The 60,916-nt window shown below is 36.6% G+C and overlaps 4 protein-coding genes and 2 long non-coding RNA genes across 7 annotated transcripts; 5 read left to right on the forward strand and 1 right to left on the reverse strand.

The window, feature by feature from the left end:
• Nucleotides 1–5,670: 5,670 nt before the first annotated feature.
• LOC104248880 (class V chitinase-like) lies at nucleotides 5,671–8,340 on the reverse strand. Its single transcript, XM_009805232.2, has 3 exons — nucleotides 7,866–8,340; nucleotides 6,272–6,910; nucleotides 5,671–5,928 (listed from the first exon to the last, which is right to left on the reverse strand). The coding sequence occupies exons 1-3, from the start codon at nucleotides 8,317–8,319 to the stop codon at nucleotides 5,888–5,890; spliced, it is 1,134 nt and encodes a 377-aa protein (XP_009803534.1). The 5' UTR covers nucleotides 8,320–8,340; the 3' UTR covers nucleotides 5,671–5,887.
• A 1,450-nt stretch (nucleotides 8,341–9,790) lies between these two features.
• LOC104248878 (uncharacterized) lies at nucleotides 9,791–20,670 on the forward strand. The gene is made up of 3 exons (XR_011403628.1): nucleotides 9,791–9,876; nucleotides 9,987–10,085; nucleotides 20,360–20,670. It is a non-coding gene; the product is annotated as an uncharacterized lncRNA (long non-coding RNA).
• Nucleotides 20,671–21,964: 1,294 nt separating this feature from the next.
• On the forward strand, nucleotides 21,965–27,103 carry LOC138880738 (intracellular protein transport protein USO1-like). The gene is made up of 3 exons (XM_070160911.1): nucleotides 21,965–22,555; nucleotides 22,631–23,709; nucleotides 26,995–27,103. Exons 1-3 carry the CDS (start codon nucleotides 21,965–21,967, stop codon nucleotides 27,101–27,103), a joined length of 1,779 nt encoding a protein of 592 aa, XP_070017012.1.
• A 6,481-nt stretch (nucleotides 27,104–33,584) lies between these two features.
• LOC104248877 (PHD finger-like domain-containing protein 5A) lies at nucleotides 33,585–38,104 on the forward strand. Of its 2 annotated transcripts, XM_009805231.2 has the most exons (3): nucleotides 33,593–33,670; nucleotides 33,849–33,885; nucleotides 37,485–38,104. In XM_009805231.2, the coding sequence occupies exon 3, from the start codon at nucleotides 37,505–37,507 to the stop codon at nucleotides 37,835–37,837; it is 333 nt and encodes a 110-aa protein (XP_009803533.1). In that variant the 5' UTR covers nucleotides 33,593–33,670; nucleotides 33,849–33,885; nucleotides 37,485–37,504; the 3' UTR covers nucleotides 37,838–38,104. The 2 variants fall into 2 exon arrangements, with proteins under 2 accessions (XP_009803532.1, XP_009803533.1); XM_009805230.2 differs by lacking the exon at nucleotides 33,849–33,885 and having other exon boundaries at nucleotides 33,585–33,670.
• A 2,590-nt stretch (nucleotides 38,105–40,694) lies between these two features.
• Nucleotides 40,695–44,794, forward strand: LOC104248876 (uncharacterized). The gene is made up of 3 exons (XR_716566.2): nucleotides 40,695–41,848; nucleotides 42,089–42,251; nucleotides 44,084–44,794. It is a non-coding gene; the product is annotated as an uncharacterized lncRNA (long non-coding RNA).
• Nucleotides 44,795–48,952: 4,158 nt separating this feature from the next.
• On the forward strand, nucleotides 48,953–51,217 carry LOC138880739 (uncharacterized). Its single transcript, XM_070160912.1, has 3 exons — nucleotides 48,953–49,322; nucleotides 49,492–50,430; nucleotides 50,910–51,217. The coding sequence occupies exons 1-3, from the start codon at nucleotides 48,953–48,955 to the stop codon at nucleotides 51,215–51,217; spliced, it is 1,617 nt and encodes a 538-aa protein (XP_070017013.1).
• Nucleotides 51,218–60,916: the final 9,699 nt, after the last annotated feature.

The raw sequence follows: 60,916 nt of genomic DNA on the forward strand, positions 1-60,916 counted from the left end.
GATTGTGTCTTCATCTTTAATCTTCAGTTTTCAACAATGTTGATCAAATCCAAACAATGTTGAAACTTGACCGCAGTCACCACCTTTGTCAGCATATCAGCAGGATTCTCTGTAGTATGAATTTTCTTCACCGTGACTCCACCTTCTTCTATGATTTCTCGTACGAAATGATACCGAACATCAATGTGCTTCGTCCTTGCATGATACACTTGGTTCTTCGCTAATTGAATAGCACTTTGACTATCACAAAAAATTGTGATACCTTTTTGTTCAACACCAAGCTCCTTTAGCAATCCTTGAAGCCAAAATTGCCTCTTTCACAGCCTCTGTAATAGCCATGTACTCTGTCTCTGTTGTAGACAAAGCAACTGTTGACTGCAAAGTAGACTTCCAACTAACTGGTGCCTTTGCAAAAGTAAACACATAACCAGTAGTTGATCTTTGTTTGTCCAGATCACCCACAAAATCTGAGTCACAATATCCAACTACAGACTGATTGTTTTCCTGCTCAAAAACTAACCCGACATCTACAGTATTATGAATATACCGTAGAATCCACTTCACAGCTTGCTAATGCTCCTTCCCTGGATTGTGCATATATCTGCTAATAACTCCAACAGCTTGTGAAATGTCAGGCCTTGTGCAAACCATTGCATACATCAAGCTACCAACAGCATTTGCGTATGGTACCTTTGACATATACTCTCGTTCAGCTTCATCCATTGGCGACATAGTAGTACTTAGCTTAAAATGGGAAGCAAGTGGAGTACTAACTGGCTTAGTCTTGTCATCTATGCCAAAACGTTGAAGTACTCTCTTCAAATATTCCTTTTGAGATAAACAGAGTTTCTTTGAACGTCTATCTCTAATTATCTCCATGCCAAGAATTTTCTTTGCCTCACCCAAATCCTTCATCTCGAACTCCTTCTTCAGTTGAATCTTCAACTTATCAATTTCTTCCAAATTCTTGGAAGCTATCAACATATCATCAACATATAGGAGAAGATATACAAAGGAACCATCTTTAAGCTTGTGCAAATACACACAATGATCGTATTTGCTTCTCTTGTACCCTTGCCGCAACATAAACTCGTCAAATCGCTTGTACCATTGTCTAGAAGATTGTTTCAATCCGTACAACGATTTTTCAAGTTTGCACACCATATTTTCTTTTCCAGCAACTTTGAATCCTTCTGGCTGAGTCATGTAGATTTCCTCCTCCAAGTTTCCATGTAAAAATGCAGTTTTTACATCCATCTGAACTAGTTCCAAATCCAATTGTGCTACCAAAGCCAACATAATTCTAATGGATGAATGTTTTACAACTGGAGAAAACACTTCATTGTAATCAATTCCCTCCTTTTGAGCATATCCTTTGGCCACCAATCTTGCTTTGTAGCGAACATCTACTTGGTTAGGAAATCCTTCTTTCTTTGCAAATACCCATTTGCACCCAATTGCTTTCTTTCCCTTCGGGAGATTGGCCAATCTCCATGTATGATTCTGATGAAGGGACTGTATTTCATCATTCATGGCAATCCTCCACTTATCTTCTTCTGAACTTTGGACAGCATCTTTATAAGTGGTAGGAACATCATCAGCTACAATTGAGGTTGCACAAGCAACCGTCTCTATGAGACGAACAAGTTTCGTTATTGTTCTTTTTGGCCTGCTGGTTGCTATTGATTCAAGTTGTTGTTGAGGTTCCTGAGTTGGAATATCCTCTACTGGCTCTCCTTCCAGACGATAATCTTCATTTGTTTCCTCCTCTGCTTCTTGTGTAGGAAAAATAAATTTTCCCTCAAACTCCACCTGCTTAAAAGCACCTTTATTTTGTTTGGTATCTTCTGTTACCTTATTTACCATAGCAGATTCATCAAAGGTAACATCCCTGTTGAATATTACTTTCTTTGTCATAGGACACCATAAGCGATATCCTTTGACTCCAGAAGTAATTCCCATAAAAATAGCCTTCTTTGCCCTTGGATCCAATTTTGACTCCGTCACATGATAATATGCAGTTGAGCCAAACACGTGCAAAGAGTTATAATCTACAGCAGGTTTTCCGTACCATTTTTCAAATGGTGTTTTGCCATCAATAGCAGCAGATGGTAGACGATTAATGAGGTGACATGCATATGTAATTGCCTCAGCCCAAAATTCTTTGCCCAAGCCAGCATTGGACAACATACACCGTACCTTCTCCAGCAAGGTCCGGTTCATACGTTCTGCCACTCCATTCTGTTGTGGTGTATGTCTAACAGTGAAGTGTCGGACGATGCCATCATTTTCACAGACCTTATTGAAATGATCATTTTTGTATTCACCTCCATTGTCTGTGCGAATACACTTGATTCTCCTGCCTGTCTGATTCTCCACCATCGTCTTCCATTTGAGAAAAATTCCCAACACTTCATCTTTGCTCTTCATTGTATACACCCATACTCTTCGGGAAAAATCATCAACAAAGGTTACAAAATAGTGCTTCCCACCCAATGAAGGTGTTTTGGAAGGACCCCAAACATCAGAGTGTACATAATCCAAAATGCCTTTAGTATTATGGATCGCTGTACCAAATTTAACCCTTGTCTGTTTCCCTTTGACACAATGCTCACAAAACTCCAAGTTGCAAGCCTTTACTCCTTTTAACAATCCTTGATCTGATAGAGTTTTCAAGGATTTTCCTCCAGCATGTCCCAAGCGCATGTGCCATAGCTTGGTTGCTTCTGCCTCTTTGTCGTCACTGGATGTCACTGTCGCTGTCCCAATAACTGTACTGCCACGATAGCGGTACATATTATTATTCTTCCGATTAGCCTTCATTACCACTAGTGCACCGGAGCATACTCTCATCACTCCATTTTCTGCAATGATTTTGAACCCTTTTGATTCTAGGGCTCCCACAGAGATGAGATTCTTCTTCAAATCCGGTACATATCGAACATCTGTTAATGTTCTGATCATTCCATCATGGTTCCTTAATCGTATTGAACCAATGCCATATGAGGTAAGAGGGCTGTTATCCGCTGTGTGGACGACTCCATATTCTCCTTCTTGAAATTCCACGAACCAGTCCCTATTGGGACACATATGATAGCTACAAGCCGAGTCCATCAACCATATGTCTGATGATGTTGATGACTCTGTTGTAACTAATGAGAAGTCTGAATCATCACAATCAGCTACATTTGAATCCATAATGGTCTTTCCATTGTTATGTTTGGCCTTATTCTTCAACTTCGGACAGTCTTTCTTCCAGTGCCCTTTTTCTCGACAAAAGGCACATTCATCTTTGCTGGGTCTGGATCTTGACTTGGATCTTCCCTTCTTTGTCCTCGTTTGATTTTGAGGACGACCCCTCACAAATAGTGCTTCTCCTTCTCCGCCCTTCTGTTTTTCTCGCTTTCTTTGTTCATAGCTGTACAAAGCCGAACAAACTTCTCTAAGAGAAACTTCGTCATTTCCATGGAGTAGAGTAGTTTCAAGGTGCTCGTACTCATCAGGAAGTGACGCCAACAACATCAAGGCCAAGTCACCATCATCATAAGTTGTATCCATATTTTGCAAATCTGTGACCAACTTATTGAAACTGGTGATATGTTCATTCATCGTGGTACCAGGAACATAGGTGAAGTGAAACAGTCTCTTCTTCATGTACAATTTATTTTGACTGTTTTTCTTCAAAAATTTATCCTCCAGTGCTTTCCATAATTTACTTGCAGAAGTTTCCTTTGTGTATGGATATTTCTGCTCTCTAGCAAGGTAGGATCGAATGGTACCGCAAGCAACACGGTTGAGAATCTTCCAATCTTCTTCTCCAATAACATCTGGTTTCTTTTCTTCAATGGCCAGATCTAGCCCTTGTTGAAAAAGGACATCTAGAACCTCGCCTTGCCACATCCCAAAATGTCCGGACCCGTCAAAAATTTCTACCGCAAATTTCGCATTTGACACAATTCTTGTCATAAGCGAAGATGCCAATGATGACGTATTGTTGACACTTGATGTAGATTCTTCTTGTTTATTGTCTCCCATCTTTGACACAAATATTATTTAATAGCTGACGACACAAATCAAGATTATTTCCTTTCTGGTGTGGAAGATCAGACTAAGCTGCAACCACAGAGCATACTAAGACAGAATCTTGACACAGTTACCAAGATAAATCTTTTCTGATGTGGAAGATCAGACTATGCTGCAACCACAGAGCATACTAAGACAGTACCTTGGCTCTGATACCAATTGTTGCGGAAGCCAAATGTATATAGTGTGAATAAGTCACAACTACTATACCAAAAATTATGACAGCCACCAAATAATAAATAAGACAATAAAGCAACAATAAAGGGAACACCAGAATTTACGAGGTTCGGCTAATTTTGCCTACTCCTCGAACACAACCAATATTTTATTTCACTCCAAAAATACAAGTGAAATAATACTAAAGAGAGAAGATACAAATGTCTTAAACAGATGAAAAGGTAAATGAGAGGTGTTTTTAAATTCTAAACATTAGGCCTTCTTTTATAGGGGGAAAATCCCCCCAAAATTCAAGAACCCACCGATGTGGGACAAATTTGCCAAACTTCAACAGACAAACCGCACCAACTCGATAATCCGAGTCAAATCGAGAAAAAACCCGATTATGGTTTGGTTTGATTTGATTTGGTTTGGTGTGGAAAAAATAATCCGACCATAATTGGTTTGGTTTGGTTTTAACTAAAGAAAGTCAAACCGAAACCAAACCAACCCGACATTACATCTATAGAAATTTTAGATATATTTAATATCATATAAATATACTTATTGTGATGTAATTTATTAATATTTCTTAATTTTTTTTATAATTTTATCTTTTAAGGTATTATTTCAAGGTTTGACCTAAAACTTTTGAATGTTCCAATAAATTTTATAGCCATTAATATCAGGACATTAAATAATGCTAACAAAAGTCGAAACCAAAATCAAATCAATACTAATGTTAACAAAAGACATTCAGTTCAATACTACGAATGGAATGTATTGAATATCTATTTTTTGTTTTGCAATAATTTAAATAAAAATGCATAACCTATTTTTATTTTTTCTTTAGCGTTTAGTCCTGTAATTAATACTCCCTTATTAGTACTTATTTTAGCATGAATACATTTAAATTATGTTTATTTTTATTATAATTTTTTAATTAGCAATATTTATGTTACATAATTTTATTATCTTTATTGTTGAATATTTTAGGATAATGCCATGACACATCTTTTATTTTGTATTAATTTCTTGGAAAATACTTTATATGGTTGTATCTTACTAGGATTAAAGAAATATTTTGAGCACAAATTATATGTTTTGTTCTACGAAAATTTTACCAGAAAAAAAATACGAAAAAACCTGAATAACCCGAGAAAAATCGAGATTGAAAAACCCTAGTTTTACTGGTTTGGTTTGTTCTTTAGATTTAATAACCCGACACAATTGGTTTGATTTGGTAATTGTAAGATCCGAACCAACCCGACCTATGTATAACACTATATGTGTGTTTAGATTTAATTTATAAATATTCTTTGTAAAAAAACATTTTAAAATTACATACATTGACGGAAAATAATAAAATTATAATATTATTTTTTATATGAAAACGAGAAAATAATATCGAAAAACAAAAAGCATCAACTATTTTGGAACGAAGAAATATATTATTAGTACAAACAACAACAACAACAATAATAACAATAATAAACCTAATGTACTCCCAAAGGGGGAAGAAATATATTATTCGTAGAAAAATAAAATTGGGGAACACGATTTATTATTTATTTTATTTATGTCATAGTTCACATATCTGTCACCTTATTATAAGTAGGATACTTGACAAACACAATTACGTAATCCATCACTTCATCTCTTGAAATGACACTCCCCATGTTTGTGAAGCTGCAAGACACAAGTGGGGGAAATGTAAATAATAATAATAATAATAATAATAATAATAATAATAATAATAATAATAATAATAATAATAATAATAATAATAATAATTAATTGAGAAAGACAATTGTCTAATAATTCCGACCTTAAAAGCATTGATTATGTATAAAATTTCACAAGACTATCGACCAAATAGAATAGTCATGCTTTCCTAAGAATTCATGAGAAAACATGCACCAATAAAAATGATGTATTTTGACAATTATGTATTCGACAAAATTACGTGTTATCCATACAAAAATATAAATACCAGAATTAAAAAAAAAAACAAAGAAAAACTACGTCTAACCTGTACGAGAAAGTCCCCAATTTTGATCCCCTGCAACGTGCCATGCAAAATAACCAAGCAATCCTCTACCTTTAACATAATTAACCTTATTTCTAACAGTTTGAGTATCATCATAGCTAATCCAATTACTACCAGAGTAACAATAATCTCCAACAATGGTAGCGTTATACACAGTCGTGGCGCGACTCTCCACTATATAATCCCTAATTCTGTTATAAGTCATCGACCCATCATCGACCGCACCAACATTTGATTTTCCGGCAGCAGGTGCTCTAAGACCGTGAATATTCGCGTTAACTAATCGCCACGCATAGCCATAAAATGGAATTCCAAGCACCAATTTTTTTGTTGGAACACCAGCTTGAATCCATGCATTAATTCCATCACTTCCACTAACATGGTTCACAGGATCAAATAATTGTGCATGTGAATTGGTTTGTGATGGTGACCAATTTGGTCCATAGAAATCATAGGCCATAAGGTTAATCCAGTCTAAGTTTCTTGCCAATGATTCAACTGGGTAGTTCAACCCATTGACTCGGGGTGAGTTGGAAACCGCCGCCGTGAGAAGTAGTGCCGCCCTACCGGAATTTCTCGCCTCCGTGTTGATAGCGGTGCGCCACTCATTCAAAAGGGTCCCTGTTTAATTAACAGGTAAGTAAATAAAAGTGTACTCTTCAACAGTTTAAATTGTTAGCTAGATGGAGTGATTACACAATTCATATTGTATGGTATCATAGTAGACATATGGATATAATGAGCAGGTTTAACGAAACCTATCAGTTGTTATGAGATGATGGGGGCCTGCTTGGCCAATCGCCATCATATTATGATCAGTTTTTTGAACTTGTCAATATAATCGAGTGATTCTCTGAGGGATCTTTCCCCCTTTCAGATTATATATAACTGTGAGGAGAGTGAAAAAAATTGTTATTATTTTCGAAAATATCATAGACCCATAATTTGCAAAAGTTACATATAATGTGTCTAGTATCAAGAACCTAGTATTGCAGTCAGAGATATGATAATTAAGTAAATAAAAATATATTATGTGTATAATAATTTCTAATTTCAAATACTGTTGTCACATAATTCAATATAATATCTGAACAGACAGATGAGAGTTCAAATATCACAACTAGTGATGGCAAAATGGTTAAAAGAAAATAGTTAACCACCCATATTATCCACTAAAAATGGGTTGGATAATGAACTTTTTAAAAACGGGTCAAATATAAATAAGAATCATATTATCCATTTGGAAAATGGATAATCAATGGATAACTAATGAGTTTAACTTTTGCATTTATAAAGCTTCAAATTGGGGGTAAGTTTGGGAAAATAGAAATTCTCCCAAAAGGGATCATATTCAAGAAGTCATGGACCGGTTTATTATCCGTATTAAATATGAATCGGGTCGGATACTTTATCCATTTTTTCATTATCCATTTTCAATCCATCCCATATCCGACACGACCCGCCCGATTGCCTCTCCTAAATTCACAACTAGCTATATTTGTCCAAAAATAAATTCATGTAAGGGCCATCCATATGTGTAAAACAAATGAAGAAAATATATGTTTGTCAATAATACCTAAGTTTGTCATGTCTGCAGCTGATAATGGATATTCCCAATCAAGATCAAGGCCATGAAATCCTAATTGTCTAGCCAATCTTATTGATGAATCAATAAAACTTTTTCTTGAATTTGGTTGTCTAGCCATAATTCCATAGGCAGTTGAATTAGCTCTTCCTCCAGCTATAGACAAGAAAGTCTTGACCGAAGGATTTTTCCTTTGAACTGTACTTGTAAATTGCCTGAATGAATCTTGATTTTCCGGCGAAATAATTAACTGATTTAATTGAGGATTAAGATCGGCAAATGCACAAAATAGATGAGTGAAAAGTGTTGAATCTATGTTGTTTAATGCTAATCCACTGTCCTTAAACCAGTATCCTCCCTTAACATTTTGGCTATTTGTGCAAACTAGTTGCTGGAGGAGGAAACATGAGAAAATAATGGCGAAAAGAGTGACAGAATTAGCCATTAAATTGAAGGTTGATAGCTTATTTAATTTGTGACTTCGAGTTTAAATAAGTTTGAAGATTTGAGTTTACTGTCTACCGGCGGCTTTTAGTTTGCGATACATTTACTACTCCATTAGAAAGTGGTTGAATCTCTCAATATTTCTAAATAGAGAAAAGGTCAAAATTTTCCTGTATATCCTTCAGAATTGTGCAATTTTATCATCCGTTACACTTTTGGTTTATATATATATTTTTGTTAGCAAATCGTCTTGTATGTGTTCTTGTTATTAACGGAACAACGGGTATTCCGGTGACTAAGCTCCAGCTACAAGCGAAGTTCGGAAAGGGCCGGACCACAAGGATCTGTTGTACGCAACCTTACCTGCAAGAGACTATTTTCATGACTTGAACTGCTACCTGATGACTTGAACTGCGACCTGATGACTAGTTACGTCAAAATTATTAACAGAGCTCCAACATAAAATTACTGGACTTGAGTTACTCCACGTGTCCAAATTTTTCGAACAAAGATTCAAATCTACCCCTGGGCTTTCGATTATGGATAGTAAATAATCTCAAATTAGTGGATTCCATTCTTATCCCTTGATGGATTATTTCCAGCCGCCTAGTCTTATCCCTTTTTTCACGTTATGATGGAAAATTGAGAGTTTTGTTGCCGGTCTTGCATGGTTTCTTATGAAAATAGGGTAGAATTTAGCAATTTTTTGACTTATAGAGTTATAGATTATAGATATCGGCTTTGCTTGAAGCTCCACGTCTTGTAGCCTTTCCTTTTCGACTAAAGCTGGTTTTAACAAGCTTTTTTATGGCCAAAAATACATTTTTTTTTTTAAATTGAAGTGTTTGACTAAGTTTTTAAATGATTTTTTTTTGCTTTTGACTAGAAGTAGAAATAGTTTTGGAAAAGCAGAAAAAAGTAGTTTTTTCCCAAAAGTTATTTTTTAAAAAGCACTTTTGAGAAAAATACACTTAAAAACACTTTTTAGAAACTTGACAAAACACTAATTGCTGCTCAGAAATACTTTTAATTAATTAGTCAAAATCAAACTACTTTTCACCAATAATACTTTTGAAAAAAAAAAATATTTTTAAGAAAAAAAATACTTTTCAAGATAAGCTAAGATAATTTTAGAAGGTTGGCTAAACATGTTATAAGGCTCTCAGTAAACTAAACTAATGTGGAGAAATAGGCCATGATGATGACATAAATTATCAATCCGATTTTCATGATTTGGCTCAATCCAACAGCAAGTCCCATGTAATCAGTTTGATCATAATGATGAAACGTATGCATTCTGTATGGCAATTTACAAAGTTTAAACTTACAGAAAAGGCTCAAATATACCATTAAATTCTTTTTACTATATAGAAGAGAAAGAATTTCGACATGTGTGCTTCAGGTCAATATATATAAAATTAAGGGTATATTGGACTTTTCAACTATTAACTTTACGACGTTTTGATTTCTCTTCGTATCTTGGTTCTCATTGTTCTTCAATTTGATATGGTCTTTCATCGCTCTTTTCAGCGTCTGAAGAAATGCTTCAATTTCTGCAGTAACCCTTCTCATCAGTTTTTTCATTCTTGGTCTTCTCTTCGCATGCGATTTTGTTGCTAAAAATTCCTGGAGTATTATTGAAAATTTTCGATTAATTTTTCTATTTAGATATGTCTATGGACGCCCCAGATGGAAAAGAGGTTAAGGGAAGCCGAAGGCCGGATACGCGTTGCTCTCGATCTCAAAGCCGGTCTTCATCCTCTCAAGGTTTCTCTTTCATTATTCTCTCTCTTTTTTGTTTTTTAATTTGTACTCCTTTCTATTAAGTATTCATCAAGTGCGTGTGGAATCGAAAATTTATTTTTCTCCTGGACAGCTTTGCGAATTTTTTTTGCAAGTATTTGTTGATTTGTTCTGCACATAAGTAGGCATTTGTTTTATTTTTCATAATATACGGTGTTGCTTTTTGCAATTCAATAAACTCTTTACTTTGTGGCTACTTTCTTGAATTTTGGGAGTTGGCGAGGTCAAGCTTATGTAAATATGACTGTTAATAATCCAAAAAAAATTGTCCTCTAGCAATTTTGACTAGAGGAGGAGATTGTATGACCTCGGCGAAAGAATTTAATGAGAATGCAGATGGAATGAATGCTAATAATTAGAAGAAAGATTAGTTATCCTTAAGCATACAAGAAAGTGCAGCAACATTGGAACTCTTTGAATAGTGGTAGTTTCTGAAATGGAATTGGTGATTTCTTATTGAGGACCATATATATATGAATTATCCAATGGGTGGAGTTAATCAAATGAGGGGATTTAACTCCAGTGCCTAAAGAGATGGGACAAAATATACCATTCCTAAGTCCAAACAGAACTTGGAAAACTGCTGTTACTACAGAGGATGACTCATAAGTCATTATAGGTTAGGTGGCAATCAATTCAAGAATTAATCTCTCTTATTAGTTCTTTTTCTCTTACTCCTTTGGATTTAAAAATAGAGTTTCTCAGTCATGTGTGGTTGGCCTTTTGCCAAACCTATCAAGATAATACTTCCCTGCATAAGATGGTCCAAAAGTTAGTGAAGTCCTTGAGGAGAACTGATACAGAGCCCGTTTGGATTGACTTAAAAAAGTGGCTTTTAAGCATGATGCTTAAAAACACTTTTTAAGTACTGGAGCTTATTTTATAAATAAACAGTTACGTGTTTGGATAAAAGTGCTTAAGCTGAAAAAAAATTATTGAAGTGTTTGGTAAATAAGTGCTGGTAAGCACATTTTTTCTGTTAAAATGACTAAAATATCCTTAAAGTTGTAGTATGTTATTTTTGGAGACTTTCCTTCAAAAAAATTGGAAAAAATTATTTGTGTTTAGATGAGTTTTCATTTGAAGTTACTATATTTAGTGCTATATATTTGTTTCAACTTTTTCAAATATTTTGTATTTTAGTATTTGTACAAAACAAACAATTATGACATTGTTTGTTTGACAATATAAAAGAAACGAATTTCAAGAAAATAATTATTAGTAAATATACCATCAAACCAGGAGGAGTAAAATAAAAATGCTGATTATTTACGTGAGAAGAAATCATGAAAATAAAATCAGAGCACAAAAATTAAAAAATAGGGAAAGGCAACAAAAGATATGCCATAGAAATGACACTAGAAATGGTTGACAAAAATGGGAACAATGAAGGGAGAAGAAGGAAAAGAATGTTTGGGCTTTTAGCTTCGAAGGGTTTTGGGAAAATAAAAGATTATTAGGGATAAAGGAGTAAATTAAATGGTTAAACCCAACCAGTTTTTAAGCTATAAAAAATAAGTTGAGATTCACTAACTTGTTGTTTTTAGCTTGTTTAGGCTTAAAATCACTTGGCTTAAAAACTATTTTTAAAGTTACCAAACACTCCAACCAGCTAAAAAGTGTTTTTAAACTTATTTGACCAGCTTTTAACCCAATCCAAAAGCCTTGATAGTTTTTCACTGTAAATTGCTAGACAGTTCTTGCTAGCTTGTACTTTCGTAGTAGCTTGTAGCCTTGTACGATGCTTAGCAGGAGTTTGCCAGGTGCCATCTTATGCAGCTACTTTTCTAGATGGTTATCTAGCATATACGAAAATTGTCAGGCACCATAAAACATATTGGGTAAAAGCTTAATGTTCATAAAAACCCGAAAAATCGAACCAAATCGAAAATCAAACCGATCAAAAAAATCGATACTTTTTGGTTTGGTTTGATTTTGGTTTTGAATTTTAAAAACCGATCAAATTAGGTTTGGTTTTGATTTTAATCCGAAAAAAAACCGAACCAAACCGACTATAGGATTAGCTATTTCAAATTTATTATTACATTTATATAAATGTATATTTTTATACAAAGTTTCAAAAAATTTATGGTAAATGTTAATAGTTTGCACTTTTAGTATAGTTCTTTACCTTTACATTCTAGTTTGATCGGTAGTTTTCTTTTGTTAAGTGTAAGAATCCATTTCGTATTAAAAATAATATATTTTTAATTGAGTCCTTAGAATATTCATCACTATTTGATTAAATTATCATCAATATATCTTGGTAAATAATAGATTTCTCAAAGGGCAATTGATTTGATAGTGTTACATTGAAAATGTGGTCGCCGGAATATGTGTTTGGTAGTGTATGTCTTATATTATATTTAAGAAAAAACCAACAAATAACCGAAAATTCGACAAAACCCGACATAAACCGAATCGAGGAAAAACCGACTTAATTGATTTGGTTTGGTTCTAATATTTGAAAAATCGATTTACTTGATTTGGTTTCTTTTTAGGAAAAATCCGATCCAAAACGAACCATGAACACCCCTAGTTCTTGATAATTTTGTAAGGAAAACTGCTGTTACTACTGAGCTTTCTTCAAAGTAGTGCCACACGCTATTGAGAAGTCATTTGTTTGTTACCCAAAAAGAAAGCTATAAACGGAAAATGTGCATACCTCATTTTTCTCTTTTATTCATTTTTTCATCAAACAAAGATTGGGATAAACACGCAATAAGCCTTCAAGGGGGTTGCAATCCCCTGTTCAGGATAATAATTGCTTGTTCTTTAAAGTCAGATAACAGAATTTTTGCTAAAAACATAAAATCGATAATATTAAAATGTTTAAGATTTTAATTGGAGATGAATTTTGCAACCACTAACACTTGCAAAACTGTCGTTAAATTTTGGAGTTGCTGAAGTCTTTACAACTAATTGCGCATGATATGGTAAAAATTTATGTCCTTGAAACTTCAATTGACGGGGAGAACATTGTCCTGTAGAAATTTGAATGGTTAAAGTTTGGAATATCTATTAGTGTATTGATGTGGGTGCAAGAATATAGCTACGCTTCTCATATTTGATCAAACAAAATATAGAGATTCCACACTCATGCAGCGCTTATTATAGCTACGCAGAACAATTGATTTTGGATCAGTAGACCAATTCGAAGGTGCATTTGTCAACAATGATCAAAATGGAGAAGGGGTATGTCCTGACTTATATTTCATACACAGATCTGACTGATGTTCATACGCACAAGGAAGAAGATTCTCATTAAAAATGTTCGAGTTCATTTTTCTTTTATTGGGATTAAAAAACTGAAGACCGACAAATCTTATGCCATAGAAGCGGACAAGAACAACAATAACAACAACCCAGTAAAATTCTACTAGTGGGGTCTGGGGAGGGTAGTGCGTGTTGTGATTCTCGGATCAATATGAAGATTATTTGGGAGGAAAAACAACTCTATTTCACAAGAATAGAATTATAGAGAATTTACACCAAGAATTTCTCTCTACAAAAAACCTCACCAAACTCTCTTTTTGTTCTCACAATCTCTTCCTGGATTGTATTTCAATCTCTCTGGATTGATGTTTCTGTGTAAAACATAAGGCTCTATTTATAGCCTTAAAGAAGGTGGTTGGTGGTTGAATTCTTCATTCAACAATGGAGGCTTCAACAATGGTGGCTTCTAGAATGGGTTGGTGGCTTCAACAATGGTGGGCTTCTAGAATTGGTAGTTGGCAGCAGCTGAACTTATCAATTCTCCCCCTTCAGCTGCATTCCAACGCAGCTACTATTTGAAAGTTATTCCAACTATGTCTCTGCACAGCTCTAACTTTTCTTGAGTGACCACCTTTGTTAACATGTCTGCTGGATTCTCCTTCGTATGGATCTTCACTAGTTTCAACAGTTGTTGATTCATCACCTCGCGTATCCAGTGATAGCGAATGTCGATGTGCTTTGTCCGAGAATGATACATTGAGTTTTTGCTTAAATCAATTGCACTTTGACTATCACAATGTATCTTATACTCTGTTTGATTTATCCCTAGTTCTTGGAGAAACCGCTTTAGCCACAACATTTCTTTTCCAGCTTCCGCTACAGCAATATACTCTGCTTCAGTTGTGGATAGTGCAACACACTTCTGCAATCTTGACTGCCATGACACAGCTCCCCCTGCAAAAGTATAAACATATCCTGAGGTTGATTTTCTTCCATCAGGATCTCCGGCCATATCTGAATCTGTATAGCCTTCCAAGACTGGATCAGCTCCCCCAAAGCACAGACTTGATTTTGAAGTACCTTTAAGATACCTGAAAATCCACTTAACTGCCTCCCAATGTTTCTTTCCAGGGTTAGAAAGAAAACGACTTACCACACCTACCGCATGTGCGATATCTGGCCTCGTGCAAACCATGGCATACATCAGGCTTCCAACTGCTGAAGAATATGGAATTGTAGACATCTCCTCAATCTCTTTCTTGGATGAGGGGCACAAACTCTTGCTCAACTTGAAGTGATTTGCCAAAGGGACACCTACCGGTTTGGCATTACTCATATTGAACCGTTTGATCACCCGTTCAATGTAATTTTCTTGAGATAGCCATAACTTCTTGTTTCTCCTATCTCGAGTTATCTGCAATCCCAAAATATGTTGAGCTGGACCTAAGTCTTTCATTTCAAAGGACTTAGAGAGTTCTTTCTTCAACTGTCTAATTTTTGTTGCATCTTGTCCGACGATCAACATGTCGTCTACATAAAGTAGAAGTACAACAAAATTGCCATCCGAAAATCTCTGAATGTAAACACACTGATCTGCAGCAGTCCTTTTATATCCTTGACTTACCATAAATGAGTCAAACCTTTTGTACCACTGCCTCGGTGCTTGCTTTAGGCCATATAAACTTTTCGTAAGCTTATAGACGAGGTTTTCTTTTCCTGAAACCTCAAAACCTTCCGGCTGCTCCATATAGATTTCTTCATTTAGATCACCATGAAGAAATGTTGTCTTGACATCCATTTGTTCAAGCTCCAAATTCAAACTGGCTACCAATCCAAGGATGATGCGGATTGAAGTCAATTTTACAACTGGTGAAAATATTTCATCAAAGTCAATTCCCTTTTTCTGTAGGAATCCTTTGACTACTAACCGGGCTTTGTGCTTCACCACCTTTCCGCTGCCATCTTTCTTCAGCTTGAATACCCATTTACTCTTCAGTACCTTCTTTCCTTGTGGAAGTTTCACAATCTCATAAGTGTTGTTTTTCTGTAAAGAGTTCATCTCTTCGGTCATTGCTTGCAGCCATTTTTCTTTATCCGTATGAGATATAGCTTCATGGAAACTCTCTGGTTCTCCATCTTCAGAAAGTAGAATATACTCGATTTCTGGGTATCGAGTTGATGGAATCTGACCTCGTTCAGATCGACGAGGTTGTTGATTATTAGCTTCAGGATGTGTACCATCATCGTTCCCCTGTGATGGTTCTGTAGTTTCCTGAGGGGTTTGTGCCTCCCCCTGCCAAACATCCTCCTGTTCTGCTTCTGGTACTGCTTCATGCTCCCCCATGCTATTTGTGTCAAACTGCAATGGTAGTGGATCTGGACCAACTTTTTGGGCACTGGAACCTCTTTCATAAGACATTGTGGGCTTTTCAATGTCTTCAATTGTCTGGTTTTCGTGGAATACAACATCCCTACTTCTGATCACCGTCTTCTGTATTGGATCCCATAATCTATACCCAAATTCTTCATCTCCATAGCCTATGAAGATACATGGTATAGTTCTACCATCAAGCTTCTTCCTGAGCTCCTTGGATACATGTGCATGTGCTAAACAACCGAATACCCTTAAGTGAGAATATGAGGGATTCTTACCCGACCATATTTTCTCTGGAACCTCAAAATTCAACGGGGCTGATGGTGACCGGTTGATTAGGTAGCAAGCGGCGCGAACAGCTTCTCCCCAGAATGGCTTAGGCAGCTTTGCCATACTGATCATACTTTTGACTCTTTCCATAATTGTCCGGTTCATTCTCTCGGCTACTACATTGTGTTGTGGGTGCGTGGGACCGTCTTTTCATGTCGAATCCCTTATCTCTTGCAATAGGAATCGAACTCCTTGGAAGTATAGTCGCCTCCATTATCTGAGCGAAGGCATTTTAATTTCTTTCCCGTTTCACGCTCTACCATGGCATGAAATATCTTGAAATAATCAAAAGCCTGGTCCTTTGTCTTTAAGAAGTACACCCACACCTTTCGAGAAGCATCATCAATGAAAGTCAGAAAATACCTATTGCCGCCAAGTGACTTCTCCTCCATGGGACCACAAATATCAGAGTGTACCAGACTGAGTAACTCTGATTTTCTGGTTGAAGAAAATGTAAAAGAGACTCTATGTTGCTTTCCGAATAAGCAATGATTACAAGGGTCTAAAGCAGCATTCTTGTCCATTCTGATAAGCTGCTTTTTCGTTAGAATTGATATCCCCTTTTCACTCATGTGACCGAGTCTCTGGTGCCACAGGTTTTGAGACGCCTCTTTTTCCATAACATTGAGGCTGTCTGAACATACCTTCACATGAGTTTTATATAAGTTGCCACAAATATGTCCTCGAGCGAGAATCATAACCCCTTTCAGCAATTTCCATGTGCCTTTTCCGAAATAACTTTCATAGCCCTGTTTGTCAAGAGCTATACCTGATATTAGGTTTAGACGAAGATCTGGCACATGACGGACATCTTTCAATATCATTGTACTCCCGATATTTGTTTGTATTTTGATATCACCAATTCCAACTATCTCACAGGAAGAAGTGTTCCCCATCTTCACTACTCCAAAGTCTCCTGCTTTGTATGTTGTGAAGAAATCTTTTCGGGATGTGGCATGGTATGATGCTGCAGTATCTACCACCCATTCGTTTTCTTCTTGACTTGAGACGTGAAGGCATGTCTCTTCTTGGATGGAACAAATGGCTACCTCTCCGTGGGTAGTGACCAATGCATCTCCATCCTTTTGCTTCAACTGCTCCTTCTCCTTATGCAATTTTCTGCAGTTCTTTTTTAAATGGCCCTTTATTCCACAGTGGTAGCACGCATATGATGACTTCCTACCATCCGTGGATTTTCCCCTACTCTTGCTTCTGCCTCTCCTCTTATCTTGACTTCTTTCTTGTTGTCTCCCTCTTTCTGTAATAAGGGCATGCGACTCACCATGATCGATGTCCTTTCTTCTGGCTTCTTCATTAAATAAGGCATCTTTAACCATAGACATGGTCAGATTTCCACTAGGAGCTGAATTACTGAGAGAGACTACCAGCGTCTCCCAACTATCAGGAAGAGAACTAAGAAGTAGTAGGGCTTGCATCTCATCCCCGAGCGGCATGTCAACAGACGATAATTGATTTATCAAGCTCTGAAACTCACTAGTATGCTCGGCAACTGAAACGCCTCATCAACAAGGCTTTGTTCCTAGCGGTCTTGGCTTGATACATCCCTTCTAACTTCACCCAGAGGGCATACGCATCTGTCTCTTGTGCAACATGATGAAAAACGCTATCGTCAATCCATTGTCGAATTTGACCGATAGTTTTTCTGTTTAATTTCTTCCACTCTGCTTCTTTGGTGGAATCGGGGTTCCTACCCTTTGCTTCTATGGGATCAAACAAATCTTTACAACTGAGGAGATCTTCCATCCGAGGTCTCCACAATGTGTAATTTGTGGCAGTAAGCTTTATCGTAGCTCCAGATGATGATGACTCTTCCATTATGTCTTTAAAATGGCTTGGTCAAAATTTTGGAGCAGAATCTCACCAAACGGAACTCACCAACACGTCCGGAATGGTGAAAAATGGTAGGATTGACTCTTCTTGGGTCAAAATAGGGCCTCCAGAAAATTTTCAAAATTTACACCAAACTTTTGGGGTTAAATCGAAAATATACTGAACTTGTGGGGCAGATTTATAATTTCAGTAACTTCAGGGGTTATTTCATAAATTTCTAAAATTTTTATGCTGACTGGATACTGACGTGGCGCTGACTGGATGCTGACGTGGCGCTGACTGGATGCTGACGTGGCGCTGACTGGATACTGACGTGGCGCTAACTGGATGATGATGTGGTGCTGACTGGGCAGTTACTATTCATCATCTTCTTCCTTGGGCAGAAGAAAAAAAAATTGTCATAACTTCTTCGTTTTAGCTTTGTTTGGCCTCTGGAAAATTGCGTTGAATTCGTATCGACGCAAGGAATCTAATGAAATGATCAAAACACACCGAAGATCACGTTTTCGAAAAAACGTAAATCCGGGTTGAAATTTTCAGTGTTCCGATATTTCTCGATGAACACAGAATCGAAGGCTCTGATACCACTTGTTGTGATTCTCGGATCAATATGAAGATTATTTGGGAGGAAAAACAACTCTATTTCACAAGAATAGAATTATAGAGAATTTACACCAAGAATTTCTCTCTACAAAAACCTCACCAAACTCTCTTTTTGTTCTCACAATCTCTTCCTGGATTGTATTTCAATCTCTCTGGATTGATGTTTCTGTGTAAAACATAAGGCTCTATTTATAGCCTTAAAGAAGGTGGTTGGTGGTTGAATTCTTCATTCAACAATGGAGGCTTCAACAATGGTGGCTTCTAGAATGGGTTGGTGGCTTCAACAATGGTGGGCTTCTAGAATTGGTAGTTGGCAGCAGCTGAACTTATCAGTGTGTACGCAGACCTTATCCCTACCCCAAAGGGGGAAAAAGGCTCAAGAAAAAACAACAAATAAAGAAAGGAATTGGATATAATGTCACAGATGGTGATGCTTGTGTCAGGTTTATTGTATTACTCATGTTGCAATTTGTTATGTGGTACACCACCATTTTTCTAGCTAATATCCATTTGATGATCGTTGCGTGGGATTTATTGAACATGGTGAAGCATATTAGAGCGTTGGAATGAGTTCAGGCAACTTAAACAGTGAAATGATGGAGGTATATCTACAAGGTCAGATTGGCAGCGACACGAACGCATATATTCCTAGGACGGAGGGAGAGCACAGGTCAGTAACCATTCGTTACAACATACAAATAGTCTCAAAGAACTATTTCAGTAACGCTTCATTAATTATCAATCATTGCTAACATAAGCAACTGGTAGTTTTTTCTACTCTGTAATTAAATCTGCATATACTGAAATGAAGCGACTAAGCTTCCATATGAGAAAGAAGAAAAGTGCCCACTGTTAGCTTTGTCTTGAATTTTCCATGCTTAGTCTACCTTATCTTCGAGCCATTTAAGACTGTGGTCATTACAAATGAGTTATAAGTGAATTTGAATTCCACTAAAATGCTCATTCTTTGATCTTTTTGTTTAGTATCTTTACTTTTTAGCCACGAGAGGTCGTGGTGATTTAAATGAGTTATGAGTATATAATTCAATGAAAGTTTCTATAATGTAGTTAGCTCTTCCTATCATGTTATTTGAGTTATATATTAAGATTACTGATCCCATACTTGTGATTTTCTTTTCTTTTTGGATTATGATTTAAAAATCATGACATAACTTCGTAATATTAATGGTTACATACTTCTTTTATGTTTTTTCTCTATATTATGGTTTAAACAAGCATGGTGCATTGACAGACTTCTTCCTCTGTTCTTTTCTTTTGCTTGCTAAGAGTTTTATAAGCTCAATGTAAGTTCAATGATAGGAGATGTTATTTCCAGACAAAGGATGTAGGCTAATGTCTTCAATTTATAGAAAGAAGACCTTTTCGTGTTTCTCAGATGTAATCTTTCTGTACCAGCGATGTAGTATTTAACGATAATCCTTTACCTTCTTGATCAAAGACGGAAGGACGACAAACAGAGAGATATAAGATATTTGAAGTTACAGTGGGAATAGTAACTTTATGGCAATTAATGACAAACGTGAGCAATTAAATTTGAAGAAATTCTTTGATTCTGCTCATGCATGTTCTCTTTTAAATCTTTAGTGTCAAATTTCATTACGTTTGGTAAGGTCACTTTCACTTTGGCTATAGAGTAACTAATTGATGCTGCCTGCTAGAATTTATTTTTCATTACGTTTGTACATGTATGTGAGCATTTGTGACAGCTGGTATCAATTTTGTCTTAGAGATGGACCCATTCTTTATTTAGTTTCTATAAATTTTGAAAGTTTCATGGATACACATATTTCTTTCCTTTTTTGTGTATTTCTCTATATTTTACAAATTAATTTATTTTCAACAGAATGCATGGGACAGCCTTGCAAGGACATGAAGCAAAGCTGAAAAAGATGGTAATAGGAAGAACACCGTTCTTATGACATTTTTTGCACATTTGTTAGAAAAGAACTATATCATACCTATGTAAACAGAGCACTCTTTTCATTACAGTTATCTATTTTGATTCAGGGTGGGCAAAGCATTTGAATATATTCTTCGAGTGAAAACCCCCATGGAAGTTATCTAATTGTTATTTTACAATTCCAAAAGAGTACTATGTGGATTTTGCACTTATCTAAATTTTGGTTCTTGCAAATATTGCAATAGTTTAAATCATGTGATCCTTTACATGCATCTATTTCTCTTTCATATCAAAATTGATGGGTTTTTAATGCCTTTGCCTTATGCTTCTTATGTTTTGATGATCTAACAAACTTGTTGTGAAGAACCAGATAGAGAACCTGGCCCACATGGTATACATTTCAACTGACCTGGTTTAAGTCTGAAAATCAGCAAATAAATGAACGACCATAAGGAGGAACACAACAGGGACCTGGTGACCTGGTCCCTTAGGGTTCTCCGACACAAGTACAAGTCAGTGATTGTCCGCAATCATTATAAAGAGGAACATAACAGGGACCTGGTCCCTTAGGGTTCTCTGACAGAAGTACATGTCAACTGTACAGCTGGAGCGAACAACAGAAAGTGACCATCTCACAACTGTTACAAAAGAGGAACACAACTAGGATCGGTCTGGTAGTGTTCTCTGACAGAAGTACAAGTCGACTATCCAACTGAAAAGCAACTGCACAGAAGTGGCTGTGCAGACAGTACATCAGTCACTTCTCATTGGGAAGAAGCGTGTATCAAGAATTGACACCACTATCCATTGTAATGTCTTTTGTGATATAACAACCTGGTGCAAGGTACAATATCTGTGTGCATTCGGTGATATTCTCTCAAGCATAACAGTGTTCATCCGGCATTGAAGTCACTGGTGTGTCAAGAACAAGAAGACAACTCCACTAAGGATCAGTTTCTAAATGAGTTTATGTTCATCCTTAGTTGAGTTGTAATCTTGTTATTTGATCTTCATTGTATTTCCTAGTTTGCTTTCTTAGAAGCTTTGTCTTAGGAACAAACCAAAAATCCGTGAACTTCAGAGTTTATGTTGTGACTAGGAATAGTCATAAGTCTAAATCCTTTGTAACTAGGATACTTATAAAGTGACTTGTGGTGGGTGTATAACAAGTTAGTTGAAGTATATTGCAAAGTGGTTTGTAATAGAGAGATTGCAAGTTAGTGAAGTTAAAAGCCTACAAGAGTAGGTCGTGATTTTTTGATCCCCTTGTGTGGGATTTTTCCACGTAAAAATCCCCTGTCTTCTTTACTTTCAGTCTTTATAGCATTCTCAACATCATCTCATATAGGACCAGGTACTCTATAGTTTGGTGGACTCATATAAACTAACAATTGGTATCAGAGCAAGTTCTTTCTAAAAGGTTAACACCTAGAGAGGATCTCAATGGCTGCTCCACCCAACTTTAAGGAAGGACAATCAACCTACAGACCTCCCAGATTCAATGGTCAGTACTATGGCCGGTAGAAGACCCGCATGCATGATTTTATGATGGCAGAAGACTCAGAACTGTGGAACATCATTTGTGATGGTCCACATGTCCTCATGAAGAAGCTTGAAGAAACAGGACCAATGGTGCCGAAAGGCAGAAAAGAGTACATTGACATTGACAGAAAAGCTGTAGAAAAGAACTATCGTGCCAAGAAAATCTTGATGTGTGGCATAGGACCTGATGAGTATAACAGAGTCTCAGTTTGTGACAGTGTCAAAGAAATATGGGAAACATTGCAAACAGCACACGAAGGAACTACTCAGGTCAAACAGTCCAAGATCGACATGCTCACCACGGAATATGAGCTCTTTAGGATGAAGGATGATGAGTTTATACAATATATGCACACAAGATTCACCTCCATCATAAATAAGCTTCATGCACTTGGAGATGTCATTCCCAGAAACAAGCTTGTAAGGAAAATCCTCAGTGTTCTACCTGGTTCTTGGGAAAGTAAGGTAAATGTCATTACTGAAGCTAAAGATCTACAAACTCTAACCATGGATGAGTTGATTGGTATTATGAAGACATACAAGATAAAAAGAAAGAAATACAGTGAAAGAAGAGAGCCTAAGAAGGAAAAGAACCTGGTACTCAAAGTTGAAAGCAGTGACTCAAGTGATTAAGATAGTGACATGGCCTATCTTACTAAGAGATTTTAAAAGATGGTTCGAAGAAATGGTGGTATACCAAAGTGGGATAGTTCAGGTAAAGCAAGGAACAACGATCTCTGTCACAAATGTGGAAAGTCAGGGCATTTCATCAAAGACTGCCCACTCGCAAAACATGAGCAATACAAGCAAAATCCTGACAAAGCAACAAAGAGGAATCTGGTTCCAAACAAACGATTCAATCGAAAAAGTGTTGATGACAATATTGTTAAGCAAGCTCTTGCTGCTTGGGGAGACTCCTCTAGTGAATCCGAAAGGGAACCAGATGCAGAAAATAATTCCATGATGGCAGTGGAAATTGAAGCAACGAAGTATGATTCACTGTTCGCGCTGATGGCTCAGTTTGATGATGATGATAAAGATGAAGATGATAAGGTAAACTTCAGGGATGCTCAAAGAAATCTGAAATCCTACTCTTATAAGAATCTAAGGTCGTTAGCTAATGTCCTAATTGATACGTATTATAGCCTTGTTAATGATAAGGAGATCCTGACCCCAGAACTAGGAGAGGTCGAACAATCTAGAGATGATCTGGTTGTCTGTGTAGTAGACTTAAATGAGACCATAACTAATCTGAAAAAGGAAAAGGAAGCCTTGAATGAAAGAATAACTAGTGTGGAAAATGAGAGAGACGACCTGATGGTAGAAGTTGTTGATCTAAAAGAAACAATAGAAGGTCTTAGCAATGAAAAACACTCCTTAGAAGGAAAAATTGCAACTACTGAGGAAGAGATGGATGACCTTTTAGTGATATGCACCGATCTAGAGGAAACCATTGAGGAACTCAATAGAGAACATAGGAATGTGAGTCTTGGGAAAGGGAAGGAAGTAGCTAGTGAGACACACATCATGTTTGAAAAGGAATTAAATGTTGTGAAAACCAGTCTATGTAGTGAACTCGAGAAGAATCAACAACTTCAAGCTGAATTAGAGAAAGTAAGAATTGATCTTGAGAAATCCCTGAAATGGACCTGGTCCTCAGATGACATCACTGCCATGTATCTTAACAATAGTGGAAACAGGCAGGGCATCGGGTTCCAAAGGGAGAAAACTCCTTACAACCCTCACAGCAAGTATGTCAATGTACCTGATAACTGGCTATGTACCCACTATGGGAACAATGGGCATTTTAAAGAAGATTGCCAGGCCAGGGTTCAGTCTACTCAGAAAAACAAAGTGTTTATTGATAAAGTGACTACTAACAAAGGACGTACCACTCACAAGAAGCGAATGTTGCCTGCATGGACTAGGAAAGCGCTCATTCATCCTTTCTATCACAACAAGGGACCCAAACTAGTTTGGGTTCCTAAATCTAACCCTTGATTTACATGTTGATAACTAGGGATTTTGCTACATTTTATACTCCTTCCTGCTTAAGTTTTGATTATAAATGTGTACAAAATAGTCTCAAAGGCTCACAAGTTGTGCTTGATTGCAGGTTTGATCAACAAGGTGACAAGATGTCAAAGATCAACTCAAAAGGAGTAAAACTTGCACAAGTATCAAGACAAGACAAAGCTTAGACAAAACAAGGCCAGTGCGGCCACACACCATTCTATGTGATCCGCACAAGTGAGGTTCAGAGAGTATGATATTCAGGCAAAAGGGCAATACGGCCGCACTAGGTTTTGTGCATTCCGCACTGAGATCAATGCGGCCATACTCGATTTAGTGCGGTCCGCAGTAAGAAGCATCAGAGAGTTACCAGTCCCGAGTTTCAAGCCAATGCGGTCCGCACTCCATTTCATGCGGACCGCACTAGAAGCCTCCGCGGTCGCACTACATTCTGTGTGGTCCGTATTGCCTGAGTTCAAAGAGATGGATTTTTTGTCAAGAGCCTTAGTATGGTCCGCACGTGATTTTGTGCGATCTGCACTAGACCAGCATGGGTATTTTTGTCCAGATTTTTCAACTTAGTATAAATAACATTTTTTTCCATTTTTAGGTTATCAGATAGTTTTAGCTAAGAGCTGCGCTCGTGGGTTTGAATATTTTAGCTATTTTGGGCAATTTTATCTACATTTAAACATTGAATCTTCTTGTTTATCTTAGTAATTAATTAATATGAGCTTTTCTTCATCTATTTCTTGCTTTTATTCTTTAATTATGATTAGCTAAACCCAAAAGTTAGGGTTGTGGCTCAACTCTAGTGTGGGTAATTGATGAGTCTTGTGTTTTAGGGCTAGATTGACTATGGGTGTTTGATATTTGGGCTAATTTCATGTTTAATTGCTGAATTAGTGGTTGCAAATACTAGCTTGTGTTTAGTTGACTTGAGCTCTTCTTGAGAAAGAGAGCTTGGTCTCTGAAATTGGTCCAAGGGCGTACTCAAGAGATTGATAGTCCCAATTAAAGGGTTAAACCTCGAGAGAGTAATACCCGACTTGAACCTTGATTGCCTGTGCAAATTTGCATACCCAATTGGTCTCGAGAAAGTCAATTCGGGCAAAATCACTTGAACTACTGAGAGGTGTACAGTGAGTAAAATCGTGCAACAGTTATATCATACTCCCCAAATATGTCAATCATGCCTTAGACTCAAGTATCCGTCAATTGACCACCTAGGCGAAAGTCACTACCCTAGTGCCTTTTAAACCATTTGAACAACCCGCAACATTTTACTCTTAGCTTATTCTAGTTTAATTTACCATTGTAGTATGATAAAAGTAGAAGTAAAACAAAAACCCAAAAATGTTTAGAAGTGTCATTTGGAACACATACACAACTCCACTTTAGATAGACACCCGACTCCAACCTCTAGCTCCTTGTGAAAATCGATCCCGACCTTAACCGGGTAAAAGCTGCTTCGACCCTCTCTTGCTACTCAATAGTAGTGCAGGGTTGGCCTCGATCACATGTGCAGGGAGTAGTGAGAGGAAGCGGACTGCAATAGACTATGGACTATGGATGCTTAAAGCACGTGACTGAAAACATCATAAATTTCCTCTCACTGAAAGCCCTGCTTGAAGGGAATGTATCCTTAAAAAGGAAGTAGAGGGTACATTCTCGGTAAATATAAAGTTGGAAAGGTTCTTTGGCACTCAGGTGGGAACATGTACTATGTGAGTGACCTAAAAACACAATTACTAATCTGATAACTGGCCAAGTGGTCTCAGTAGACAAAGGAAACGAGAACATCCACTCTATTAACTATGAATCTCCATAAGTCGGTGGTATGAGATGGGTGAAGTTGGAATATTGGCATGACAGATTGGTGTATGCAAGCTTCTCACCTCCGAATAAATTAACTTAGAAGGACCTGGTGCGTAATCTTCCAAACTTAAGAGTCACATGTACACGGTTCACAAAGCAAAGGAGGAGACTCTCGAGGTGTTAATAGTTCTTGTCAAGAAGATTTAAGTGAAAGCAAAAAGGAGGGGGGTCACACATAATTTCTCTACACCAAGGACTCCATAACAAGATGGTATTGCTGAAAGAAAGAACGGAACTGGAAGTTGCGATATGGACAATGCTCATCGACTATGGAATCGCCAAGAAATTCTGGTCAAAAGCAACAAATACTGCTTTCTACCAGGTGAACAAGTGTCTGATTAGGTCCTTTCTGAATCAAAACCCTCTATAAACTGCCAAATGGAAGAAAATACCTTCTTGACAAAAATATGTCATGCTCTCGAAAACAGAAAGACCAGCTTGGGAAGTTCAATACAAAAGGCAAATGAAGAAATCCTTCTGGGATATTTTTCACAAAGCAAATGCCACAAAGTCTACAACAATGGCACACTAAGTGGAAGGAAGTGCTCATGGGGTATTCAACAAGACATCTTCCTCTAACCAAGGAAAAACCGGTGATGATCAATATGATGAACCAACTTTGATCCCTGGGAAATATCTGAGGTTTCAAATAAGGAGGCTGACGTAATGAGTAAGATGAAGGAGACAAGTGAAAGACATTGTAACATCATCTTCTACCTCTCACAAGGAACCTGGTACTTCACTTACTACCACTGAAGCTGAAGAAAGAGTGGAGATGCAGGTCATGGCATTCCACAAGAAACTGAACAAGAGTGTGGGGAAATGGAAATTAACCTCCCAACTTCTCCTACCAATCAAACCTCAATCCCAAACTGAAAACACAAAAGCTCCCATTTATGTGACAATTCAATCACTCTCGTGTATTCTAGAGTTAGATAAGAATTTTAAAAAAAAAACTCAAATTTGTTTTGTCCCTTCTGTATCCCCACTCCAGAATAGAATCCAAAGTCAAGTCCTTAGGAATTCTACTTGAAGGCTGCCTAAAGAAGTTTGAGATACCTTAAGGGAACTCAAGACTTGTTCCTGTATTACCCCTCAGGTGACAGTTTTTAATCCTGTTGGGTATGATGATGTTAACTGTGCAGGTTGTCTTGTGAAAAGGAAGAGCACTTATGGAACGGTTCACTTGCCATGTTCATGCCTCATCCCTTGGGAGACAAGGAAACAAAACTCAATGGCCACGTCAACAACTGAAGAAGAATGTGTAGCGAGAGCATCCTACTGTCCTCAAATCCTATGAATTGAGCAGCAACTGGAAGACCATGGGGTATCTTCGAAACTGATGGTATGTCTTATCTAAGCAGTTCAATACAAGAGGACCAAGCTCATTGAGGGGTGACATTATCTTCTGAGGGTCAATATGGAGAAAGGGTTGATCTGTAAGAAGTCTTGCAGAACAGGAGACCAAATTCCAGATATCTTCATCAAAGCCTTGAGTAGAGAATATTTAGGAACAGATAAGGTGAAGATGGGGTCATGAGAGTCTAATGAAAAACCTGATTCTTCACCAGTTGGCTATGCAAGACACCGTCAGGTAAAGTTAGCTAAAATATTTTCTAACCAAGCCTAACTCACATTAATACCGTTGCAGGTAAACACACATGACGATCATAGAAGCTAAAGGTACAGTATGAACTGCGGGAGAGGAGCTGTTAAAACCTTTTTCAAAAAGAATTGGTCGGGGATCAGGTTCTTGTACCCCAAGTTAGTAGTAATGTGCTTATTCTGCATGCCTTCTCAAAACAATTTTTTTTAAAAAACATATTAACTCAATTGCCACATCATCCGACTTTTCAAAGTCTGCGTCTCCTGTCTTGTCTTTCAAATCCCTTCACCCCCTCTGCACGGTAACGCTTTTCCACAAACCTACCGCCATTTTCAAAATATTCAGAACATGTTTCTCTCTCTCCTCTCATCATTAGCCCATCTTCCAATAAAACCTTCTTTCTCTCTCACAACAAGCCATGAACCTTCATGTCTTTTGTGTAGTTGTAATCCTTTTGACGAGGCCGATGTGTATAAGATATTGCTACTCGTACTCTGTCAAATTCTAGTATAGTTTATGATATCATCCCACAAAGATTGGAGAATCTAGCTACAAACTTATAATATTCTTACTACTATTTGAGAGAATCAAATTGATGAAATTTTGTTTGTTGAAAATTTAAATTGCATAAGTTGAAATAAAATAACTTTCAAAAGATTTATATTTAAAAAGAGTTGGGAATCATTGAATTCACTCGATAGCGTGATAATAATAAACTCTTAGCTTCTACATGTATTTCTCTTAGGAATAATTGTTTATTGCTAATACAATTATATTTTGCTCACTAAGAAATAATCAATTAACAACACTCCGTGAGGTTATGTAAATTAATTCATATATGACTCGTGACGATTAAGCCGAAATAGTTTTCTTGCCTGAATTGTGCTAAAAATAGCAAAAATCTCTTGCGATTACTTTTTACTAAAAATCAATAATTTTGCCAACTACAACTCCTCCGTGAGAATTAGAATGGAAGTAAGCAAGATTACAGACTTGGAATGATAGCTTAAAAAGAATTACTCTCACTCTATTATTTTACCCTATAGTTATCGTATATTAATTTTGCTTCGTGAGAATTACAAAATTGACATACAACTAACTTTGGAGAATAAATAGATAGAAGTGATAATAATTAATTAAAACTAATATTCCAGCACACTATAGAAATAAAATTAGAAAATTTCAAGTCAAGCATGTAGTAAAATTGAGATTAATATTATAACTACATCTAGCTTCATCAACTATCCCAATAAAAGAGATTACTCCATTATGGAGTATCTAAATCTCACAAAGAAAGAAATTCTTAAAATACTATCAACACTCTTAGAAAATTCAAAAACTACAAGAGGAAAATGAAAGAGATAAAGAAAGAAGTAAAGACCAAAGCTACAGAAAAATTGCTAATTAGGCATGTATGATCTTCCCCTCCTTTCAACACAGATATGAAATCTTTTTTTTATAGAAATCAAATCTCATAAGGTGTCACGATGCCTTGTGGTTCTTTTGCCATGATGCGTCGTGCTTCTATTGCCATGATGCCTCGTGGTCTCTTTTTATTCCTTTATTTGCTTTATCATGATATTTTTATTTCCTGCAAAATACTATTAGAAAATACAGATAATTGACATATTATATATATATTATTTAAAATAATTTATTTTTAAGTATATAATATATGAATATTTTATAGTCATCACCTTTCTTCATCTCTCGCTCTCATTCTACTTGTCTTCTAAGTACTCCTATAATGGCAATTGAACAATCACTTCCTTCTCCCACCGATAACACCACTCCCACTTTCTTATCATCATTGAAATCATCTCCAAAGCTTCACTATTTCACTCCTTCTACTACTTTACCCACTCCTAGCGCCTCCTCCTTTCCTACAGTTTTCCCTTTTTTGATAAACCATGTTCTCTCTCATTTTGAAAACCCTATGTGTAGCCATTCCTCTAATCTTATCAACATATACTCAGGAGGTTTTACCTCTCAAGTGTTAGAAGTTCCTGAGGATGATCCTGACCAATACCTGAACTCCTCTATTCTGGACTTAGTGACTCTCTTAGAGTCACCAGAAAAGGAAGCAGCACATAGCATCATGGCTATCGTTGCTCAGAGTCTGATGAGTGAAGGAGCATATCTCTCATCAGGGTATCAAGGGGAAGAAACTTTATGCCTAGGAGATGTAAGAACCACAATACTCCTTGAGTCTTTGGCTCATGAGACGTTCTCAAAAAAACTTTCTGAAGAACCTGATTCTCTTCTATGAAAACCCACTCCTACACCTTCTGATCATTCTAAGCGCGTAGAATCCTCCTCCAAGTCACCCACTATCAGCTCACAACAACAAGAGAGTTTTGAGTCCACACTACAAAAAGTAAGAGGAGTGTCAAAAATAGGAAAAAGAGGATAATGAATCAAAAGGAATTTGGCACTAACAAGAGTGTTCCAATAGGTAGGACTGACAAAAATGTTACAAGGGAACCTGGTTCCCTGGTACAACAATCTTTGAAAGCTCGAAAATCTGTAGACAAAGCTTCTGATGAAACTATTGAACAACAAAAAGGGTCATCTGTGAAGGGAAGCGACAAGTCAAAAAGGAGTCAAACTGAGCAAGCTATATCTGAAGATGATACTGTGGGGATAGTAAGTTGGAAAAGAAAGTCTGTTGAAGGGTCTAGCAAACAGGAATGGGAAACTGGTACAACACCTGGTGCACTGAGGATCATGCCCTGTGATAGTGGTCTCTGGCAGCAGAGATTAAGAACTCAGAAAATCTTATGGGGTCATACATTTGATCCATCAATTTCGTAGATGGCCGGTATGAGACAAATTCTGGAGATTGTGGAATTTCAACAATGAGAACATTTGTTTGAAGGGAGAATGCCTCTGGTGTATAAAGATGCAGTACAAACTTTTTACGCATCTCTCTTTACTGTTGAGGGGGATCATATTTGTGCGCTAGTAAATGAAGTAGACATTGTACTTGACGCCTCAACATTGGTAAAGGTTCTCAGAATTCCATGTGAAGGGATGTTTTCAGTCAAGGGTGTCTGTGGTGTAAACTTCAGGAGAGCCATCATGAAGGAGCAAGTAATTCAGCAGGGGAACAATTGCATAAGAAGATTTTGCTTCCTGAGTATCAGCTTCTCTTTGAACTGGTCAACAAGGTGCTCTTACCTCGTTCTGAGAGGCGATCTATTGCTACACAATTGGATATAGTCTTAATGGAAGCGCTTGATGAGTTTGTCCCAATCAATATGTCAGCAATTATGATAGATCATATGCAAAATGTGGCAAACTTTAAAGGTGGGAATCATGGGCTACCATATGACTTTCTCCTCACTCGGGTGTTCAGATTCTACAAGGTCCCCTTGGGGAATCCCAGGGTAGGCACATGCAAGCAAACCTTCTCTAAGACCACTTTAGAAGAATGTGAGTGTATAGAAAGAGTTGGTGGAAGCATCTTGACCATTTCTCAGCTGATCAACGCTCAAAATGTAGCTTCTGAAGAAATCAGAAGGTTGAGGGCTCGAAATGCCATACTGGAGACTCAGCTCAGTCAAGCAGTTAAAGGACCTGATTCTGTTAATGAAGAAGTTGCACGACTGACAAAGGAAAATAATAGACTTCGGGCACAATTACTTGAACAACAACTGTTTGTAAATGCTCGACTAGACCTGGTTCTCAAAACCATTGTTGTCTCTTCTTTCAAGCCTTCTTCTTCTAGTGTTCCCTAGGATCCTCTTAGTGACCAGTTATTTTTGCTTTAATCTTCTGTGGCTGTTGTTTTATTTTTGTTTGATTTTGTTTTTGTGATGGCATGCTGGAATTCACCATTAATGCTCCTGTCTTTCTCAGTCCATTGTAAATATTAATAAAACAGCTTCCCTTTTTGCCTGTCCAATGTTGTGTTCCTCTGACTTCTCTTTTCTGTCATGTTGTGTGCATATATGTGGCATGAGCTAGCTGCGTTAGACTTTTTTATGCTAAATACCTGTTTGTGCTCTTTTTAATGATGCCAAAAAAGGGAAGAATAAGACTTCAGGGGGAATTTTGGGGAACTTTATTTCTCAAGAGCTCTGAGATTAAGGGGGAGTTAATTGTGGAGAGCTCTGATATTAAGGGGGAATTTTATTTGAGATTAAGGGCGAACCTTGTGTAGTTTCTGGTATTTTATCTGGTTATTTCTGCTCTAAACAAATTCTATCCATGCCTAAGTTTGTCATCATCAAAAAAAGGAAAATTGATGGGTTTTCAATGTCTTTGCCTTATGCTTCTTATGTTTTAATGATTTAACAAACTTGTTGTGAAGATCAGATAGAGAATCTGGCCCACATGGTATACATTTCAACTGACCTGGTTCAAGTCAGCAAATAAATGAACGACCACAAGGATGAACACAACATGGACCTGGTGACCTGGTCCCTTAGGGTTCTCCGACACAAGTACAAGTCAGTGACTGTCCACAATCATTATAAGAGGAACATAATAGGGACCTGGTCCCTGAGGGCGCTCTGACAGAAGTACAGGTCAACTGTACAACTGGAACGTAGTAACAGAAAGTGACTATCTCGCAACTGTTACAGAAGAGGAACACAACTAGGACCTGGTCCAGTAGTGTTCTCTAACAGAAGTACAAGTCGACTATCCAGCTGGAATGCAACTGCACAGAAGTGGCTGTGCAGATAGTACAACACTCACTTCTCATTGGGAAGAAACGTGTATCAAGAATTGACACCACTATCCATTGTGATATGTTTTGTGATATAAAAACCTGGTGCAAGGCACAACATCTGTGTGCATTTAGTGATATTCTCTTAAGCATAACAATGTTCATTCGGTATTGAAGTCACCAGTGTGTCAAGAACAAGAAGACAACTCTACTAAGGATCAGTTTCTAAATGAGTTTATGTTCATCTGTAGTTGAGTTGTAATCTTGTTATTTGCTCTTCATTGTATTTCCTAGTTTGCTTTCTTAGAAGATTTATCTTAGGAACAAACCAAAAATCCGTAAACTTCAGAGTTTATGTTATGACTAGGAATAGTCATAAGTCTAAATCCTTTGTAACTAGGATAGTTATAAATTGACTTGTGGTGGGTACATCACAAGTTAGTTGAAGTCTTTGTAATATGGTTATTGCAAAGTGGCTTGTAATAGGGAGATTGCAAGTTAGTGAAGTTAAAAGCCTACAAGAGTAGGTCGTGATTTTTTGATCCCCTTGTGTGGAATTTTTCCACATAAAAATCCATTGTCTTCTTTACTTTCAGTCTCTATAGAATTCTCAACATCATCTCATATAGGACTAGATACTCTATAGTTTGGTGGACTCATACAAACTAACAAAAACAAAGTTATGTGATGCTCTCTTCTCTGCCATTTCATATCAAAACAAAATTGATAAAAAATAGTTGTTCCAACTTTTATAATATTAGGCCTGTGCTGGCACGAGCTAGCACCACCTAGTTAATAGTTGGACATAAACATACAAGCGACATTATCATTTTGGGCCATATATGTCATTATCCACTAACATAATCCTACCATTACTAGATCTTGCCATGTGTCATTATAAACTCTTCATTACTTATCAGCCCCCCTTCCCTCTCACCCTCTTTTACAAGTGGCATATGTGAGCCATTTCATTAAGTTCAGTGATATATTTGAGCCATTTCGTTAAAATTATTGGATTATTTGAGCCATTTCGTTAAGTTCAATGGATATTTGAGCCATTTCATTATGTAAAATTTGTGTTCAATAGGCACACTATTATTGGAGTTGAAGTATTTAATATGTACTAGCCTTAGTTGAGGTGTCAAAATAAAAATTGGATCCAACTTTAAGGGACTATTATGTATTTGGCCTATAATTTATATGAATACCTAATAGGGGCTGATAATATTTTTGGCCGAGCGGCTAACTATGTAACTTCTCCAGAAGAAAGTATATAGCGGCTGTAATTATTTTTGATCGACCAACAAATATGTTAAAAGCCTAATATATTTCCTGAATAGATGGGCTGGAGTTTTAAACCAAGCCCAGTTAAACTGATGCACCTCAAGGCCCATTGGGCTTAGATGGAGCTATATATAGATGCTGTCTTATAAATCTGAACCTATTTTGATTCCCTCTCAATTCTCAAATATAAAACCCCTCCTCCTGCGTTAGGTTGTACGAAGCAGTCAAGCGCCATTAGCGTAACACAATAAATCAGGTTTACGTTTTTACATTCTGCTAATTTTTTTTTGTGAAATCATAATTACAACTTCAAATTTCGTTTTCAATACATTGATTTAATGATTTTGGTGCTTGTAATGTAAGATTTACATGCATTTCATTAAGTTTATTTTTATCGCACTAATTAATTGTTTCTCCTTTTTGTTTGACGATAGGGAGTGTGGATTATGAGAAAGTTTTTTTTTTCTGCAGGTACCTTTAGTCCAAACCCTATACCTTAGCTCACAAATTTATATTTGTACAAATTATTAATTTAAAACCTAGTAACATAAAAAATTAGAATCCCGAAACTGTAAGCTTCAAATTATAACCCCGCCTTTGATTTTCTGCTTTCATGATATGAACTATATGGTTAATAATTTGTAGGAACATAATTCTTTGTTACCTGAAGGCTTGAACTGAGTTTAATTGGTGTCAAAATCGGATATTGAGTTTTTTTTGTGGTGTTCCTTTTAAGCTTCAATCTTTCTATGCATTTTATTTTTAGAGGTGGATTTGGGTTAGAGTGCATGTGGTGTCAGCAAGATGATAATAGTAACAGTAACAAGAAGGTAAAGTGAAAATATATAGTACCATAGAGATTAATCTAATTGGCACCTTATCAGTTGTTTTAGCCTGTAGGATAACCATTTCCTTGTACCCTCAGGCTCGATCTCTCTGCCAGTGAATTGGTATGCTGAATTTTGGATGGACTTCCAATTGGTTTTGCCTTCTAGGCCATTGCACATGCCACGACCTCTACGGAGGCTGAGATGGTTGGAATTTCCTACGGAGCAGGGGCGGAGCTGGGGTGTCAGCTATGGGTTAGGTCGAACCCAGTAGTTTTGGTTCAAACCTTGTATTTGTCTTAAAATTTATTAAATGTGTACAAATTATTAATTTAGAACCCAATAGTGTTTCCTGGCTCCGCTTCTGCTATGGAGATCTCCATAATGTAGTGTGACGATTATGCTGTCTGAGAAGGCTAAAATTGGATGATGTAGACTTTTAGTCACATGGAGGATGTTGTTATGAAAATAAATAATGACTTAGGTAAGAGTGATACAAAATGAAAGCTAAAGGATCCGTATAAGCAATATCAAATTCTTGGGATTAAGGCTTAGTTATTGTTGTTTATGCTGACAGGAGGTTCAGTGTTTATTAGGAGCTTTTAGTCGATTAGACACTTGTGATCAGTGTTGTGATAATTGTTGGGTTCAGGAATCCTGTAGTTTTAAAGAATTCAATTGCCTTAGAGGCCAAATTCTTTTCCAGTGATACCTATTAAATTATTTTTTTACGAATGTTGAAAATAAATGGTTCAAAGAGAGACATGACATAGAGAGGATCATATGGCTGACCAAATTGGTAATGAAATTAAGGCGCAATCGGTTCATCAATTGATCGACTAGCCATTGATGTTGTTTGCTAATCTATAGGAGAGAGTGAGCTAAATAATGTTCTCGTATAAGATCTAAACAAAGCTTTTTTCTTAAGTTATGCCCTAATAAAGCTATAAATCTCTGTTGATCACAGAACATTAAAGAATCATCAACTCATGTCATTGTGGATGCTATTATCTATGTTGCTCGGACTCTCCGAAAATGTCGCCGGGTGCGTATCTGATACTCCAAAAGTAGTGTATTTTTGGAGAATCCAACACGGGTGCGGTAACAATTTGGAGAGTCCGCGCAACATAGGCTATTATAGGCCTTTCTGAAAAATGGTCATGCTGAACAAGTATGATAAATTATATGAAGCAAGTAAGTTTAGTAGGCATTCGGACGTGACTCAACCAAATATTATTTGCAATATTGAAATGTTATTTACAAATGGATTTCTATTTTACAGTTTTAGTCCACTATTTCAACTTCAACTTGAAATAGAGAATTTGAAGTTCAAGACTTTTGTAGTAGTATTTCAAGTGAAATAATTAACTCTCAAAACTTTAACTGTTTTTTCAATTGAAATTCATGTCCAAACACAGTTGATTCAATTTCCAAATGCTCTTCTTGAACTTCAACTTGAAGCACTCATTTTTCAATTTTAACCAAATTATATCCAAACAGGCATAAAACTTTCATCCTCTTCATTTGAAGGTGAAGACCAGCCTCCAAAAGGAAATATTCTTAATTTGAGAATCCAACTATATTATGTCAGTATGGTCCTAGATTCCTGGTCAACTTTTGGAAGGGCTTCCATTTCTTGCTTCCCTGAAATATACTACTCATTCGACATTTTCTTTGCTCTTGCAAAACGAAATGTAACACTATTGTTTTTATCATATCGGAAGTGGCAAAGTTTTGAATCCATGTCTAGAAAATAGAAATAAAAAATAGTTGAATGATTTTGCACCCATGATTTGCTTCAACATGAGTTGATGGTTAAGTTTGGACTACTTTTTCTCTTTTGTTAATTTGTTGGAGTTTATGTTTACACATTGTGTACTACTTCTCGAAGAAAGACACAGAATTTTTAATTTGTATGATTCCATGAAAGCATGTACCAGACCTGTTTTTTTCTTCAATTTTCTTTTTGTTTTCCTGTTTGCAAAAGAAACAGGAGAACTACTATCTTGTAAAATTTCATGAAAGCATAACTCCTCCCCCCCCCCCAACCCGCTCAAAGAAAGGAAAGTTAGTCTTTTTCACCAAAAAATGGGTGCTTTGAAACTTAAATAGCTTTGGATTAGAGCTTAACTTGATTCAAGTAGTAGATGCTTTGAAATCTCAGTAGTATTCTCGACTTTCTGCAAAATTAGTTATTTGCCCAGGAAGAAAAGAGACTGTGATTTCCTTAATGAAATCCTAGTCAATGCAGATGTGAGTGTATCAGTGTGCTATTGATATGATGAAAAGACTATATCTACCGGCTCTTCTATGTAACTCTATTTGGTACTGAGCTTATATAATGCTCGACCTTCTGCAAATTTAGTTATTTGCCCAGGGAGAACAAAGAAGAAAAAGTAATATACAAATACTTTCATGAGACCCCAGTCAGTACAGATGTGAATATATGAACATGCTATTAATTTGATGAGGATGTTGAGGTGGATGTGCGGGCATACAAGAATGGATAAGATTAGGAATGAAGATATTCGAGAGAAGGTGGGCGTGGCCCCCATGGAGGACAAGATGCGGGAAGTAAGATTCAGATGGTTCGGGCACATTCAGAGGAGGAGCATTGATGCACCGGTGAGGAGGTGTGAGCGACTGGCTGTAGTGGGCACGCGGTGAGGTAGAGGGCGACCTAGGAAGTATTGGGGAGAGGTGATCAGACAGGACATGGCGCGACTTAGGATTACTGAGGACATGGCCCTTGACAGGGAATTATGGAGGTCGAGCATTAAGGTTGTAAGTTAGGGGAAACTTGTGAATATTTCTACAGCACAATAGAGTGAGACTGGCCAGTTAGGAGTTAGACTAAGAATGTCATTGGTCGTCTATTGATGCAGGGCTTTACCTGCTAGTTGTACTATACCAACCATCTATTTCGTATTTCGTATTCTGTATTTCATATCTCTTATATTGCTGGTATTTTATTATGCATTTTTATGGTACTAATATATCGGCTCCTGTTGCTTTTTTGAGCCGAGGGTCTCCTGGAAACAGCCTCTCTACCTTTCGGGGTAGGGGTAAGGTCTGCGTACATATTACCCTCCCCAGACCCCACTTGTGGGATTATACTGGGTCGTTGTTGTTGTTGTTGTTGCTATTAATTTGATGAATAAACTACATCTGCATGCTCTTATATGAACTTTTGGTATCTCTTATTATCCTGTACTTAGTGGTTATCTTGCTTCATTTTTTCAGGTTGAGACGTTGACAAAAACATGGCTAAGCATCATCCTGACTTGATCATGTGCAGGAAGCAGCCAGGAATAGCTATTGGCCGTCTTTGTGAGAAATGTGATGGCAAGTGTGTTATCTGTGATTCTTATGTGCGTCCTTGCACATTGGTACGAGTTTGTGATGAATGCAACTATGGTTCTTTTCAGGGTCGTTGCGTGATCTGTGGAGGTGTAGGTATATCTGATGCTTACTATTGCAAAGAGTGTACTCAGCAGGAGAAAGACAGGGATGGTTGTCCTAAGATAGTCAATCTTGGGAGTGCTAAAACCGATCTGTTCTATGAACGTAAAAAATATGGTTTCAAGAAAAGATAGTATGGGTTTTCTTGTTTAGCTCTCGCCATAATATACCAGGACTATTGTGCAAGTTTGACACCATCACAATCTTTAGCATTCACTCTATGCTTCTTGGCATCGGGAGTTTAACTTTTTTTGTACCAGATGAGATATTATTACTTGTATTTTCTGTAGCAACATCTTGTTTAGGCTTAAAGTAAATGTTGAACATAAATGTCTTGTTGTTTGGATGGTTGGTGAAGCAGGGATTTCTTTCAGAAACTATCTTAAAACTTTGATGTGGAGTACATTTTTACTTATGTTTGACAGAAGTAAAAACCAGAGTAGAGGCCCAATTTCACATTTCTGATATCCTTCGAGAAGTTGCTTTGCACATCTTTTAATTGTCTGTTGCTGAAAATAAACAAGAAAATAGAACACAAACTTGCGATGAAGTCTGTCGAACTTTAATGCCCCTTAATTGAAGTATTTTCACAAGTATAAGAGTGCTGCATTTGATTTCACCTTTCAGCAATATGAGGTTCATTTGTATGTAGAGTTGTATGTAGAGACGGATTTGGGATTTAAAATTTATAGGCTTCTACAGTAATCTCAAGTTAATATACAATAATAATTGAGTTTAAAGTTTAATATTTATAAATATGTAGTTCTTGACAATAGCTATTGGGTTCCATGCAGACAATATATCCATCCAACTTCATATTTTTCCAATTGTTCACTTTTTTGTCAAATTAATGCTCCATTTTCTTTTAAGTACAACTTCTAAATGCAAATATCATTAAATAATGCAGGATCATTTGTGTTTTTCACCTATAAGAAAGCGTAAGAATTTGTTGCATCATAAGTAGTTGCTGTGATTTCATTCAGGTAACATTGCAGAATTCTCACAACTCATCATCTAATCAAAACATTGTCGGAATTTTCAGACGGGATCTCGAGAGGCTCGGGTATGTTTCGTATGGGTTCCGGACCATTTTGGAGTTAGAGAGGCAGATCTAGTGTTGATGTGTCACACCTGCAAGGTTTGGTGCGTGGGTGTAACGTCGCATACATGCTCTTGCATGAAACGCTATAATATACGACACATATCTCACGTATTCTCTTATAACTAAATCATAATTAATTAGTATACATTCTCGCATTAATTTAAGACTTAACCATAATAAATTAGTACAATTTGATATAAATACTGGGTGAGCATAAATTTTACAGACCCTTTGCATCATACTACATGCCAAATATATTGTACCATAAGTGTTTGTTGATCTACTGACATTATATTTATAACACACGTGATACTCATAAGGTAAATACTAATTATTAAATTATTAAGTGGATTTTTACCGATCCTTTGCATGATACTATATGCCAAATATATTGTACTGTATGTGTTTGTTGATCTACTGACATTATATTTATACATACACGTGATATTCAGAAGGTACATACATTAATTGTTAAATCATTAATTGGATTTTCTTTCTTTACTTCTCGTTATTATTTTACCTTATGATATTTTGTTTACTTTTAAATCCCAAAAATAAAAGAGAATAAAGAAGAAAACAAAATTTCTCTCACAACTCCGTAACAGATTCATACCTACCCAGTCCCCACTTCCCTTTCTCTAGGAAAAATGCATAGCACACTGTCACTCTCTCATTCACACAAAAAATATTTCGAACCAAACTTTTCATTCTTCACAAATTATCGCTTCTCCTCTTTTTTTTGTACTTACTAAGTGTTCGATATCTCTTTAGGGCTCGAATAATTCGGATTCGCCATGAAAAGTTTTAGGGGACAAAGTGCTATATTCTAAAGGAAAATCCATACACAATGCTCGAACCTCAGATTTTTAATTAAAAACGCACCCAAATACTAGTTGCAACGGATATGGAATAGAAGATTTTAAATTTATTAAGTTCTCACCCATCTTCTTTGGAAAATCCGAAAGCTCTTCTTTGTCGATAATACCAAAATATCAAGTTGGCGCAGTCGTCTTTATCTTTATTTTGATACTTAGGAAGAGTATTAATCGCTTCACCAGAGGCGGACCTATGTGTAATAGAACCTGTAAACTTGAGTAGAAATTTTATATAGGTATATGTGTATAACTTGAAAATGAGTAATTTAAATCACTTGGCACCCTAAACACTAAAAACCTTTAAGGGGCACTAGTTGAGCAGAATATTATGCTCTGTCACATTAAAATTCTAGGTCCATCTCTGCACTTCACCACATCCGTTAGTGGTAACTATCCCTTCTACTTGATCTCTTCCTTACTCTCTCTCAGAGGCGGAGCAAGGACTTGAAACTTATGGGTTCGGGATTCTAATTCTTTTTAGTTACGGGATTCTAACTTAATAATTTGTGCATATTCAATAAATTTCTTAAGACAAATATATGATTTGGACCAAAGTTACTGGGTTCGGCCGAACCTATAATCGAAGGGCTGGCTCCGCCCCTGCTCTCGCTATATATACACACACTACGAGAGAGAGAGAACCATATTAATTTCACCACACCTACCAAAGAGCTTCAGCACTTCTAAACTGCATCACAATTTCACTCCAACTTATTACTCCTTCATATATAAACCAAAACACAGTACTAATTAGCTCACGCCATTTAAAAGCACTACCTTTCTCTCTCGTGGAAACAGCACATAAACTTGTGCACTCTACTTCTTCCTTTTTACACTTTTTACTAGTTCTTTCCGGATTTCTCGTTGTAACCATCCGAGCTAAGTTCATGTCGTTTGAACGTCGTCAACCAAATTCCAACAACAATTCTACCTAAATGACACACTATGACATGTGAAGTCTCCTTTTGCGTCGAAGTTATGGTTTTGTTGCAAAATTTTTGAGTGGTGAGTGTGTTGAATATTAACTCGTACTAGTAGATATAGGTAGTAACAAATCATGAATTCATGATTCCTACCCTTGTGATAAATGTGCCAAAACAAAAAGAAATTTTGTCAACGTATATTATCTGGTTTGTTGCTTGATGATTTTATAATTTGTTTTTCAATGAATGTGCAGAATTTAGAACGTGCGTAACTAAGGTACATGGTGATGCGCAACCCAAGAGAAGGTTTGGTGGGGCTGAAATATGTGGCGGATCATAGCAACACCACATATTCCTAGCACATTTGTCTGCAATATAGGAGACATGCTAAAGGTATTCGATTTGCTTTGTAACTTTTTCATCATTTTCACACATCTGCGTAAGTAGTTCTTATTTGTTGGTTATTGGTAGATCTTATCAAGCAAAATTAATGAATCAACTTTACAGGGTCATCAAAAACTCTCCCAATTGAATATCAGTGCCAATATGAATCAACGTGGCACTGAGTATTCATTTGGGAGAGTTATTGATGACCTCGTGACTGTTGATTCATTAATTTCGTTTGATAAGTTCTATCAATAGTCAGCAAATAACAAGAACAACTTAAGCAGAAGTGTGAAATAATGAAAAAGTTACAATGCAAATCAAATACCTTTAACATATCTCCAATATTGCAGAAAAATGTGCCAGGAATATGTGGTGCTGATATGATTTGCACATATTTCAGTCCCACCAAAACCCTTCTCTTGAGTTTCATGTCAGCATGTACCTCAATTATATATGCACCTTTTAAATTTTATGTATTCATATGAAAAACTTTTCAGTAATCAAGAAAGAACCAGGCAATATACATTGGCAAATATCTTTTTTGGTTACCATCTTTAACATAAGGGTAGCACTGAATCCATGTTTTGTTGCTACCCGTGTCTATTAGTACTAGTTGGTACACAACAAGTTCACCAATCAAAAAAAATTGCGGTGTAACCATGATTTTGACGTAAAGGACATGTCACATGTCATAGAGTGTTATTTCAGTAGAATTGTACCTTGTTGTTGGAATTTGGTCGACGACGCTAAGCTCGGATGGTTACAACTAGAAAACCAGGAAAGGAAATAGTTAAAAAGTGTAAAAATGAAAATGCAGATATGCACAAGTATGTGCTGTTTTCAGGAGAGAAGAAGAAGGTGCTTTGCTCTGTTAGCTATTTTCTAGTATTGCTGCTTGTGCTTAACGATTTCTTCTGATTAAATGTTTTTCAAACACTTATTTACACAATTTCAGCAAAATATTTGACATGTAAATTGACATATAATGACTTCACTTGACATAAGCACAACATATAATGAGTTATGTTTTTTTTAATACTGTTGTGCTTATGTTTTGCTGAGCTGATGGTCTATTGGAAATAACTTCTTTATTTTCAGGAGGTAGGGGTAAGGTCTGCGTACACATTATCTTCCACAAACCTCGCTATATGGGATTACACTGAATTTTTTGTTGTTGTTGCTGTTCGGAAAAAAAGGGGATAATTTCAGAGACCTTCCTTCATATTTGGCTTATCACACCGACATCTTTTGTGATTTTAGGGTAAGTCCGCATATGTTTTCCTTCTGTTTCGTTTACCTTTTTCTGCAATAGAAAATTATGTTGGAGGCAATAATAATGGGAAATAAACCAAGAGTATCTCACGATGATCTTTGTGTCAATGAATCTTCTATAAATGATTTTTCAGATAATGAAAATCGGAGGAGTAATTCTATTTCCTCCAAAGAAACAACAATGGAGATGAAAATAGTAATTTTTTTAAAAAATGTTTAAAATAATTAAACAAAAGAATATATTAGAAAAGGCAACTTAGTTATATCGTAATTCTTTTACATTAATAATAAATAGGTTAAAGGAATTATTACCAAAAAATTATAATAAAGGAGGTAAATATAATATCGTAAACCACAAGAGACTTAAGTGCAATAAAGTCAAATATGAAGGAAGGTCTGTGAAATTATCACACAAAAAAGTGAGTGAATGCATAAGAAGTTCTGATACCAAAATGTTACAACTAAAATTCAAAAATAGAATGGAAAAATCCTTTTGGCCACACCGTTTTTGGCCAGATTGAAACCAAATGGGGTCATTTAGGTAATTTTACGCCCCAATTAGGGTTTTAAGCGTATTTCTATACTGATAATACTCTTTCAGTTAATTTTGAATATTCTCTCCTACCATTTAATATTTGTCTTCTCAATGCATGGAAGATCTCAAAGGTTCAAACCCTATTTCCCATAAAACTTTTCTTTTATTTTATTTTTTTTTACGTATTTTCAGCCCTTATTTTTGAAGTATACACCCATATAATTCGAAATAATTCATTTATATACATGTATTTGATTGTGCAATTCGTATATTTTTAGTATTTGATTGTGTATTTCGTATATTTTTAAGTATAATAAGGTCTTCAAAGCCCTACTATTTAAATAAATCTACACTACAACATTATGTATATATAGCTACAAATTCTTAGCTACATGTATGAAAATCGTGGCTAATAAATAACAATAGCCACAAAAATTAAAATTTCGTGGCTATTTACAATTTCATAATAATATTTAGCTAAAAAATAAAATTGGCAAAACTAATTTATCATTTTTGCTATATTTGCTAATTGTCGTGGCAATAATTACACAAATAGCTACAAAATTTATTGCTACAATAAATTTCGTAGCTAATCGTATTTTTTTTGCCACGCATTTGAAGTTACTGTAGCAATAGCAGTTATATAGCCACAAAAACTTACTTCTGACAAAGTGTTATAACTAAATAGATATTTTTGCCTCAAGTAATAAAAGCATGTGGCAATAACTTGATTAATAGCTATAAATTTATTGTTACAACGATATTTTGTAGCTAATTGTGAGTTTTTGCCACACGTCTGAAATTACTATAGCAATATTAATCTTTTAGCCACAAAATATTACTAGAGACAAAGTGTTGTAGTTGAATAGGTATTTTTGCTTCAATTATGAAAATTTATGGCAAAAACTAACTTAATAGCTACAAAGTTATTGTGATATAATAAAATATTGTAGCTAAATATAAATTTTTGTCACGTGTTTGAAGTTACTGCAACTATAACATGTTAGCCACAATAATGATTTGAAATAAATATTGAATATAAAATCTATTTTAAAATTCAAGTTATAAGAAACCGAGAACATCGTTGGCCTAATAGCTACAATTATTTGTTATGATAGATTGATACCTGCGACAATCAAGATAGCCAATGAACTTCCGTAGTTAGTGATGATAGGCTATAATTACATATTTTAGTCGCTTATTACACACAAATTTACTGCACTTTAGTTGAGTTTGTGTTTTAATCGTTAGTGTTTTGCACTAATTATGTGTTTTATGCATTGTAGGAGTGATTCCGAGCTATATAGATGTTATAGAATGAATTCAAGTGATTTGGAGCTTTGAAGTCTGAGTAAAAGCCCAATGAATTAAGCCGGGATCGTATTAGGGGATCAACGGATGATAGAGCAACAAAACGAAGAATCGAGTAGGCATATTATGCACTGTCTAGTAAAATGCACATAACTTTTTGCTCAAAACTCCATTTGGGCTCCACAATGTATGGGTGGAAAGATAACTCAAAGGCTACAACTTTCATGTTTTATGTTTTTCCAAATTCCAAACGGAATAGGGTGAATAATGTGGTCAAACCGCGACCGCGGACCTCAAGCGGGCTGAGGCAGTAGACTGGCCAAATACCGTGCCCGTACCGCGCTCGGGCCGCGGCCGTGGGCGTCCAGGCTTGGAAACTTGTCCTTCTTCGCGTAAGAGAAAGTATAATAGTTGGGCCTGACCCTACTTGGTATAGATACATGAAAAAAATGGTATTTTGAGGAGAGGAGACCAATTTTTGACACAGATTCGACCTAAGGAGGCAGACACACAATAGGAGCAAGGCGGAGAATTCTTCTACGAGTTTTTCTTTCCTCTTCCTATTTTTTCATTATGGTTTTGACTTTTAGTATTGTAGTTTTACATACTATTATGAATAGCTAATGTGTTAGCTAGGGTTTTGATAGAACCTTTTGTAGGATAAATTCTTGTTATTTTTTTATATAATTGAGCCGTTGGATTTCTCTACTTGTTCAACTACGTGTTTGTTGTTGTTCATTGAATGACCATCAATTGACTGTGCCTATTTAGTGTGTAGTGCTCGAGAGAGAGTACATATTTAGGTAGTTGTTCAATAACGTCACTCCTAACGTATGTGAGAAATCAATACAGTGGTTTTAAAGGCAGGTTTAGAAATAACAAAGCCTTGACATGATCATAATGAGCGGTTAGATAAAGCCAACTAGCGTAGTTCGAGAGAATATGTCTAGTAAATTATTGTAGTTGTTCGAGAGATAATTACGACACCTAAAGTGCTCATGATTAGTAGAGAATACATTGAAAAAATTGTAGGGAACATGGCTAGAAGGATTCTGACAATTGGGGAAATCATAACTCTAGACCTCCTTAATTTAGTCTCCAACCATTTATCTCGTTAGTTGATAATTTACCGTTTTCTAGTATTTGCTAATTAATTAGTTAGAAATATAAATCTCAATCTTTATAATTTAGAAAATTGTTCAAACTTGTCTTTTTAGTGATATTAAACAGATATAGCTAAGCTTTAGTTCTATGTGGGATTCGACTCCGGACTTTTAGCCGGATTATATTTGCAGCGACCGCTTATCCTTTTTATGACTAGAGTTGGGCGTGATCAGTTAGTTATAATTTTTGTCATGCGCTTGAAGTTACCATATCAATATTATTTACCATAATAAATTAGTTGTTAAAAACGTTCATAGCTAAAAAAACATTTGCTTTGATTATAAAATCAATATAAGAGTGCGTCCAAAAATTAGAGAAGTTTCATGAAAATAAATTTCAAATATAAAAAGCTAGATTTTTCCTACAATGTAGAAAAGTTAGTAAGTGCATATAATTGAAAATTTTATTAATTCTCGAATAACAAAGTATTACACCTTGTGTATTCGGCGTTATCATGGTGTAAATGGGCTAATTCGATAGGAAGATAATTTCTATGAGATATTTAAATGATGTGATAGTTATATATTAAGATTGGAAGTCATTTGAGTTGTGATTAAAAATTCGACAAAGATCGTCGCAAGTTACGGGTTTAAATTTCACTGGAATTTGGATAAAATATTGATGCGCTTTTATCTCAATATACTGGGATTTATGGTGTGTTCTACCAACCGAATCGAAGGTCTATGAGTCTAGATTCCAACGCAACAAACCGTTCATTAATACGACTTCGGAGTAGAGAGATATTAACCTTTTCGTACAGGGGTGAACACTGTTACGGGAACAGTGTGCTTAGTCGGGTTTAGTTAAATTTTTTTTATTTAAGTCATTCTTTAAAACTGAAACCCCTGCGTTTTATCCTCTCCAAAACAGAACCTAACACCTAGGGATTTCCTCTCAAACTCCTCCCATCCATCTAGCCAATGATAACAACAATTTAGTCATCCTCAAGATGGAGAACACCATGGTAACTTCGGAATCGTGAATTCTTCGGTGTTTCACTTTTCATAGCAAGACTCCGCCTTGAAGTAATTTCGAATTTTGAGTAATTCTGATCACATAAGGTATGGTTTAACTTCCTCTTTGATCTTTGTAAACTTCTACCATAAGAATTCCTAAGAAATAGTTGAAACCTCTATAAAAATGTTCTTGATTTTTTAAGAAACCTCTCTTAATATGGCTTGATTGTTGGGGCTGTTCTATATGGTTTTATTGTGTTGTTTGGATCTATGAAGACATGGATGGAATCTTGTCGATGAGGAGATGTAGCAAAGTAAAATTTGGTGGTGTGTTGGGGGGGGGAGAAATTAATCTACAAAAGAGTCTATAAATTCATGGCCACAAGTTGTTCGCGTAAATGTCTAAACGAAGAATTATATAAGCTATGAGCTTGAATTTGATTTTGAATGGTTCTTATTATGTAGGAAATCATTCCTAAGGCTTTTGAGGTCTCGGAAACAGTATATAACTCCATCGACAAGGTATGTAGGGCTTTCGCTATACTTTTCGGCATGACTAGAATTCAAATAAACGTTTATCGAATTATCTCGTCGGATTCGAGTTATTTCACCTTCAACTTATAAAGATGCTTAGACCTGATCCTTTCTTATAGATTGCTTACTCTAGAGGATATCTATGAATTCTCGGATTTCCTTGTTCCTTGCTTAAAAAGAACTAGAGCCTTTTTACTTGTTTTCCTTTCGACGTTCATATAAATTATGAATAAGTAACACTTACTTCAAAGGAATTCATAATACATAACTCTCATGTTCTTAGTACTTGTTGGCTCGTAGTAAAAAAAATTAAATATTTTAGCAACAACCATGATAGTTGAGGAATAATGATGGTAGGCCACTTTGACTCTTCTTAGAATACGTCTTTTAAGGTTGGTTTCACATTGCACCTATATGATTCATGATTTAGTATATGTATGTATTTACTTTCATTACCGAGCCGCACTATAGACGGCCGGGTATGACACATATTGTGTAACCACTGATCAGTTGGGATTACCGAGCTTCACGTGGCCGGGTATGATTCTACCGAGCCTTTATTATGGCCGGGTATATTATGGATATTATAGCCCCACAGAGGGATTTATTATTATATAATGGGATATATTATAAGTAGGAATAGTGAACGACTATTTCACGAGCATACAATTATATCCATGTTGAATTTTAGTTTCCTACCGAGGCTAGTTTCAGAATTCAAATTGTCTTTGTATCTCTTCTCTTGTTAATTACATTTTTCATGGTACACTTGTCACCCTACATATTCAGTACATATTTCGTACTGACATATTTTTATGCGCTGTGTTCATGCCCACAGGTTCGGATAGACAGAGCGGCGTTCCTTCTCAGTAGGACCCCCAAGATCAGCGTTGGGTTTCGCACTCCACTTCTTCGGAGTTGCTGACTTTGAGTCCATAGGTACTATTACAGATGTATATGTGTGGTTTTGGGCATGTCGGGCGCTTTGTCCCGCCCTGTTGAGATTGTCTTACACTCTTAGAGGCTTGCAGACTAGCGGTCATTGTATATATATATTTTTCGTATGGCCCTATCGGCCTCCTGGATAGCTGTTATACTGTGGTTGCAGCCTTGTTGCCCTAGGTTATATATATATATATATATATATATATATATATATATATATATATATATATATATATATATATATATATATATATATATATGTATGTCGTGTTGGGCTCTTCTGCCTGTAGGTTATTATATTTCAAATAATATCTCATGGTTGGTTCGCTCGGGCCTTCGGGCATCGGGTGCCAGCCACACCTCCCAAGGTTGGGGTGTGACAAACTCGGTATCAGAGCAGGTCAATCCTAGGGAGTCTGCAAGCCGTGTCTAGTAGAGTCTTGTTTATGGTGTGTTGTGCACCACACTTATAAACATGAGGCTATTGGGCATTTAGGATTATTACTTTCTTCTTGATCTAGATCGTGCAATAGAGCCTAATCATAAGTGTTCATTCCTAATTCTCTTTTTTTTACCTTCTCAGTGATGCCTAATACTACGAGACGACAAGTGGCTATGAAATTTTTTCAAAGGTTGGATGAGGAGGTGGGAGAGGGCACAAGTCAGGTGCCACCTGCTAATGTAGATCAACATGAGCCACAGAATGAGGCTGATTCTCAGGCTTCCAGGGAAGCACCCCCACCACCCTCGGAAGGGTGTAGAGGAGCTAACATACCTCCAGTCTCTCTCCCAGTTGTTCCTGATCAGGACCTAGACATGCGGAGTTCTGTACAATTGCTGACTCGAATAGTGGCCTCCCGGGCCCAACATCAGACCCTCGGTATTGCTGATAGGTCCGTGAGTGCGAGAGTTCGGGACTTTATCAACTTGGATCCTCCAGTATTTACAGGGGTTGATCCTAATGCTGACCCACAGGATTTTATGGATCTTATGCAACGGACCTTACAAATTATACATGCCACGAATATTGAGTCAGTGGAGTTTACTTCTTCTAGACTACGTGATGTTGCTGTGACATGGTATGAGACTTGGAAGCAGACTCGGGGGCCTAATGTGCCACCAGTGACATGGAAGGAGTTCTCTGAGGCATTTTTACAGCAATATTTGCTAATCTAGCTTCGAAGAGCCCGACGAGATAGGTTCTTACACTTAGAACAGGGTAATATAAGCGTTCGGGAATATAGCATGCAGTTCAACTCTTTGGCTAGGTATGCTCCTACGATTGTTGCTGATATGAGTGATCAGGTACACCAGTTTGTTAGTGGTTTGGGGGCACATTTGATAAATGAGTGCACTACAGCTTCTCTAAACCAAGGAATGGATATTTCCCATATTCAAGCATATGCACAGGGTCTAGAGGATCGCAAGAGGCAACAACGAGCCAATCGAGAGCATGATAGAGGTCAGCAGAAGAGGGCACGGTTCACAGGTAACACAGGAGAGTTTCGAGGTGAATTTAGGCCACAGTTTCCCCGGCGTCAATCTTATCCGGTAGCCAGTGCGCCGCCACAGTTTCAGGGACAACGACATGATCAGACAACTTATTCTGGTCCAGGTTAGAGTTCACATACCCAGGTCCATAGTTTAGAGGCAAGTTCAGTCATATGAGGCCTCAGTTTCCTAGATGTGATCGATGTGGCCGAAATCATTTTGGACCCAGGGTTCTAATGCATGTTATGCATGTGGACAGCCAGGTCATATTATGAGACATTGTCCGATGACAGGTGGAGGTATGGCTCAGCCGACGACATCTGCAGGGTCTTCTTCTTCTTCTTCTTCTTCTTCTTCGGTACGTCTTCCTAGGAAGAGTATGCAGACACCAACTGGCAGGGGTAGGGGAAGATTTGGCATTTCTGGTTCAGGAGGTCAGAATCGCATATATGCTTTATCGAGTCGTCAGGATTTAGAGTCATCTCCGGACGTGGTTACATGTATACTATCCGTATTTTCTATCGATATGTATGCCTTGATAGATCCTGGTTCTACATTGTCGTATATCTCCCCCTTTGTTGCTAGTAAATGGGAAAGAGAGCCTGAATTGTTGCATAAGTCATTTGAGGTATCTACGCCAATGGGTGAGTCTGTTGTATTTAGACGGGTATATCGAAGTTGTGATGTGAAGATTCATGACCGCCATACGTTAGCTGATTTGCATGAGCTAGAAATGGTTGATTTTGATATCATTATGGGTATGGATTGGTTGGCTTCTTGTTATGCCAATGTAGATTGCTGGACAAAGATTGTTCGTTTTAATTTTCCAAGTGAGCCTATTATTGAATGGAAAGGTGATGCTGCAGCGCCTAAGGGAAAGTTTATTTCTTACCTTAAAGCTCGAAGGATGATTTTGAAAGGGTACATCTATCATTTGGTACGAGTGCATGATATGGAGGTGAAATCTCCAAATCTTCAATCCGTTCCCGTCGTGAATGAATTTCCCGATGTATTTCCTGATGAACTTCCTGGTCTTCCTCCAGAAAGAGAAATCGACTTTGCTATTGATATTCTTCCAGATACTCAACCAATATCTATTCCTCCATACAGAATGGCTCCTGCTGAGTTAAAAGAATTGAAAGCCCAGTTGAAGGATCTTCTGAATAAGGGCTTTATCAGGCCCAACACATCTCCCTGGGGTGCACCAGTGTTGTTTGTTCGTAAGAAGGATGGTTCGTTAAGAATGTGTATTGACTATCGTTAGCTCAACAAAGTAACTATCAAGAACAAGTACCCCTTACCCAGAATTGATGATTTGTTTGATCAGTTGCAAGGTGCCAAATATTTCTCAAAGATTGCCCTTCGATCCGGCTATCACCAGTTGCGAGTTAAGGAGAGAGATATTCCGAAAACGGCTTTCCGGACTAGATATGGCCATTATGAATTCCTTGTGATGTCTTTTGGTCTTACTAATGCGCCAGCAGCTTATATGGATTTAATGAATCGGGTTTTCAAGCCATTTCTAGATATATTTGTAATTGTTTTCATTGATGATATTTCTGGTATATTCTCAATTTAGAAGCAGAACATGAGGATCATTTGCGTGTGGTGTTGCAGACTTTGAAAAATCAGAAATTATAAGCTAAATTCTCCAAATGTGAATTTTGGTTGAATTGAGTGGCTTTCCTTGGGCATATCATTTCCGATGAAGGTATTAAGGTAGATGTTCAGAAAATTGAAGCAGTACAAAATTGGCCTAGACCCACAACTCCTACGGAAGTTCGTAGTTTCTTGGGCTTAGCTGGTTATTATCGGAGATTTGTTGAGAACTTCTCTTCTATTGCTGCTCCCATGACAAAATTGACACACAAAGTCGTTAAGTTCCAATGGTCTGATGCATGTGAAAGGAGCTTTCATGAGTTGAAGAAACGCTTAACATCGACACCTGTTCTAGCACTTCCTGAGGGATCTGAAGGTTATATTGTGATGCATCCAGGGTGGGATTGGGATGTGTTCTAATGCAGCATAGAAAAGTTATTGCATATGCTTCGAGGCAGTTGCGGAAGCACGAATACAATTATCCGACTCACGATATTGAGTTAACAGCTGTTATATTTGCCTTGAAAATATGGCATCATTATCTTTATGGTGTTCATGTGGATATCTATACAGATCACAAAAGTTTACAATATATATTTAAGCAGAAAGACTTGAACTTGAGACAAACGAGATGGCTTGAATTACTGAAAGACTATAATGTGGATATTTTATACCATCCAGGCAAGGCGAATGTGGTAGTTGATGCGTTGAGTCGCAAATCCATGGGCAGCTTGAAGCATATAGAAGTTGGGAAATTAAAAATGACTAAGGAGATATATCGATTGGCTAACCTGAGTGTGCAACTACATGATACAGGTGACCAGGGTGTAGTAGTCCAAAATATTGCGGGGTCATCACTGGTAGCTGAGGTAGAAATGCGTCAATTTGAGGATCCGGAGCTAGTCAAGATTAAAGAGAGCATCCCTTTTCAGAAGAAGCAGTTGTTCGAGCAATCTGATAATGGAATTCTAAAATATAAAGGCCGATGGTGTGTACCTAATGTTGGGGAGCTTCGTAAGCAAATTATGACAGATATGCACCAGTCTCGGTACTCAGTTCATCCTGGTTAAACCAAAATGTATCATGATCTTCGTCAGATATACTGGTGGAACGACATGAAGAAAGATATAACCACATTTGTGGCTCAGTGTCCCAACTGCCAGCAGGTTAAAGCTGAACACCAGAAACCTGGAGGGCTACTTCAAAATATTAAGATTCCAGCTTGTAAATGGGAATCGATTAATATGGATTTCATTACAATATTTCCCAATTCTCGCCGTAAGTTCAATTCTATTTGGGTGATTGTGGATAGGCTGATGAAATCAGCTCACTTTCTCCCAGTTAGGACCATCTATTCAGCTGAAGACTATGCGAGCCTGTATATCAAGGAAATAGTTCGGCTACATGGAGTTCTGTTTTCTATTATATCTAACAGAGGTGCCAAATTTACAACTAATTTCTGGATGTTTTTTCAAGAAGGTTTGGGTACTCTTGTTAACCTTAGTACAACATTTCATCCGCAGACCGACGGACAAGCCGAACGCACTATTCAGACACTCGAAGATATGTTGCGAGCTTGTGTCTTAGACTTCAAGGGAAGTTGGGAAGATCATTTACCGCTTATTGAGTTTGCCTACAATAACAGTTATCACGCCGGTATTCAGATGGCACCTTATGAGGCATTATATGGGAGGAAATGCAGATCTTCTATTGGCTGGTTTGATGTTGGCGAGACAAAGTTGCTAGGACCCGAATTGGTACAACAAGCTGTAGAAAAGGTAAAGTTGATCTAGGAAAGGTTGCGTACAGCTCAAAGTTGACAGAAATCATATTCAGATAACCGACGTCGAGACTTGGAATTTGCTGTGGGAGACTGGGTATTCTTGAAAGTGTCGCCTATGAAGGGTGTAATGAGATTTGGCAAGAAGGGAAAACTTAACCCTAGATATGTCGGGCCATATCAGATTGTTCAGAGAATTGGGCGAGTAGCCTACAAACTTGACCTGCCACCGAAATTAGAAACAATCCATCCGGTATTTCACATTTCCATGCTTCGCAAATTCTTAGGTGATCCTTCTTGCATAAGCCTTATTGAGGATATTGAAGTTTCCGAGAACTTGTCATATGAAGAAATACTTGTTGCCATTCTTGACCGTCAAATCCGTAAGCTACGGACTAAAGAGGTAGCCTCAGTAAAAGTACTTTGGAGGAGCAATAATGTAGAGGAAATGACATGGGAGGCCGAGGAGGACATGAAGTCCAGATACCCTCATTTATTTGAGTCTTCAGGTGATATGCTTGAGACAAATATGGCAGGTGTTGCACAGATATCAACCAGTGACAACTGAGGTAATTAAGTTACGGCTAACCTTCTTATTATCATTATTGTATAAGTAAATGGTCGTGTGAGGTCAAGTTAATGTTATTATGATGATATGTAGCCCTGTGTGGCCTTAGATATGTATGTTGGGCTGATGACAGGTTTTGGATAGTCCTATTTATAGATCCTCTGGCGAAATTTTTTTTAAAAAAATTCAGAAGTTAGGTTAACCGTTAACATTCGAGGACGAATGTTCTTAAGGAGGGGAGAATGTTACACCTTGTGTATTCGGCGTTATCATGCTGTAAATGGGCTAATTCGATAGGAAGATAATTTCTATGAGATATTTAAATGATGCGATAGTTATACGTTAAAATTGGAAGTCATTTGAGTTATGATTAAAAATTCGGCAAAGATCGCCGCAAGTTACGGGTTTAAATTTCACTGGAATTTGGATAAAATTTAGATGAGATTTTCTCTCAATATTCTGGGAGTTATGGTGTGTTCTACCTACCTAATCGAAGGTCTATGAGTCTAGTTTCCAATGCAATAAACCGTTCATTAATACGACTTTGGAGTAGAGAGATATTAACCTTTTCGTACAGGGGTGCACACTGTTACGGGAACAATGTGCTTAGTCAGGTTTAGTTATTTTTTTATTTATTTAAGTCATTCTTTAAAACTGAAACCCCTGCGTTTTATCCTCTCCAAAACAGAACCTAATAACAAGGGATTTCCTCTCAAACTCCTCCCATCCATCTAGCCAATGATAACAACAATTTAGTCATCCTCAAGATGGAGAACACCATGGTAACTTCGGAATCGTGAATTCTTCGGTGTTTCACTTTTCATAGCAAGACTCCACCTTGAAGTAATTTCGAATTTTGAGTAATTCTGGTCACATAAGGTATGATTTAACTTCCTCTTTGATCTTTGTAAACTTCTATCATAAGAATTCCTAAGAAATAGTTGAAACCTCTATAGAAATGTTCTTGATTTTTTTTAAGAAACCTCTCTTAATATGGCTTGATTGTTGGAGCTATTCTATATGGTTTTATTATGTTGTTTGGATCTGTGAAGACATGGATGGAATTCTGTTGATGAGGAGATGTAGTAAAGTAAAATTTGGTGGTGTGTTGGGGGGAAATTAATCTACAAAAGAGTCTACAAATTCATGGCCACAAGTTGTTCGCGTAAATGTCTAAATGAAGAATTATTTAAGCTATGAGCTTGAATTTGATTTTGAATGGTTTGTATTATGTAGGAAATCATTCCTAAGGCTTTTGAGGTCTTGGAAACAGTATATAACTCCATCGACAAGGTATGTAGGGCTTTCGCTATACTTTTCGGCATGACTAGAATTCGAATAAACGTTTATCGAATTGTCTCGTCGGATTCGAGTTATTTCACCTTCAACTTATAAAGATGCTTAGACCTGATCTTTTCTCATAGATTGCTTACTCTAGAGGATATCTATGAATTCTCGGATTTCCTTGTTCCTTGCTTTAAAAGAACTAGAGTCTTTTTATTCGTTTTCCTTTCGACGTTCATATAAATCATGAATAAGTAACACTTACTTCAAAGGTATTCATAATACATAACTCTCATTTTCTTAGTACTTATTGGCTCGTAGTACAAAAAATTAAATATTAGCAACAACCATGATAGTCGAGGAATAATGATGGTAGGCCACTTTGACTCTTCTTAGAATATGTCTTTTAAGGTTGGTTTCGCATTGCACCTATATGATTCATGATATAGTATATGTATGTATTTACTTTCATTACCGAGCTACACTATAGACGGCCGGGTATGACACATATTGTGTTACCACTGATCAGTTGGGATTACCGAGCTTCACGTGGCCGGGTATAATTCTACCGAGCCTTTATTATGGCCGGGTAAGTTATGGATATTATAGCCCCACAGAGGGATTTATTATTATATAATGTGATATATTATAAGTAGCGATAGTGAACGACGGTGTCACGAGCATACATTTATATCCATGTTGAATTTTAGTTTCCTACCGAGGCTAGTTTCAGAATTTAAATTATCTCTATGTCTCTTCTCTTGTTAATTACATTTTTCATGTTACACTTGTCGCCCTACATATTCAGTACATATTTCGTACTGACGCATTTTTATGCGCTGTGTTCATGCCCACAGGTTCGAATAGACAGAGTGGTGTGCCTCCTCAGTAGGACCCCCAGGATCAGCGTTGGGTTTCGCACTCCACTTCTTCGGAGTTGCTGACTTTGAGTCCATAGGTACTATTACAGATGTATATGTGTGGTTTTGGGCATGTCGGGGGCTTTGTCCCGCCCTGTTGAGATTGTCTTACACTCTTAGAGGCTTGCAGACTAGCGGTCATTGTATATATATATTTTTCGTATGGCCCTATCGGCCTCCTAGATAGCTGTTATACTGTGGTTGCAGCCTTGTTGCCCTAGGTTATATATATATACATATATATATATATATATATATATATATATATATATATATATATATATATATATGTCGTGTTGTGCTCTTCTGCATGTAGGTTATTATATTTCATATCATATCTCATGGTTGGTTCACTCGGGCCTTCGGGCATCGGGTGCCAGCCACACTTCCCAAGGTTGGGGTGCGACACAAAGATTAAAATGAAAAAAAATAGATTATGTGTACACTTACTTATAGCATCAATGCGTAACTTCTTGACTTGTTAAGCTCATACTTTATTCAATGTATATTAGGTCTTTTATTATTTTAAATAAGAATTTAGCATAATTTATTATATTTAAGCACTTATTTTAAAATAAGTATTCATATAGAAGACTTTAATATGGTACTTAATTATTTTAATAAATACTTAAAGCAATTTCATATATCTAAGCATTTATTTTTAAAATAAGTACTAATATTCATTTTAGAGTTTCAAAAACTAAGTTTTCCGATTATATAAACTTAATATTATAATATGGTTAATATTTAAGTCCATAACAAAAATAACTATATTGCAATTCTTACAAAATAAGTATTACTCATAGGTTTGAATTATACTTATAAAGAACAAATTGAATATATCTAATTCATGTGTAAGTAACTAATTATATAGAATTTATACAACTATAAACTCGTATCCATTACATTGTATATAGAATCAAGATGACAAAAAAACCATATAAATTTGGTCCTTTACTAATCTAATAATTTATTAATTATCATAAAACTCATTATCTATCGAAACAATTGAGAGTTTAATATGGTTCTCATACTATATCATGTTTCATCTCTTTTGTGACTATAAAGATTTATTTTAAAAATAAGAATTTAATATGTTTGATATTAAAGTATATGACTCAACTAACTATTATATTATATTTTATATTAAGTAAATTATTACTTTTAAATTTTAATACGAGCATATGACAAAAATAACAATATCATAATGCAATATCAAAAAAGTATTACTACATGTGAGTTATAGTTATATTTTAAATAACTATGCAACTATAGTCATCACTAAACTAGTATATATAATAAGTAGATATTGATAGCGACCATAATTACGTTTACTATGGTTCCACTAGTCAATTGACACCAATCGTTATATTTTGGGATATAATTAGCAATTTAACTATAAAATATAAATAATAAGTAGATATTGATACTAGTTAATTACATTGTTGCGCTTTATATTTGGTTATATTGAACGTCTATATATATAATAAGTAGATATTGATAGCGACCATAAATTACGTTTACTATGGTTCCACTAGTTAATTGATACCAATTGTTATATTTTAGGATATAATTAGCAATTTAATTATGAAATATAAATAATAAGTAGATATTGATGCTAGTTAATTACATTGTTGTGCTTTATATATAGTTACATTGAACGTCTATATATATGCGTATAGTAGCCAACATATAATTTCATTCATTAAGGCCAAGCGTATATTGATAGTGTAAGAAACTAAGCGTCCACCAGACTCTATAGAGAACCAGATTCTCTATTAGTTCCCACTGTAAACAATAGACTGTAAAAACCAACCAATATAGGGAATCAGGTTCTCTAGTTGTTCCCACAGTAGCTCAGCAGTAAATAAAGAACACATATGATTTTTACGTGAAAAAATCCTAACTCAAGGGGACAAAAACCACGACCTACACTTGTAGATTTTCAACTTCACTAACTTGTAAACACCTATTACAGACCACTTTATAATAACGCCATTACAAAGATATTCAACTAAACTAACTTGTGGTACTCTTACCATAAGTCACTTTTTGTCACTCCCTAGTTACAAAGACTTTAACTAACTTGTGATGTTCTCACCACAAGCCACTTTGTGACTCTCTAGTTATAAAGGCTATACTCACTAACTTGTAACAACACTATTACTAGCCATTTTTTGATAACTCTATTACAAAGTCTTCACAACTCAACTAACTCTAGCCAAGACACAAACACAAGGGTTTATGATTTACAAAGGGTTTCCTACACAATGCTTCTAACTAGCTAAGTAGGAGTTACAAATGAAGAACAAATAACAAAGACTCAATAAACCTAAGGACTTAAGATATCTTCAATCTTGGATCCGGTCCTTGAGGTTGCAGCAGCTTTGTTCTTGAGAGAGAGGTTGTGGCTAGCACTTGAGAGAATATTTTCTTTTTTTGATTTTGCAAGTCTTGGCAAAAATGTCTTGTGCCTTACACCAGGTTTATACTACAAAAGACATCACCTTAGTGATGTCAATTCACAAGGGTGATGTCCAATCTTGGTTAGTACATGCCTCTTCACAATGGGAAGTGACTGTTGCACTGTCGCGTGTACAGTTGCAGGCAGTCACTTTCTGCAGTTGCTTTCCGCTGTACAATTGACTTATACTTCTGTCAGGGGAACACCAAGGGATCAGGTCCCTAATCTGGTTCCTGTGAATCTAAAGGCACACTGCCGAGATTATCTTGAGTTGATTAACTTGAATGATTGTACCAGGCATGCTTCAAGTCCTTTATCCAGTTCTCTCATGAAGTAAGTTGTTTTACCTTCCTTGATTGTATTTATACGTGTGTGACATCACTTACAATGATGCAAGCAAGGTAGGTAAACAGTCTTCCATAGAAAGTTGACTGTTGCACTGTTCCTGTGCAGTAGCGTATGCATGCAGCAACTTTCCTACTGGAGATTTGACTTCATACAATCTCCTCGGGAACTAGTAGGGACATGTTCCCTCAGCTATTCCTTCCACTCTGAAGAGTTGAGTTATATCCCACGCTGGATCCCAACCTGGAACTTTGTGATCTCAAGGTCTTGTAAATGTGTAACAGGTTCCTTATCTGGTTTTGGATGATAAGTTTGTTAGATCATCAAAACATAAAGTAAAAGTACTTATTCCCAAGGTACTTGTAACCTATCAATTTCCCCCTTTTTGATGATGACAAACTTAGAATTGATATTCCCCCTGAGAACCAGATCTCCACATTGTTCCCCCTACGAATCAGTCATATTCCCCATGAGAACCGAACCTAAGGAGCTGATCACAACTGGTTCCTCAAGACTGTTTGACAAATCATCAAAACTCAAAGTACCATAACTTATCAATTTTTCCCTTTTTGATGAATGACAAACCCAGAATTATTCCCCCTGAGAATCAGATTCCTTACATGCATTGATCACATCTGGTCTGTACCTAGTTCGTTGAGAACGTTTGTCATCATCAAAACATGACATAGTGTAACTTAGATCAATTTCCCCCTTTTTGATGATGACAAACCCAAAATTATTATTCCTCTTGAGAACCAAATTCCTCACATGTTTCCCTGAGGATCAGACCTATAATCAACATATTATCAGCAACGTTCCCCCTACGAAGTATAGCCATCTTTCATGCACAACACAATATATCAATTCGATTCTATTCCTCGCCATGTTGACACCTATATAACTTTCATGCACATCTATCTTTTACTAAGCAGAGCTAACTTTCACACCCATGTTGACACCTTTATAACTTCCCCCTTTTGGCATCATCGAAAAGAATAAGTATAGAAGAAGCACAACCAAAAAGAAGTTCAACAACATTAACTCAGGTCACTTGGGAAACACAACATAAACAATAACAAGAACAACAAGTGAATGTCAGTGCACAAAAAAGAGTGATTGCCCGTAGTGGAGTAATTATAATAAAAGCACAGTAGTTTCAACAGTACATAATATGAAAATTTAAATGACTAAGTACCAATGTCATCAAATATAGGGATAAAAAGAAAATAAGAATTCAAGGAAATTTGGATGGAGTGAAAGACATGGATCACTGGGCAGGAGAAAAAGTAAGGGGCCAAGGCCTTGATGAGCTTGTCCATTGGTTCATTTACTCTCCTTTGATCAATGATCATTTGCTCTCTTAGTTTCTCCACCTGTTTCCTTAATCTTTCATTCCCACCCTTCAACTTAGCATTCTATTTTGCCAAGGGTCCTCGAGGACTAGGTTCTCAGTATATCTGAGTAGGTTGAGCCATCAATTAGATCACCAAGAATCTCCCCAAGCTTCGTCTCATCAAGAACAGACTGAGTCCCATGCACATATAGCATCATAGTATCACATAAAACATATAAGTTTTTACTTCTTCTTCAGAAACATTGGGACTTGGAGGAACAAAGAGGTGATTCTATTTTTGGAACTCAACAATGTCAAGAAGTTCCTCCAGTTTTCAGCATATCAGAGTCAACACTCTGCCTTACAGCATTTTTTGAGACTTCAAAGTCTTCTCTCTCCAAACCTAATGGATCAACCTTTTGCTTCTGTAAGGAACCGGGTTCCTCACTTACACTACCTTTTCTATCCCTGATCAACCATGTCTCCCTATTCTTCTTCTCAATATGTTACTCGTATCATCTGTTGCATCTTTCTCAGCCAACCCCCCTTGTTTTAATTCTTTCTCACATGTAAGGATTTTATTTCATTCTCTCTGCCACAATCACATCAGCAGGTCACATCACTTCATCATCAATCCTTTTTACTGGATCGAAAGTTCATTTATATACATAACTTAAAGAGGAAAAGATCATCATTAAAATTGACTTCATGAAAAGGACTTGAGGGATTAGGTCCCTTATTAAGTCCTCATATTTACCAATTTCTCCATCCTTGAAGGCTTCCACAAATCCAGCAACAACTTCAGCCTTACACTCTAGAATATTAGATCTGCCCTATTCCCTTTCAGTTAAATTTCCATCAAAATCTACCAAAGAATTCTTTGGGTTTTGATTCTGATGGAGTTAGGTTTTTGGAAAGTGATAGAGTTGGGTTCACTTCTGGAATATTTGGAAAGAAGGATTATTTTGATACAAGGTTGATTTTGGCTTTGAAAAAAAATCGGTTTTATTTGGGTGTAAGATACAGAAGTGCATTTTTGGGGCAACGAGTTAGTTCAGAAAATGTTTAACATTTAGGCCATCAAAAGTTAGGAGGAGAGGTAGGATAAAGGCATAAACAAATTAATAACATGATACTTCAGCAGCTTAAAAAGGCATATAAGTATTGAAGAGACTACTAACCAGGTTCTGTGACGATTTTTGAAAATTTTGAGCAAAGATTCTTAGAAGTGCAATGTCACTCTTACTTGTTTTTGCCCTGAAACTGCCATATATATATATATATACCTATAACAATATATTTTTGAGTTAGATGTCGCCAAAATATACTTTTTAGCATTTTACCTTTCCTTCTTAACATAGCCAATCATAGAGGGACTATGTCCTTAGTTGAGCTTGATAAACCCCAACTCCAGATGATTTATTT

This window comes from Nicotiana sylvestris, chromosome 11 (assembly GCF_000393655.2).
Source record: "Nicotiana sylvestris chromosome 11, ASM39365v2, whole genome shotgun sequence".
Classification (NCBI taxonomy): Eukaryota; Viridiplantae; Streptophyta; class Magnoliopsida; order Solanales; family Solanaceae; genus Nicotiana; species Nicotiana sylvestris.

What these genes read in the sequence shown, in the direction of transcription:
- LOC104248880 (XM_009805232.2), bottom strand. Translation starts at nt 8,319, where the DNA reads ATGGCTAATTCTGTCACTCTTTTCGCCATTATTTTCTCATGTTTCCTC. An exon ending in TGCAGACATGACAAACTTAG is followed by an intron (nt 6,911 to 7,865) that starts GTATTATTGACA and finishes TTAATTAAACAG; the next exon opens with GGACCCTTTTGAATGAGTGG. An exon ending in TTGGGGACTTTCTCGTACAG is followed by an intron (nt 5,929 to 6,271) that starts GTTAGACGTAGT and finishes TGTGTCTTGCAG; the next exon opens with CTTCACAAACATGGGGAGTG.
- LOC138880738 (XM_070160911.1), top strand. Translation starts at nt 21,965, where the DNA reads ATGGCAGAAGACTCAGAACTGTGGAACATCATTTGTGATGGTCCACAT. An exon ending in CTAAGAAGGAAAAGAACCTG is followed by an intron (nt 22,556 to 22,630) that starts GTACTCAAAGTT and finishes AGATTTTAAAAG; the next exon opens with ATGGTTCGAAGAAATGGTGG. An exon ending in CCTTACAACCCTCACAGCAA is followed by an intron (nt 23,710 to 26,994) that starts GTATGTCAATGT and finishes TTAACTGTGCAG; the next exon opens with GTTGTCTTGTGAAAAGGAAG.
- LOC138880739 (XM_070160912.1), top strand. Translation starts at nt 48,953, where the DNA reads ATGCAGTTCAACTCTTTGGCTAGGTATGCTCCTACGATTGTTGCTGAT. An exon ending in GACAACTTATTCTGGTCCAG is followed by an intron (nt 49,323 to 49,491) that starts GTTAGAGTTCAC and finishes GTCCGATGACAG; the next exon opens with GTGGAGGTATGGCTCAGCCG. An exon ending in GTTTGTTCGTAAGAAGGATG is followed by an intron (nt 50,431 to 50,909) that starts GTTCGTTAAGAA and finishes TTTCCGATGAAG; the next exon opens with GTATTAAGGTAGATGTTCAG.
- LOC104248877 (XM_009805230.2), top strand. Translation starts at nt 37,505, where the DNA reads ATGGCTAAGCATCATCCTGACTTGATCATGTGCAGGAAGCAGCCAGGA.